Source organism: Scyliorhinus torazame, chromosome 5 (genome assembly GCF_047496885.1).
Source record: "Scyliorhinus torazame isolate Kashiwa2021f chromosome 5, sScyTor2.1, whole genome shotgun sequence".
Lineage (NCBI taxonomy): Eukaryota > Metazoa > Chordata > Chondrichthyes > Carcharhiniformes > Scyliorhinidae > Scyliorhinus > Scyliorhinus torazame.
Window position 1 is genome coordinate 323,791,950 of NC_092711.1, and position 67,899 is coordinate 323,859,848.

The following is a 67,899-nucleotide window of genomic DNA, read 5'->3' on the forward strand; positions in this document are numbered from 1 at the left end:
CTGCTGTTAGGGACAGTCTGCCTGTTGTCTGGGACAGAGTGCCTGTTGTCAGGGACAGTCTGCCTGCTGTCAGGGACAGTCTACCTGTTGTCTGTGTGTCTGCCTGCTGTCATGGACAGACTGCCCGTTGTCAGGGACAGTCTGCCTGCTGTCAGGGACAGTCTGCCTGTTGTCTGGGTGTCTGCCTGCTGTCAGGGACAGTCTGCCTGTTGTCTGGGTGTCTGCCTGCTGTCAGGGACAGACTGCATGTTGTCAGGGACAGTCTGCCTGTTGTCAGGGACAGTCTGCCTGCTGTCAGGGACAGCCTGCCTGTTGTCTGGCTGTCTGCCTGCTGTCAGGGACAGACTGCCTGTTGTCAGGGACAGTCTGCCTGCTGTCAGGGACAGACTGCCTGCTGTCAGGGACAGACTGCCTGCTGTCAGGGACAGTCTGCCTGCTGTCTGGGTGTCTGCCTGCTGTCAGGGACAGTCTGCCTGTTGTCTGGGACAGAGTGCCTGTTGTCAGGGACAGTCTGCCTGCTGTCAGGGACAGTCTGCCTGTTGTCTGGGTGTCTGCCTTCTGTCAGGGACAGACTGCCTGTTGTCAGGGACAGTCTGCCTGCTGTCAGGGACAGTCTGCCTGTTGTCTGGGTGTCTGCCTACTGTCAGGGACAGTCTGCCTGTTTCTGGGTGTCTGCCTGCTGTCAGGGACAGACTGCCTGTTGTCAGGGACAGTCTGCCTGTTGTCAGGGACAGTCTGCCTGTTGTCAGGGACAGTCTGCCTGCTGTCAGGGACAGCCTGCCTGTTGTCTGGCTGTCTGCCTGCTGTCAGGGACAGACTGCCAGTTGTCAGGGACAGTCTGCCTGCTGTCAGGGACAGACTGCCTGCTGACAGGGACAGACTGCCTGCTGTCTGGGTGTCTTCCTGCTATCAGGGACAGCTTGCCTGTTGTCAGGGACAGTCTGCCTGCTGTCAGGAACAGACTGCCTGCTGTCTGGGTTTCTACCTGCTGTCAGGGACAGTCTGCCTGTTGTCAGGGACAGTCTGCTTGCTGTCAGGGACAGCCTGCCTGCTGACAGGGACAGACTGCCTGCTGTCTGGGTGTCTTCCTGCTGTCAGGGACAGCTTGCCTGTTGTCAGGGACAGTCTGCCTGCTGTCAGGGACAGTCTGCCTGTTGTCTGGGTGTCTGCCTGCTGTCAGGGACAGACTGCATGTTGTCAGGGACAGTCTGCCTGTTGTCTGGCTGTCTGCCTGCTGTCAGGGACAGTCTGCCTGCTGTCAGGGACAGCCTGCCTGTTGTCTGGCTGTCTGCCTGCTGTCAGGGACAGACTGCCTGTTGTCTGGCTGTCTGCCTGCTGTCAGGGACAGTCTGTTTGCTGTCAGGGACAGTCTGCCTGCTGTCAGGGACAGACTGCCTGCTGTCAGGGACAGTCTGCCTGCTGTCAGGGACAGTCTGCCTGCTGTCAGGGACAGTCTGCCTGCTGTCAGGGACAGACTGCCTGCTGTCAGGGACAGACTGCCTGCTGTCAGGGACAGACTGCCTGCTGTCTGGCTGTCTGCCTGCTGTCAGGGACAGTCTGCCTGTTGTCAGGGACAATCTGCCTGCTGTCACGGTGTCTGCCTGTTGTCAGGGACAGTCTGCCTGCTGTCTGGGTGTCTGCCTGCTGTTAGGGACAGTCTGCCTGTTGTCTGGGACAGAGTGCCTGTTGTCAGGGACAGTCTGCCTGCTGTCAGGGACAGTCTACCTGCTGTCTGTGTGTCTGCCTGCTGTCAGGGACAGACTGCCTGTTGTCAGGGACAGACTGCCTGCTGTCAGGGACAGTCTGCCTGTTGTCTGGGTGTCTGCCTGCTGTCAGGGACAGTCTGCCTGTTGTCTGGGTGTCTGCCTGCTGTCAGGGACAGACTGCATGTTGTCAGGGACAGTCTGCCTTTTGTCTGGCAGTCTGCCTGCTGTCAGGGACAGTCTGCCTGCTGTCAGGGACAGTCTGCCGGCTGTCAGTGACAGCCTGCCTGTTGTCTAGCTGTCTGCCTGCTGTCAGGGAAAGACTGCCTGTTGTCAGGGACAGCCTGCCTGTTGCCTGGCTGTCTGCCTGCTGTCAGTGACAGTCTGTCTGCTGTCAGGGACAGTCTGCCTGCTGTCAGGGACAGACTGCCTGCTGTCAGGGACAGTCTGCCTGTTGTCTGGGTGTCTGCCTGCTGTCAGGGACAGTCTGCCTGTTGTCTGGGTGTCTGCCTGCTGTCAGGGACAGACTGCATGTTGTCAGGGACAGTCTGCCTGCTGTCACGGTGTCTGCCTGTTGTCAGGGACAGTCTGCCTGTTGTCTGGCTGTCTGCCTGCTGTCAGGGACAGTCTGTCTGCTCTCAGGGACAGTCTGCCTGCTGTCAGGGACAGTCTGCCTGCTGTCAGGGACAGTCTGCCTGCTGTCAGGGACAGTCTGCCTGTTGTCTGGGACAGAGTGCCTGTTGTCAGGGACAGTCTGCCTGCTGTCAGGGACAGTCTACCTGCTGTCTGTGTGTCTGCCTGCTGTCAGGGACAGACTGCCTGTTGTCAGGGACAGACTGCCTGCTGTCAGGGACAGTCTGCCTGTTGTCTGGGTGTCTGCCTGCTGTCAGGGACAGTCTGCCTGTTGTCTGGGTGTCTGCCTGCTGTCAGGGACAGACTGCATGTTGTCAGGGACAGTCTGCCTTTTGTCTGGCAGTCTGCCTGCTGTCAGGGACAGTCTGCCTGCTGTCAGGGACAGTCTGCCGGCTGTCAGTGACAGCCTGCCTGTTGTCTAGCTGTCTGCCTGCTGTCAGGGAAAGACTGCCTGTTGTCAGGGACAGCCTGCCTGTTGCCTGGCTGTCTGCCTGCTGTCAGTGACAGTCTGTCTGCTGTCAGGGACAGTCTGCCTGCTGTCAGGGACAGACTGCCTGCTGTCAGGGACAGTCTGCCTGTTGTCTGGGTGTCTGCCTGCTGTCAGGGACAGTCTGCCTGTTGTCTGGGTGTCTGCCTGCTGTCAGGGACAGACTGCATGTTGTCAGGGACAGTCTGCCTGCTGTCACGGTGTCTGCCTGTTGTCAGGGACAGTCTGCCTGTTGTCTGGCTGTCTGCCTGCTGTCAGGGACAGTCTGTCTGCTCTCAGGGACAGTCTGCCTGCTGTCAGGGACAGACAGCCTGCTGTCAGGGACAGTCTGCCTGCTGTCAGGGACAGTCTGCCTGCTGTCAGGGACAGTCTGCCTGCTGTCAGGGACAGACTGCCTGCTGTCAGGGACAGACTGCCTGCTGTCAGGGACAGACTGCCTGCTGTCTGGCTGTCTGCCTGCTGTCAGGGACAGTCTGCCTGTTGTCAGGGACAGTCTGCCTGCTGTCACGGTGTCTGCCTGTTGTCAGGGACAGTCTGCCTGCTGTCTGGGTGTCTGCCTGCTGTTAGGGACAGACTGCCTGTTGTCAGGGACAGTCTGCCTGCTGTCAGGGACAGTCTGCCTGTTGTCTGGGTGTCTGCCTGCTGTCAGGGACAGTCTGCCTGTTGTCTGGGTGTCTGCCTGCTGTCAGGGACAGACTGCATGTTGTCAGGGACAGTCTGCCTTTTGTCTGGCTGTCTGCCTGCTGTCAGGGACAGTCTGCCTGCTGTCAGGGACAGTCTGCCTGCTATCAGTGACAGCCTGCCTGTTGTCTGGCTGTCTGCCTGCTGTCAGGGACAGACTGCCTGTTGTCAGGGACAGACTGCCTGTTGTCTGGCTGTCTGCCTGCTGTCAGTGACAGTCTGTCTGCTGTCAGGGACAGTCTGCCTGCTGTCAGGGACAGACTGCCTGCTGTCAGGGACAGTCTGCCTGCTGTCAGGGACAGTCTGCCTGCTGTCAGGGACAGTCTGCCTGCTGTCAGGGACAGACTGCCTGCTGTCAGCGACAGACTGCCTGCTGTCAGGGACAGACTGCCTGCTGTCTGGCTGTCTGCCTGCTGTCAGGGACAGTCTGCCTGTTGTCTGTGACAGACTGCCTGTTGTCAGGGACAGTCTGCCTGCTGTCAGGGACAGTCTGCCTGTTGTCAGGGACAGTCTGCCTGCTGTCACGGTGTCTGCCTGTTGTCAGGGACAGTCTGCCTGCTGTCTGGGTGTCTGCCTGCTGTTAGGGACAGTCTGCCTGTTGTCTGGGACAGAGTGCCTGTTGTCAGGGACAGTCTGCCTGCTGTCAGGGACAGTCTACCTGTTGTCTGTGTGTCTGCCTGCTGTCAGGGACAGACTGCCTGTTGTCAGGGACAGTCTGCCTGCTGTCAGGGACAGCCTGCCTGTTGTCTGGCTGTCTGCCTGCTGTCAGGGACAGACTGCCTGTTGTCAGGGACAGCCTGCCTGTTGTCTGGCTGTCTGCCTGCTGTCAGGGACAGTCTGTCTGCTGTCAGGGACAGTCTGCCTGCTGTCAGGGACAGACTGCCTGCTGTTAGGGACAGACTGCCTGCTGTCAGGGACAGACTGCCTGCTGTCTGGCTGTCTGCCTGCTGTCAGGGACAGTCTGCCTGTTGTCTGTGACAGACTGCCTGTTGTCAGGGACAGTCTGCCTGCTGTCAGGGACAGTCTGCCTGTTCTCAGGGACAGTCTGCCTGCTGTCACGGTGTCTGCCTGTTGTCAGGGACAGTCTGCCTGCTGTCTGGGTGTCTGCCTGCTGTTAGGGACAGTCTGCCTGTTGTCTGGGACAGAGTGCCTGTTGTCAGGGACAGTCTGCCTGCTGTCAGGGACAGTCTACCTGTTGTCTGTGTGTCGGCCTGCTGTCAGGGACAGACTGCCTGTTGTCAGGGACAGTCTGCCTGCTGTCAGGGACAGTCTGCCTGTTGTCTGGGTGTCTGCCTGCTGTCAGGGACAGTCTGCCTGTTGTCTGGGTGTCTGCCTGCTGTCAGGGACAGACTGCATGTTGTCAGGGACAGTCTGCCTGCTGTCACGGTGTCTGCCTGTTGTCAGGGACAGTCTGCCTGCTGTCTGGGTGTCTGCCTGCTGTTAGGGACAGTCTGCCTGTTGTCTGGGACAGAGTGCCTGTTGTCAGGGACAGTCTGCCTGCTGTCAGGGACTGTCTACCTACTGTCTGTGTGTCTGCCTGCTGTCAGGGACAGACTGCCTGTTGTCAGGGACAGTCTGCCTGCTGTCAGGGACAGTCTGCCTGTTGTCTGGGTGTCTGCCTGCTGTCAGGGACAGTCTGCCTGTTGTCTGGGTGTCTGCCTGCTGTCAGGGACAGACTGCATGTTGTCAGGGACAGTCTGCCTGTTGTCTGGCTGTCTGCCTGCTGTCAGGGACAGTCTGCCTGCTGTCAGGGACAGTCTGCCTGCTGTCAGTGACAGCCTGCCTGTTGTCTGGCTGTCTGCCTGCTGTCAGGGACAGACTGCCTGTTGTCAGGGACAGCCTGCCTGTTGTCTGGCTGTCTGCCTGCTGTCAGGGACAGTCTGTCTGCTGTCAGGGACAGTCTGCCTGCTGTCAGGGACAGTCTGCCTGCTGTCAGGGACAGTCTGCCTGCTGTCAGGGACAGTCTGCCTGCTGTCAGGGACAGTCTGCCTGCTGTCAGGGACAGACTGCCTGCTGTCAGGGACAGACTGCCTGCTGTCAGGGACAGACTGCCTGCTGTCTGGCTGTCTGCCTGCTGTCAGGGACAGTCTGCCTGTTGTCTGTGACAGACTGCCTGTTGTCAGGGACAGTCTGCCTGCTGTCAGGGACAGTCTGCCTGTTGTCAGGGACAGTCTGCCTGCTGTCACGGTGTCTGCCTGTTGTCAGGGACAGTCTTCCTGCTGTCTGGGTGTCTGCCTGCTGTTAGGGACAGTCTGCCTGTTGTCTGGGACAGAGTGCCTGTTGTCAGGGACAGTCTGCCTGCTGTCAGGGACAGTCTACCTGTTGTCTGTGTGTCTGCCTGCTGTCAGGGACAGACTGCCTGTTGTCAGGGACAGTCTGCCTGCTGTCAGGGACAGCCTGCCTGTTGTCTGGCTGTCTGCCTGCTGTCAGGGACAGACTGCCTGTTGTCAGGGACAGCCTGCCTGTTGTCTGGCTGTCTGCCTGCTGTCAGGGACAGTCTGTCTTCTGTCAGGGACAGTCTGCCTGCTGTCAGGGACAGTCTGCCTGCTGTCAGGGAAAGTCTGCCTTCTGTCAGGGACAGTCTGCCTGCTGTCAGGGACAGTCTGCCTGCTGTCAGGGACAGACTGCCTGCTGTCAGGGACAGACTGCCTGCTGTCAGGGACAGACTGCCTGCTGTCTGGCTGTCTGCCTGCTGTCAGGGACAGTCTGCCTGTTGTCTGTGACAGACTGCCTGTTGTCAGGGACAGTCTGCCTGCTGTCAGGGACAGTCTGCCTGTTGTCAGGGACAGTCTGCCTGCTGTCACGGTGTCTGCCTGTTGTCAGGGACAGTCTGCCTGCTGTCTGCGTGTCTGCCTGCTGTTAGGGACAGTCTGCCTGTTGTCTGGGACAGAGTGCCTGTTGTCAGTGACAGTCTGCCTGCTGTCAGGGACATCCTACCTGTTGTCTGTGTGTCTGCCTGCTGTCAGGGACAGACTGCCTGTTGTCAGGGACAGTCTGCCTGCTATCAGTGACAGCCTGCCTGTTGTCTGGCTGTCTGCCTGCTGTCAGGGACAGTCTGCCTGTTGTCTGGGTGTCTGCCTGCTGTCAGGGACAGACTGCATGTTGTCAGGGACAGTCTGCCAGTTGTCTGGCTGTCTGCCTGCTGTCAGGGACAGTCTGCCTGCTGTCAGGGACAGTCTGCCTGCTGTCAGTGACAGCCTGCCTGTTGTCTGGCTGTCTGCCTGCTGTCAGGGACAGACTGCCTGTTGTCAGGGACAGCCTGCCTGTTGTCTGGCTGTCTGCCTGCTGTCAGGGACAGTCTGTCTGCTGTCAGGGACAGACTGCCTGCTGTCAGGGACAGACTGCCTGCTGTCAGGGACAGTCTGCCTGCTGTCAGGGACAGTCTGCCTGCTGTCAGGGACAGTCTGCCTGCTGTCAGGGACAGACGGCCTGCTGTCAGGGACAGACTGCCTGCTGTCAGGGACAGACTGCCTGCTGTCTGGCTGTCTGCCTGCTGTCAGGGACAGTCTGCCTGTTGTCTGTGACAGACTGCCTGTTGTCAGGGACAGTCTGCCTGCTGTCAGGGACAGTCTGCCTGTTGTCAGGGACAGTCTGCCTGCTGTCACGGTGTCTGCCTGTTGTCAGGGACAGTCTGCCTGCTGTCTGGGTGTCTGCCTGCTGTTAGGGACAGTCTGCCTGTTGTCTGGGACAGAGTGCCTGTTGTCAGGGACAGTCTGCCTGCTGTCAGGGACAGTCTACCTGTTGTCTGGCTGTCTGCCTGCTGTCAGGGACAGACTGCCTGTTGTCAGGGACAGTCTGCCTGCTGTCAGGGACAGACTGCCTGCTGTCAGGGACAGACTGCCTGCTGTCAGGGACAGTCTGCCTGCTGTCTGGGTGTCTGCCTGCTGTCAGGGACAGTCTGCCTGTTGTCGGGGACAGAGTGCCTGTTGTCAGGGGCAGTCTGCCTGCTGTCAGGGACAGTCTGCCTGTTGTCTGGGTGTCAGCCGTCTGTCAGGGACAGACTGCCTATTGTCAGGGACAGCCTGCCTGTTGTCTGGCTGTCTGCCTGCTGTCAGGGACAGTCTGTCTGCTGTCAGGGACAGTCTGCCTGCTGTCAGGGACAGACTGCCTGCTGTCAGGGACAGTCTGCCTGCTGTCAGGGACAGTCTGCCTGCTGTCAGGGACAGTCTGCCTGCTGTCAGGGACAGACTGCCTGCTGTCAGGGACAGACTGCCTGCTGTCTGGCTGTCTGCCTGCTGTCAGGGACAGTCTGCCTGTTGTCTGTGACAGACTGCCTGTTGTCAGGGACAGTCTGCCTGCTGTCAGGGACAGTCTGCCTGTTGTCAGGGACAGTCTGCCTGCTGTCACGGTGTCTGCCTGTTGTCAGGGACAGTCTGCCTGCTGTCTGCGTGTCTGCCTGCTGTTAGGGACAGTCTGCCTGTTGTCTGGGACAGAGTGCCTGTTGTCAGTGACAGTCTGCCTGCTGTCAGGGACAGTCTACCTGTTGTCTGTGTGTCTGCCTGCTGTCAGGGACAGACTGCCTGTTGTCAGGGACAGTCTGCCTGCTGTCAGGGACAGTCTGCCTGTTGTCTGGGTGTCTGCCTGCTGTCAGGGACAGTCTGCCTGTTGTCCGGGTGTCTGCCTGCTGTCAGGGACAGACTGCATGTTGTCAGGGACAGTCCGCCAGTTGTCTGGCTGTCTGCCTGCTGTCAGGGACAGTCTGCATGCTGTCAGGGACAGTCTGCCTGCTGTCAGTGACAGCCTCCCTGTTGTCTGGCTGTCTGCCTGCTGTCAGGGACAGACTGCCTGTTGTCAGGGACAGCCTGCCTGTTGTCTGGCTGTCTGCTTGCTGTCAGGGACAGTCTGTCTGCTGTCAGGGACAGTCTGCCTGCTGTCAGGGACAGACTGCCTGCTGTCAGGGACAGTCTGCCTGCTGTCAGGGACAGTCTGCCTGCTGTCAGGTACAGTCTGCCTGCTGTCAGGGACAGACGGCCTGCTGTCAGGGACAGACTGCCTGCTGTCAGGGACAGACTGCCTGCTGTCTGGCTGTCTGCCTGCTGTCAGGGACAGTCTGCCTGTTGTCTGTGACAGACTGCCTGTTGTCAGGGACAGTCTGCCTGCTGTCAGGGACAGTCTGCCTGTTGTCAGGGACAGTCTGCCTGCTGTCACGGTGTCTGCCTGTTGTCAGGGACAGTCTGCCTGCTGTCTGGGTGTCTGCCTGCTGTTAGGGACAGTCTGCCTGTTGTCTGGGACAGAGTGCCTGTTGTCAGGGACAGTCTGCCTGCTGTCAGGGACAGTCTACCTGTTGTCTGTGTGTCTGCCTGCTGTCAGGGACAGACTGCCTGTTGTCAGGGACAGTCTGCCTGCTGTCAGGGACAGTCTGCCTGTTGTCTGGGTGTCTGCCTGCTGTCAGGGACAGTCTGCCTGTTGTCTGGGTGTCTGCCTGCTGTCAGGGACAGACTGCATGTTGTCAGGGACAGTCTGCCTGTTGTCAGGGACAGTCTGCCTGCTGTCAGGGACAGCCTGCCTGTTGTCTGGCTGTCTGCCTGCTGTCAGGGACAGACTGCCTGTTGTCAGGGACAGTCTGCCTGCTGTCAGGGACAGACTGCCTGCTGTCAGGGACAGACTGCCTGCTGTCAGGGACAGTCTGCCTGCTGTCTGGGTGTCTGCCTGCTGTCAGGGACAGTCTGCCTGTTGTCGCGGACAGAGTGCCTGTTGTCAGGGACAGTCTGCCTGCTGTCAGGGACAGTCTGCCTGTTGTCTGGGTGTCAGCCTTCTGTCAGGGACAGACTGCCTGTTGTCAGGGACAGTCTGCCTGCTGTCAGGGACAGTCTGCCTGTTGTCTGGGTGTCTGCCTACTGTCAGGGACAGTCTGCCTGTTGTCTGGGTGTCTGCCTGCTGTCAGGGACAGACTGCCTGTTGTCAGGGACAGTCTGCCTGTTGTCAGGGACAGTCTGCCTGCTGTCAGGGACAGCCTGCCTGTTGTCTGGCTGTCTGCCTGCTGTCAGGGACAGTCTGCCTGTTGTCAGGGACAGTCTGCCTGCTGTCACGGTGTCTGCCTGTTGTCAGGGACAGTCTGCCTGCTGTCTGGGTGTCTGCCTGCTGTTGGGACAGTCTGCCTGTTGTCTGGGACAGAGTGCCTGTTGTCAGGGACAGTCTGCCTGCTGTCAGGGACAGTCTACCTGTTGTCTGTGTGTCTGCCTGCTGTCAGGGACAGACTGCCTGCTGTCAGGGACAGTCTACCTGTTGTCTGTGTGTCGGCCTGCTGTCAGGGACAGACTGCCTGTTGTCAGGGACAGTCTGCCTGCTGTCAGGGACAGTCTGCCTGTTGTCTGGGTGTCTGCCTGCTGTCAGGGACAGTCTGCCTGTTGTCTGGGTGTCTGCCTGCTGTCAGGGACAGACTGCATGTTGTCAGGGACAGTCTGCCTGCTGTCACGGTGTCTGCCTGTTGTCAGGGACAGTCTGCCTGTTGTCTGGCTGTCTGCCTGCTGTCAGGGACAGTCTGTCTGCTGTCAGGGACAGTCTGCCTGCTGTCAGGGACAGACTGCCTGCTGTCAGGGACAGTCTGCCTGCTGTCAGGAACAGTCTGCCTGCTGTCAGGGACAGTCTGCCTGCTGTCAGGGACAGACTGCCTGCTGTCAGGGACAGACTGCCTGCTGTCAGGGACAGACTGCCTGCTGTCTGGCTGTCTGCCTGCTGTCAGGGACAGTCTGCCTGTTGTCAGGGACAGACTGCCTGCTGTCAGGGACAGACTGCCTGCTGTCAGGGACAGACTGCCTGCTGTCTGGCTGTCTGCCTGCTGTCAGGGACAGTCTGCCTGTTGTCAGGGACAGACTGCCTGCTGTCACGGTGTCTGACTGTTGTCAGGGACAGTCTGCCTGCTGTCTGGGTGTCTGCCTGCTGTTAGGGACAGTCTGCCTGTTGTCTGGGACAGAGTGCCTGTTGTCAGGGACAGTCTGCCTGCTGTCAGGGACAGTCTACCTGCTGTCTATGTGTCTGCCTGCTGTCAGGGACAGACTGCCTGTTGTCAGGGACAGTCTGCCTGCTGTCAGGGACAGTCTGCCTGTTGTCTGGGTGTCTGCCTGCTGTCAGGGACAGTCTGCCTGTTGTCTGGGTGTCTGCCTGCTGTCAGGGACAGACTGCATGTTGTCAGGGACAGTCTGCCTTTTGTCTGGCTGTCTGCCTGCTGTCAGGGACAGTCTGCCTGCTGTCAGGGACAGTCTGCCTGCTATCAGTGACAGCCTGCCTGTTGTCTGGCTGTCTGCCTGCTGTCAGGGACAGACTGCCTGTTGTCAGGGACAGACTGCCTGTTGTCTGGCTGTCTGCCTGCTGTCAGGGACAGTCTGCCTGCTGTCAGGGACAGTCTGCCTGCTATCAGTGACAGTCTGCCTGTTGTCTGGGTGTCTGCCTGCTGTCACGGACAGACTGCATGTTGTCAGGGACAGTCTGCCTTTTGTCTGGCTGTCTGCCTGCTGTCAGGGACAGTCTGCCTGCTGTCAGGGACAGTCTGCCTGCTATCAGTGACAGCCTGCCTGTTGTCTGGCTGTCTGCCTGCTGTCAGGGACAGACTGCCTGTTGTCAGGGACAGACTGCCTGTTGTCTGGCTGTCTGCCTGCTGTCAGTGACAGTCTGTCTGCTGTCAGGGACAGTCTGCCTGCTGTCAGGGACAGTCTACCTGTTGTCTGTGTGTCTGCCTGCTGTCAGTGACAGACTGCCTGTTGTCAGGGACAGTTTGCCTGCTGTCAAGGACAGTCTGCCTGTTGTCTGGGTGTCTGCCTGCTGTCAGGGACAGTCTGCCTGTTGTCTGGGTGTCTGCCTGCTGTCAGGGACAGACTGCATGTTGTTAGGGACAGTCTGCCTGTTGTCTGGCTGTCTGCCTGCTGTCAGGGACAGTCTGCCTGCTGTCAGGGACAGTCTGCCTGCTGTCAGTGACAGCCTGCCTGTTGTCTGGCTGTCTGCCTGCTGTCAGGGACAGACTGTCTGTTGTCAGGGACAGCCTGCCTGTTGTCTGGCTGTCTGCCTGCTGTCAGGGACAGTCTGCCTGCTGTCAGGGACAGTCTGCCTGCTGTCAGGGACAGACTGCCTGCTGTCAGGGACAGACTGCCTGCTGTCAGGGACAGACTGCCTGCTGTCAGGGACAGACTGCCTGCTGTCTGGCTGTCTGCCTGCTGTCAGGGACAGTCTGCCTGTTGTCTGTGACAGACTGCCTGTTGTCAGGGACAGTCTGCCTGCTGTCAGGGACAGTCTGCCTGTTGTCAGGGACAGTCTGCCTGCTGTCACGGTGTCTGCCTGTTGTCAGGGACAGTCTGCCTGCTGTCTGGGTGTCTGCCTGCTGTTAGGGACAGTCTGCCTGTTGTCTGGGACAGAGTGCCTGTTGTCAGGGACAGTCTGCCTGCTGTCAGGGACAGACTACCTGTTGTCTGTGTGTCTGCCTGCTGTCAGGGACAGACTGCCTGTTGTCAGGGACAGACTGCCTGTTGTCAGGGACAGTCTGCCTGCTGTCAGGGACAGTCTGCCTGTTGTCTGGGTGTCTGCCTACTGTCAGGGACAGTCTGCCTGTTGTCTGGGTGTCTGCCTGCTGTCAGGGACAGACTGCCTGTTGTCAGGGACAGTCTGCCTGTTGTCAGGGACAGTCTGCCTGCTGTCAGGGACAGCCTGCCTGTTGTCTGGCTGTCTGCCTGCTGTCAGGGACAGACTGCCAGTTGTCAGGGACAGTCTGCCTGCTGTCAGGGACAGACTGCCTGCTGACAGGGACAGACTGCCTGCTGTCTGGGTTTCTTCCTGCTGTCAGGGACAGCTTGCCTGTTGTCAGGGACAGTCTGCCTGCTGTTAGGGACAGACTGCCTGCTGTCTGGGTGTCTGCCTGCTGTCAGGGACAGTCTGCCTGTTGTCAGGGACAGTCTGCTTGCTGTCAGGGACAGACTGCCTGCTGACAGGGACAGACTGCCTGCTGTCTGGGTGTCTTCCTGCTGTCAGGGACAGCTTGCCTGTTGTCAGGGACAGTCTGCCTGCTGTCAGGGACAGTCTGCCTGTTGTCTGGGTGTCTGCCTGCTGTCAGGGACAGACTGCATGTTGTCAGGGACAGTCTGCCTGTTGTCTGGCTGTCTGTCTGCTGTCAGGGACAGTCTGCCTGCTGTCAGGGACAGTCTGCCTGCTGTCAGGGACAGCCTGCCTGTTGTCTGGCTGTCTGCCTGCTGTCAGGGACAGACTGCCTGTTGTCAGGGACAGCCTGCCTGTTGTCTGGCTGTCTGCCTGCTGTCAGGGACAGTCTGTCTGCTGTCAGGGACAGTCTGCCTGCTGTCAGGGACAGACTGCCTGCTGTCAGGGACAGTCTGCCTGCTGTCAGGGACAGTCTGCCTGCTGTCAGGGACAGTCTGCCTGCTGTCAGGGACAGACTGCCTGCTGTCAGGGACAGACTGCCTGCTGTCAGGGACAGACTGCCTGCTGTCTGGCTGTCTGCCTGCTGTCAGGGACAGTCTGCCTGTTGTCTGTGACAGTCTGCCTGTTGTCAGGGACAGTCTGCCTGCTGTCAGGGACAGTCTGCCTGATGTCAGGGACAGTCTGCCTGCTGTCACGGTGTCTGCCTGTTGTCAGGGACAGTCTGCCTGCTGTCTGGGTGTCTGCCTGCTGTTAGGGACAGTCTGCCTGTTGTCTGGGACAGAGTGCCTGTTGTCAGGGACAGTCTGCCTGCTGTCAAGGACAGTCTGCCTGTTGTCTGGGTGTCTGCCTGCTGTCAGGGACAGTCTGCCTGTTGTCTGGGTGTCTGCCTGCTGTCAGGGACAGACTGCATGTTGTTAGGGACAGTCTGCCTGTTGTCTGGCTGTCTGCCTGCTGTCAGGGACAGTCTGCCTGCTGTCAGGGACAGTCTGCCTGCTGTCAGTGACAGCCTGCCTGTTGTCTGGCTGTCTGCCTGCTGTCAGGGACAGACTGCCTGTTGTCAGGGATAGCCTGCCTGTTGTCTGGCTGTCTGCCTGCTGTCAGGGACAGTCTTTCTGCTGTCAGGGACAGTCTGCCTGCTGTCAGGGACAGACTGCCTGCCGTCAGGGACAGTCTGCCTGCTGTCAGGGACAGTCTGCCTGCTGTCAGGGACAGACTGCCTGCTGTCAGGGACAGACTGCCTGCTGTCAGGGACAGACTGCCTGCTGTCAGGGACAGACTGCCTGCTGTCTGGCTGTCTGCCTGCTGTCAGGGACAGTCTGCCTGTTGTCTGTGACAGACTGCCTGTTGTCAGGGACAGTCTGCCTGCTGTCAGGGACAGTCTGCCTGTTGTCAGGGACAGTCTGCCTGCTGTCACGGTGTCTGCCTGTTGTCAGGGACAGTCTGCCTGCTGTCTGGGTGTCTGCCTGCTGTTAGGGACAGTCTGCCTGTTGTCTGGGACAGAGTGCCTGTTGTCAGGGACAGTCTGCCTGCTGTCAGGGACAGTCTACCTGTTGTCTGTGTGTCTGCCTGCTGTCAGGGACAGACTGCCTGTTGTCAGGGACAGTCTGCCTGCTGTCAGGGACAGTCTGCCTGTTGTCTGGGTGTCTGCCTGCTGTCAGGGACAGTCTGCCTGTTGTCTGGGTGTCTGCCTGCTGTCAGGGACAGACTGCATGTTGTCAGGGACAGTCTGCCTGTTGTCAGGGACAGTCTGCCTGCTGTCAGGGACAGCCTGCCTGTTGTCTGGCTGTCTGCCTGCTGTCAGGGACAGACTGCCTGTTGTCAGGGACAGTCTGCCTGCTGTCAGGGACAGACTGCCTGCTGTCAGGGACAGACTGCCTGCTGTCAGGGACAGTCTGCCTGCTGTCTGGGTGTCTGCCTGCTGTCAGGGACAGTCTGCCTGTTGTCGGGGACAGAGTGCCTGTTGTCAGGGACAGTCTGCCTGCTGTCAGGGACAGTCTGCCTGTTGTCTGGGTGTCAGCCTTCTGTCAGGGACAGACTGCCTGTTGTCAGGGACAGTCTGCCTGTTGTCTGGGTGTCTGCCTACTGTCAGGGACAGTCTGCCTGTTGTCAGGGTGTCTGCCTGCTGTCAGGGACAGACTGCCTGTTGTCAGGGACAGTCTGCCTGTTGTCAGGGACAGTCTGCCTGCTGTCAGGGACAGCCTGCCTGTTGTCTGGCTGTCTGCCTGCTGTCAGGGACAGACTGCCAGTTGTCAGGGACAGTCTGCCTGCTGTCAGGGACAGACTGCCTGCTGACAGGGACAGACTGCCTGCTGTCTGGGTTTCTTCCTGCTGTCAGGGACAGCTTGCCTGTTGTCAGGGACAGTCTGCCTGCTGTTAGGGACAGACTGCCTGCTGTCTGGGTGTCTGCCTGCTGTCAGGGACAGTCTGCCTGTTGTCAGGGACAGTCTGCTTGCTGTCAGGGACAGACTGCCTGCTGACAGGGACAGACTGCCTGTTGTCTGGGTGTCTGCCTGCTGTCAGGGACAGACTGCATGTTGTCAGGGACAGTCTGCCTGTTGTCTGGCTGTCTGCCTGCTGTCAGGGACAGTCTGCCTGCTGTCAGGGACAGTCTGCCTGCTGTCAGGGACAGCCTGCCTGTTGTCTGGCTGTCTGCCTGCTGTCAGGGACAGACTGCCTGTTGTCAGGGACAGCCTGCCTGTTGTCTGGCTGTCTGCCTGCTGTCAGGGACAGTCTGTCTGCTGTCAGGGACAGTCTGCCTGCTGTCAGGGACAGACTGCCTGCTGTCAGGGACAGTCTGCCTGCTGTCAGGGACAGTCTGCCTGCTGTCAGGGACAGTCTGCCTGCTGTCAGGGACAGACTGCCTGCTGTCAGGGACAGACTGCCTGCTGTCAGGGACAGACTGCCTGCTGTCTGGCTGTCTGCCTGCTGTCAGGGACAGTCTGCCTGTTGTCTGTGACAGACTGCCTGTTGTCAGGGACAGTCTGCCTGCTGTCAGGGACAGTCTGCCTGATGTCAGGGACAGTCTGCCTGCTGTCACGGTGTCTGCCTGTTGTCAGGGACAGTCTGCCTGCTGTCTGGGTGTCTGCCTGCTGTTAGGGACAGTCTGCCTGTTGTCTGGGACAGAGTGCCTGTTGTCAGGGACAGTCTGCCTGCTGTCAGGGACAGTCTACCTGTTGTCTGTGTGTCTGCCTGCTGTCAGGGACAGACTGCCTGTTGTCAGGGACAGTCTGCCTGCTGTCAGGGACAGCCTGCCTGTTGTCTGGCTGTCTGCCTGCTGTCAGGGACAGACTGCCTGTTGTCAGGGACAGCCTGCCTGTTGTCTGGCAGTCTGCCTGCTGTCAGGGACAGTCTGCCTGCTGTCAGGGACAGTCTGCCTGCTGTCAGTGACAGCCTGCCTGTTGTCTGGCTGTCTGCCTGCTGTCAGGGACAGACTGCCTGTTTTCAGGGACAGCCTGCCTGTTGTCTGGCTGTCTGCCTGCTGTCAGGGACAGTCTGTCTGCTGTCAGGGTCAGTCTGCCTGCTGTCAGGCACAGACTGCCTGCTGTCAGGGACAGTCTGCCTGCTGTCAGGGACAGTCTGCCTGCTGTCAGGGACAGTCTGCCTGCTGTCAGGGACAGACTGCCTGCTGTCAGGGACAGACTGCCTGCTGTCAGGGACAGACTGCCTGCTGTCTGGCTGTCTGCCTGCTGTCAGGGACAGTCTGCCTGTTGTCTGTGACAGACTGCCTGTTGTCAGGGACAGACTGCCTGCTGTCAGGGACAGTCTGCCTGATGTCAGGGACAGTCTGCCTGCTGTCACGGTGTCTGCCTGTTGTCAGGGACAGTCTGCCTGCTGTCTGGGTGTCTGCCTGCTGTTAGGGACAGTCTGCCTGTTGTCTGGGACAGAGTGCCTGTTGTCAGGGACAGTCTGCCTGCTGTCAGGGACAGTCTACCTGTTGTCTGTGTGTCTGCCTGCTGTCAGGGACAGACTGCCTGTTGTCAGGGACAGTCTGCCTGCTGTCAGGGACAGCCTGCCTGTTGTCTGGCTGTCTGCCTGCTGTCAGGGACAGACTGCCTGTTGTCAGGGACAGCCTGCCTGTTGTCTGGCTGTCTGCCTGCTGTCAGGGACAGTCTGTCTGCTGTCAGGGACAGTCTGCCTGCTGTCAGGGACAGTCTGCCTGCTGTCAGGGACAGTCTGCCTGCTGTCAGGGACAGTCTGCCTGCTGTCAGGGACAGACTGCCTGCTGTCAGGGACATACTGCCTGCTGTCAGGGACAGACTGCCTGCTGTCTGGCTGTCTGCCTGCTGTCAGGGACAGTCTGCCTGTTGTCTGTGACAGACTGCCTGTTGTCAGGGACAGCCTGCCTGCTGTCAGGGACAGTCTGCCTGTTGTCAGGGACAGTCTGCCTGCTGTCACGGTGTCTGCCTGTTGTCAGGGACAGTCTGCCTGCTGTCTGGGTGTCTGCCTGCTGTTAGGGACAGTCTGCCTGTTGTCTGGGACAGACTGCCTGTTGTCAGGGACAGTCTGCCTGCTGTCAGGGACAGTCTACCTGTTGTCTGTGTGTCTGCCTGCTGTCAGGGACAGACTGCCTGTTGTCAGGGACAGTCTGCCTGCTGTCAGGGACAGTCTGCCTGTTGTCTGGGTGTCTGCCTGCTGTCAGGGACAGTCTGTCTGTTGTCTGGGTGTCTGCCTGCTGTCAGGGACAGACTGCATGTTGTCAGGGACAGTCTGCCTGTTGTCTGGCTGTCTGCCTGCTGTCAGGGACAGTCTGCCTGCTGTCATGGACAGTCTGCCTGCTGTCAGTGACAGCCTGCCTGTTGTCTGGCTGTCTGCCTGCTGTCAGGGACAGACTGCCGGTTGTCAGGGACAGCCTGCCTGTTGTCTGGCTGTCTGCCTGCTGTCAGGGACAGTCTGTCTGCTGTCAGGGACAGTCTGCCTGCTGTCAGGGACAGACTGCCTGCTGTCAGGGACAGTCTGCCTCCTGTCAGGGACAGTCTGCCTGCTATCAGTGACAGCCTGCCTGTTGTCTGGCTGTCTGCCTGCTGTCAGGGACAGACTGCCTGTTGTCAGGGACAGACTGCCTGTTGTCTGGCTGTCTGCCTGCTGTCAGTGACAGTCTGTCTGCTGTCAGGGACAGTCTGCCTGCTGTCAGGGACAGTCTACCTGTTGTCTGTGTGTCTGCCTGCTGTCAGTGACAGACTGCCTGTTGTCAGGGACAGTCTGCCTGCTGTCAGGGACAGTCTGCCTGTTGTCTGGGTGTCTTCCTGCTGTCAGGGACAGTCTGCCTGTTGTCTGGGTGTCTGCCTGCTGTCAGGGACAGACTGCATGTTGTCAGGGACAGTCTGCCTGTTGTCTGGCTGTCTGCCTGCTGTCAGGGACAGTCTGCCTGCTGTCAGGGACAGTCTGCCTGCTGTCAGTGACAGCCTGCCTGTTGTCTGGCTGTCTGCCTGCTGTCAGGGACAGACTGCCTGTTGTCAGGGACAGTCTGCCTATTGTCTGGCTGTCTGCCTGCTGTCAGGGACAGTCTGTCTGCTGTCAGGGACAGTCTGCCTGCTGTCAGGGACAGACTGCCTGCCGTCAGGGACAGTCTGCCTGCTGTCAGGGACAGTCTGCCTGCTGTCAGGGACAGACTGCCTGCTGTCAGGGACAGACTGCCTGCTGTCAGGGACAGACTGACTGCTGTCAGGGACAGACTGCCTGCTGTCTGGCTGTCTGCCTGCTGTCAGGGACAGTCTGCCTGTTGTCTGTGACAGACTGCCTGTTGTCAGGGACAGTCTGCCTGCTGTCAGGGACAGTCTGCCTGTTGTCAGGGACAGTCTGCCTGCTGTCACGGTGTCTGCCTGTTGTCAGGGACAGTCTGCCTGCTGACTGGGTGTCTGCCTGCTGTTACGGACAGTCTGCCTGTTGTCTGGGACAGAGTGCCTGTTGTCAGGGACAGTCTGCCTGCTGTCAGGGACAGTCTACCTGTTGTCTGTGTGTCTGCCTGCTGTCAGTGACAGACTGCCTGTTGTCAGGGACAGTCTGCCTGCTGTCAGGGACAGTCTGCCTGTTGTCTGGGTGTCTGCCTGCTGTCAGGGACAGTCTGCCTGTTGTCTGGGTGTCTGCCTGCTGTCAGGGACAGACTGCATGTTGTCAGGGACAGTCTGCCTGTTGTCAGGGACAGTCTGCCTGCTGTCAGGGACAGCCTGCCTGTTGTCTGGCTGTCTGCCTGCTGTCAGGGACAGACTGCCTGTTGTCAGGGACAGTCTGTCTGCTGTCAGGGACAGACTGCCTGCTGTCAGGGACAGACTGCCTGCTGTCAGGGACAGTCTGCCTGCTGTCTGGGTGTCTGCCTGCTGTCAGGGACAGTCTGCCTGTTGTCGGGGACAGAGTGCCTGTTGTCAGGGACAGTCTGCCTGCTGTCAGGGACAGTCTGCCTGTTGTCTGGGTGTCAGCCTTCTGTCAGGGACAGACTGCCTGTTGTCAGGGACAGTCTGCCTGCTGTCAGGGACAGTCTGCCTGTTGTCTGGGTGTCTGCCTACTGTCAGGGACAGTCTGCCTGTTGTCTGGGTGTCTGCCTGCTGTCAGGGACAGACTGCCTGTTGTCAGGGACAGTCTGCCTGTTGTCAGGGACAGTCTGCCTGCTGTCAGGGACTGCCTGCCTGTTGTCTGGCTGTCTGCCTGCTGTCAGGGACAGACTGCCAGTTGTCAGGGACAGTCTGCCTGCTGTCAGGGACAGACTGCCTGCTGACAGGGACAGACTGCCTGCTGTCTGGGTTTCTTCCTGCTGTCAGGGACAGCTTGCCTGTTGTCAGGGTGTCTGCCTGCTGTCAGGGACAGACTGCATGTTGTCAGGGACAGTCTGCCTGTTGTCTGGCTGTCTGCCTGCTGTCAGGGACAGTCTGCCTGCTGTCAGGGACAGTCTGCCTGCTGTCAGTGACAGCCTGCCTGTTGTCTGGCTGTCTGCCTGCTGTCAGGGACAGACTGCCTGTTGTCAGGGACAGCCTGCCTGTTGTCTGGCTGTCTGCCTGCTGTCAGGGACAGTCTGTCTGCTGTCAGGGACAGTCTGCCTGCTGTCAGGGACAGACTGCCTGCTGTCAGGGACAGTCTGCCTGCTGTCAGGGACAGTCTGCCTGCTGTCAGGGACAGTCTGCCTGCTGTCAGGGACAGACTGCCTGCTGTCAGGGACAGACTGCCTGCTGTCAGGGACAGACTCCCTGCTGTCTGGCTGTCTGCCTGCTGTCAGGGACAGTCTGCCTGTTGTCTGTGACAGACTGCCTGTTGTCAGGGACAGTCTGCCTGCTGTCAGGGACAGTCTGCCTGATGTCAGGGACAGTCTGCCTGCTGTCACGGTGTCTGCCTGTTGTCAGGGACAGTCTGCCTGCTGTCTGGGTGTCTGCCTGCTGTTAGGGACAGTCTGCCTGTTGTCTGGGACAGAGTGCCTGTTGTCAGGGACAGTCTGCCTGCTGTCAGGGACAGTCTACCTGTTGTCTGTGTGTCTGCCTGCTGTCAGGGACAGACTGCCTGTTGTCAGGGACAGTCTGCCTGCTGTCAGGGACAGCCTGCCTGTTGTCTGGCTGTCTGCCTGCTGTCAGGGACAGACTGCCTGTTGTCAGGGACAGCCTGCCTGTTGTCTGGCTGTCTGCCTGCTGTCAGGGACAGTCTGTCTGCTGTCAGGGACAGTCTGCCTGCTGTCAGGGACAGTCTGCCTGCTGTCAGGGACAGTCGGCCTGCTGTCAGGGACAGTCTGCCTGCTGTCAGGGACAGACTGCCTGCTCTCAGGGACAGACTGCCTGCTGTCAGGGACAGACTGCCTGCTGTCTGGCTGTCTGCCTGCTGTCAGGGACAGTCTGCCTGTTGTCTGGGACAGACTGCCTGTTGTCAGGGACAGTCTGCCTGCTGTCAGGGACAGTCTGCCTGCTGTCAGGGACAGTCTACCTGTTGTCTGTGTGTCTGCCTTCTGTCAGGGACAGACTGCCTGTTGTCAGGGACAGTCTGCCTGCTGTCAGGGACAGTCTGCCTGTTGTCTGGGTGTCTGCCTGCTGTCAGGGACAGTCTGTCTGTTGTCTGGGTGTCTGCCTGCTGTCAGGGACAGACTGCATGTTGTCAGGGATAGTCTGCCTGTTGTCTGGCTGTCTGCCTGCTGTCAGGGACAGTCTGCCTGCTGTCAGGGACAGTCTGCCTGCTGTCAGTGACAGCCTGCCTGTTGTCTGGCTGTCTGCCTGCTGTCAGGGACAGACTGCCTGTTGTCAGGGACAGCCTGCCTGTTGTCTGGCTGTCTGCCTGCTGTCAGGGACAGTCTGCCTGCTGCCAGGGACAGACTGCCTGCTGTCAGGGACAGTCTGCCTGCTGTCAGGGACAGTCTGCCTGCTATCAGTGACAGCCTGCCTGTTGTCTGGCTGTGTGCCTGCTGTCAGGGACAGACTGCCTGTTGTCAGGGACAGACTGCCTGTTGTCTAGCTGTCTGCCTGCTGTCAGTGACAGTCTGTCTGCTGTCAGGGACAGTCTGCCTGCTGTCAGGGACAGTCTACCTGTTGTCTGTGTGTCTGCCTGCTGTCAGGGACAGACTGCCTGTTGTCAGGGACAGTCTGCCTGCTGTCAGGGACAGTCTGCCTGTTGTCTGGGTGTCTGCCTGCTGTCAGGGACAGTCTGCCTGTTGTCTGGGTGTCTGCCTGCTGTCAGGGACAGACTGCATGTTGTCAGTGACAGTCTGCCTGTTGTCTGGCTGTCTGCCTGCTGTCAGGGACAGTCTGCCTGCTGTCAGGGACAGTCTGCCTGCTGTCAGTGACAGCCTGCCTGTTGTCTGGCTGTCTGCCTGCTGTCAGGGACAGACTGCCTATTGTCAGGGACAGCCTGCCTGTTGTCCGGCTGTCTGCCTGCTGTCAGGGACAGTCTGTCTGCTGTCAGGGACAGTCTGCCTGCTGTCAGGGACAGACTGCCTGCCGTCAGGGACAGTCTGCCTGCTGTCAGGGAGAGTCTGCCTGCTGTCAGGGACAGACTGCCTGCTGTCAGGGACAGACTGCCTGCTGTCAGGGACAGACTGCCTGCTGTCAGGGACAGACTGCCTGCTGTCTGGCTGTCTGCCTGCTGTCAGGGACAGTCTGCCTGTTGTCTGTGACAGACTGCCTGTTGTCAGGGACAGTCTGCCTGCTGTCAGGGACAGTCTGCCTGTTGTCAGGGACAGTCTGCCTGCTGTCACGGTGTCTGCCTGTTGTCAGGGACAGTCTGCCTGCTGTCTGGGTGTCTGCCTGCTGTTAGGGACAGTCTGCCTGTTGTCTGGGACAGAGTGCCTGTTGTCAGGGACAGTCTGCCTGCTGTCAGGGACAGTCTACCTGTTGTCTGTGTGTCTGCCTGCTGTCAGGGACAGACTGCCTGTTGTCAGGGACAGTCTGCCTGCTGTCAGGGACAGTCTGCCTGTTGTCTGGGTGTCTGCCTGCTGTCAGGGACAGTCTGCCTGTTGTCTGGGTGTCTGCCTGCTGTCAGGGACAGACTGCATGTTGTCAGGGACAATCTGCCTGTTGTCAGGGACAGTCTGCCTGCTGTCAGGGACAGCCGGCCTGTTGTCTGGCTGTCTGCCTGCTGTCAGGGACAGACTGCCTGTTGTCAGGGACAGTCTGCCTGCTGTCAGGGACAGACTGCCTGCTGTCAGGGACAGACTGCCTGCTGTCAGGGACAGTCTGCCTGCTGTCTGGGTGTCTGCCTGCTGTCAGGGACAGTCTGCCTGTTGTCGGGGACAGAGTGCCTGTTGTCAGGGACAGTCTGCCTGCTGTCAGGGACAGTCTGCCTGTTGTCTGGGTGTCAGCCTTCTGTCAGGGACAGACTGCCTGTTGTCAGGGACAGTCTGCCTGCTGTCAGGGACAGTCTGCCTGTTGTCTGGGTGTCTGCCTACTGTCAGGGACAGTCTGCCTGTTGTCTGGGTGTCTGCCTGCTGTCAGGGACAGACTGCCTGTTGTCAGGGACAGTCTGCCTGTTGTCAGGGACAGTCTGCCTGCTGTCAGGGACTGCCTGCCTGTTGTCTGGCTGTCTGCCTGCTGTCAGGGACAGACTGCCAGTTGTCAGGGACAGTCTGCCTGCTGTCAGGGACAGACTGCCTGCTGACAGGGACAGACTGCCTGCTGTCTGGGTTTCTTCCTGCTGTCAGGGACAGCTTGCCTGTTGTCAGGGACAGTCTGCCTGCTGTCAGGGACAGACTGCCTGCTGTCTGGGTGTCTGCCTGCTGTCAGGGACAGTCTGCCTGTTGTCAGGGACAGTCTGCTTGCTGTCAGGGACAGACTGCCTGCTGACAGGGACAGACTGCCTGCTGTCTGGGTGTCTTCCTGCTGTCAGGGACAGCTTGCCTGTTGTCAGGGACAGTCTGCCTGCTGTCAGGGACAGTCTGCCTGTTGTCTGGGTGTCTGCCTGCTGTCAGGGACAGACTGCATGTTGTCAGGGACAGTCTGCCTGTTGTCTGGCTGTCTGCCTGCTGTCAGGGACAGTCTGCCTGCTGTCAGGGACAGTCTGCCTGCGGTCAGTGACAGCCTGCCTGTTGTCTGGCTGTCTGCCTGCTGTCAGGGACAGACTGCCTGTTGTCAGGGACAGCCTGCCTGTTGTCTGGCTGTCTGCCTGCTGTCAGGGACAGTCTGTCTGCTGTCAGGGACAGTCTGCCTGCTGTCAGGGACAGACTGCCTGCTGTCAGGGACAGTCTGCCTGCTGTCAGGGACAGTCTGCCTGCTGTCAGGGACAGTCTGCCTGCTGTCAGGGACAGACTGCCTGCTGTCAGGGACAGACTGCCTGCTGTCAGGGACAGACTGCCTGCTGTCTGGCTGTCTGCCTGCTGTCAGGGACAGTCTGCCTGTTGTCTGTGACAGACTGCCTGTTGTCAGGGACAGTCTGCCTGCTGTCAGGGACAGTCTGCCTGATGTCAGGGACAGTCTGCCTGCTGTCACGGTGTCTGCCTGTTGTCAGGGACAGTCTGCCTGCTGTCTGGGTGTCTGCCTGCTGTTAGGGACAGTCTGCCTGTTGTCTGGGACAGAGTGCCTGTTGTCAGGGACAGTCTGCCTGCTGTCAGGGACAGTCTACCTGTTGTCTGTGTGTCTGCCTGCTGTCAGGGACAGACTGCCTGTTGTCAGGGACAGTCTGCCTGCTGTCAGGGACAGCCTGCCTGTTGTCTGGCTGTCTGCCTGCTGTCAGGGACAGACTGCCTGTTGTCAGGGACAGCCTGCCTGTTGTCTGGCTGTCTGCCTGCTGTCAGGGACAGTCTGCCTGCTGTCAGGGACAGTCTGCCTGCTGTCAGTGACAGCCTGCCTGTTGTCTGGCTGTCTGCCTGCTGTCAGGGACAGACTGCCTGTTGTCAGGGACAGCCTGCCTGTTGTCTGGCTGTCTGCCTGCTGTCAGGGACAGTCTGTCTGCTGACAGGGACAGTCTGCCTGCTGTCAGGGACAGACTGCCTGCTGTCAGGGACAGTCTGCCTGCTGTCAGGGACAGTCTGCCTGCTGTCAGGGACAGTCTGCCTGCTGTCAGGGACAGACTGCCTGCTGTCAGGGACAGACTGCCTGCTGTCAGGGACAGACTGCCTGCTGTCTGGCTGTCTGCCTGCTGTCAGGGACAGTCTGCCTGTTGTCTGTGACAGACTGCCTGTTGTCAGGGACAGTCTGCCTGCTGTCAGGGACAGTCTGCCTGATGTCAGGGACAGTCTGCCTGCTGTCACGGTGTCTGCCTGTTGTCAGGGACAGTCTGCCTGCTGTCTGGGTGTCTGCCTGCTGTTAGGGACAGTCTGCCTGTTGTCTGGGACAGAGTGCCTGTTGTCAGGGACAGTCTGCCTGCTGTCAGGGACAGTCTACCTGTTGTCTGTGTGTCTGCCTGCTGTCAGGGACAGACTGCCTGTTGTCAGGGACAGTCTGCCTGCTGTCAGGGACAGCCTGCCTGTTGTCTGGCTGTCTGCCTGCTGTCAGGGACAGACTGCCTGTTGTCAGGGACAGCCTGCCTGTTGTCTGGCTCTCTGCCTGCTGTCAGGGACAGTCTGTCTGCTGTCAGGGACAGTCTGCCTGCTGTCAGGGACAGTCTGCCTGCTGTCAGGGACAGTCTGCCTGCTGTCACGGACAGTCTGCCTGCTGTCAGGGACAGACTGCCTGCTGTCAGGGACAGACTGCCTGCTGTCAGGGAGAGACTGCCTGCTGTCTGGCTGTCTGCCTGCTGTCAGGGACAGTCTGCCTGTTGTCTGTGACAGACTGCCTGTTGTCAGGGACAGTCTGCCTGCTGTCAGGGACAGTCTGCCTGTTGTCAGGGACAGTCTGCCTGCTGTCACGGTGTCTGCCTGTTGTCAGGGACAGTCTGCCTGCTGTCTGGGTGTCTGCCTGCTGTTAGGGACAGTCTGCCTGTTGTCTGGGACAGACTGCCTGTTGTCAGGGACAGTCTGCCTGCTGTCAGGGACAGTCTACCTGTTGTCTGTGTGTCTGCCTGCTGTCAGGGACAGACTGCCTGTTGTCAGGGACAGTCTGCCTGCTGTCAGGGACAGTCTGCCTGTTGTCTGGGTGTCTGCCTGCTGTCAGGGACAGTCTGTCTGTTGTCTGGGTGTCTGCCTGCTGTCAGGGACAGACTGCATGTTGTCAGGGACAGTCTGCCTGTTGTCTGGCTGTCTGCCTGCTGTCAGGGACAGTCTGCCTGCTGTCAGGGACAGTCTGCCTGCTGTCAGTGACAGCCTGCCTGTTGTCTGGCTGTCTGCCTGCTGTCAGGGACAGACTGCCTGTTGTCAGGGACAGGCTGCCTGTTGTCTGGCTGTCTGCCTGCTGTCAGGGACAGTCTGTCTGCTGTCAGGGACAGTCTGCCTGCTGTCAGGGACAGACTGCCTGCTGTCAGGGACAGTCTGCCTGCTGTCAGGGACAGTCTGCCTGCTGTCAGGGACAGTCTGCCTGCTGTCAGGGACAGACTGCCTGCTGTCAGGGACAGACTGCCTGCTGTCAGGGACAGACTACCTGCTGTCTGGCTGTCTGCCTGCTGTCAGGGACAGTCTGCCTGTTGTCTGTGACAGACTGCCTGTTGTCAGGGACAGTCTGCCTGCTGTCAGGGACAGTCTGCCTGTTGTCAGGGACAGTCTGCCTGCTGTCACGGTGTCTTCCTGTTGTCAGGGACAGTCTGCCTGCTGTCTGGGTGTCTGCCTTCTGTTAGGGACAGTCTGCCTGTTGTCTGGGACAGAGTGCCTGCTGTCAGGGACAGTCTACCTGTTGTCTGTGTGTCTGCCTGCTGTCAGGGACAGACTGCCTGTTGTCAGGGACAGTCTGCCTGCTGTCAGGGACAGCCTGCCTGTTGTCTGGCTGTCTGCCTGCTGTCAGGGACAGACTGCCTGTTGTCAGGGACAGCCTGCCTGTTGTCTGGCTGTCTGCCTGCTGTCAGGGACAGTCTGCCTGCTGTCAGGGACAGTCTGCCTGCTGTCAGTGACAGCCTGCCTGTTGTCTGGCTGTCTGCCTGCTGTCAGGGACAGACTGCCTGTTGTCAGGGACAGCCTGCCTGTTGTCTGGCTGTCTGCCTGCTGTCAGGGACAGTCTGTCTGCTGACAGGGACAGTCTGCCTGCTGTCAGGGACAGACTGCCTGCTGTCAGGGACAGTCTGCCTGCTGTCAGGGACAGTCTGCCTGCTGTCAGGGACAGTCTGCCTGCTGTCAGGGACAGACTGCCTGCTGTCAGGGACAGACTGCCTGCTGTCAGGGACAGACTGCCTGCTGTCTGGCTGTCTGCCTGCTGTCAGGGACAGTCTGCCTGTTGTCTGTGACAGACTGCCTGTTGTCAGGGACAGTCTGCCTGCTGTCAGGGACAGTCTGCCTGATGTCAGGGACAGTCTGCCTGCTGTCACGGTGTCTGCCTGTTGTCAGGGACAGTCTGCCTGCTGTCTGGGTGTCTGCCTGCTGTTAGGGACAGTCTGCCTGTTGTCTGGGACAGAGTGCCTGTTGTCAGGGACAGTCTGCCTGCTGTCAGGGACAGTCTACCTGTTGTCTGTGTGTCTGCCTGCTGTCAGAGACAGACTGCCTGTTGTCAGGGACAGTCTGCCTGCTGTCAGGGACAGCCTGCCTGTTGTCTGGCTGTCTGCCTGCTGTCAGGGACAGACTGCCTGTTGTCAGGGACAGCCTGCCTGTTGTCTGGCTCTCTGCCTGCTGTCAGGGACAGTCTGTCTGCTGTCAGGGACAGTCTGCCTGCTGTCAGGGACAGTCTGCCTGCTGTCAGGGACAGTCTGCCTGCTGTCAGGGACAGTCTGCCTGCTGTCAGGGACAGACTGCCTGCTGTCAGGGACAGACTGCCTGCTGTCAGGGAGAGACTGCCTGCTGTCTGGCTGTCTGCCTGCTGTCAGGGACAGTCTGCCTGTTGTCTGTGACAGACTGCCTGTTGTCAGGGACAGTCTGCCTGCTGTCAGGGACAGTCTGCCTGTTGTCAGGGACAGTCTGCCTGCTGTCACGGTGTCTGCCTGTTGTCAGGGACAGTCTGCCTGCTGTCTGGGTGTCTGCCTGCTGTTAGGGACAGTCTGCCTGTTGTCTGGGACAGACTGCCTGTTGTCAGGGACAGTCTGCCTGCTGTCAGGGACAGTCTACCTGTTGTCTGTGTGTCTGCCTGCTGTCAGGGACAGACTGCCTGTTGTCAGGGACAGTCTGCCTGCTGTCAGGGACAGTCTGCCTGTTGTCTGGGTGTCTGCCTGCTGTCAGGGACAGTCTGTCTGTTGTCTGGGTGTCTGCCTGCTGTCAGGGACAGACTGCATGTTGTCAGGGACAGTCTGCCTGTTGTCTGGCTGTCTGCCTGCTGTCAGGGACAGTCTGCCTGCTGTCAGGGACAGTCTGCCTGCTGTCAGTGACAGCCTGCCTGTTGTCTGGCTGTCTGCCTGCTGTCAGGGACAGACTGCCTGTTGTCAGGGACAGCCTGCCTGTTGTCTGGCTGTCTGCCTGCTGTCAGGGACAGTCTGTCTGCTGTCAGGGACAGTCTGCCTGCTGTCAGGGACAGACTGCCTGCTGTCAGGGACAGTCTGCCTGCTGTCAGGGACAGTCTGCCTGCTGTCAGGGACAGTCTGCCTGCTGTCAGGGACAGACTGCCTGCTGTCAGGGACAGACTGCCTGCTGTCAGGGACAGACTACCTGCTGTCTGGCTGTCTGCCTGCTGTCAGGGACAGTCTGCCTGTTGTCTGTGACAGACTGCCTGTTGTCAGGGACAGTCTGCCTGCTGTCAGGGACAGTCTGCCTGTTGTCAGGGACAGTCTGCCTGCTGTCACGGTGTCTTCCTGTTGTCAGGGACAGTCTGCCTGCTGTCTGGGTGTCTGCCTTCTGTTAGGGACAGTCTGCCTGTTGTCTGGGACAGAGTGCCTGTTGTCAGGGACAGTCTGCCTGCTGTCAGGGACAGTCTACCTGTTGTCTGTGTGTCTGCCTGCTGTCAGGGACAGACTGCCTGTTGTCAGGGACAGTCTGCCTGCTGTCAGAGACAGTCTGCCTGTTGTCTGGGTGTCTGCCTGCTGTCAGGGACAGTCTGCCTGTTGTCTGGGTGTCTGCCTGCTGTCAGGGACAGACTGCATGTTGTCAGGGACAGTCTGCCTGTTGTCAGGGACAGTCTGCCTGCTGTCAGGGAGAGCCTGCCTGTTGTCTGGCTGTCTGCCTGCTGTCAGCGACAGACTGCCTATTGTCAGGGACAGTCTGCCTGCTGTCAGGGACAGACTGCCTGCTGTCAGGGACAGACTGCCTGCTGTCAGGGACAGACTGCCTGCTGTCTGGGTGTCTGCCTGCTGTCAGGGACAGTCTGCCTGTTGTCTGGGACAGAGTGCCTGTTGTCAGGGACAGTCTGCCTGCTGTCAGGGACAGTCTGCCTGTTGTCTGGGTGTCTGCCTTCTGTCAGGGACAGACTGCCTGTTGTCAGGGACAGTCTGCCTGCTGTCAGGGACAGTCTGCCTGTTGTCTGGGTGTCTGCCTACTGTCAGGGACAGTCTGCCTGTTGTCTGGGTGTCTGCCTGCTGTCAGGGACAGACTGCCTGTTGTCAGGGACAGTCTGCCTGTTGTCAGGGACATTCTGCCTGCTGTCAGGGACAGCCTGCCTGTTGTCTGGCTGTCTGCCTGCTGTCAGGGACAGACTGCCAGTTGTCAGGGACAGTCTGCCTGCTGTCAGGGACAGACTGCCTGCTGACAGTGACAGACTGCCTGCTGTCTGGGTGTCTTCCTGCTGTCAGGGACAGCTTGCCTGTTGTCAGGGACAGTCTGCTTGCTGTCAGGGACAGACTGCCTGTTGTCAGGGACAGTATGCCTGCTGTAAGTGACAGAATGCCTGCTGTCTGGGTGTCTGCCTGTTGTCAGGGAGAGTCTGCCTGCTGTCAGGGACAGACTGCCTGCTGTCTGGGTGTCTGCCTGCTGTCAGGGACAGTCTGCCTGTTGTCAGTGACAGACTGCCTGCTGTCTGGGTGTCTGCCTGTTGTCAGGGACAGACTGCCTGCTGTCTGGGTGTCTGCCTGCTGTCAGGGACAGTCTGCCTGTTGTCAGCGACAGTCTGCCTGCTGTCAGGGACAGACTGCCTGCTGACTGGGTGTCTGCCTGTTGTCAGGGACAGTCTGCCTGCTGTCAGGGACAGACTGCCTGCTGTCTGGGTGTCTGCCTGTTGTCTGGGACAGTCTGCCTGTTGCCAGGGAAAGTCTGCCTGCTGTCAGGGACAGTCTGCCTGTTGTCAGGGACAGTCTGCCTGCTGTCAGGGTGTCTGCCTGTTGTCAGGGACAGACTGCCTGCTGTCTGGGTGTCTGCCTGCTGTCAGGGTGTCTGCCTGTTGTCAGGGACAGTCTGCCTGCTGTCAGGATGTCTGCCTGTTGTCAGGACAGTCTGCCTGCTGACAGGGACAGTATGCCTGCTGTCAGGGACAGTCTGCCTGTTGTCTGGCTGTCTGCCTGCTGTCAGGGACACACTGCCTGTTGTCAGGCACAGTCTGCCTGCTGTCAGGGACAGCCTGCCTGTTGTCTGGCTGTCTGCCTGCTGTCAGGGACAGACTGCCTGTTGTCAGGGACAGCCTGCCTGTTGTCTGGCTGTCTGCCTGCTGTCAGGGACAGTCTGTCTGCTGTCAGGGACAGTCTGCCTGCTGTCAGAGACAGTCTGCCTGTTGTCTGGGTGTCTGCCTGCTGTCAGGGACAGTCTGCCTGTTGTCTGGGTGTCTGCCTGCTGTCAGGGACAGACTGCATGTTGTCAGGGACAGTCTGCCTGTTGTCAGGGACAGTCTGCCTGCTGTCAGGGAGAGCCTGCCTGTTGTCTGGCTGTCTGCCTGCTGTCAGCGACAGACTGCCTATTGTCAGGGACAGTCTGCCTGCTGTCAGGGACAGACTGCCTGCTGTCAGGGACAGACTGCCTGCTGTCAGGGACAGACTGCCTGCTGTCTGGGTGTCTGCCTGCTGTCAGGGACAGTCTGCCTGTTGTCTGGGACAGAGTGCCTGTTGTCAGGGACAGTCTGCCTGCTGTCAGGGACAGTCTGCCTGTTGTCTGGGTGTCTGCCTTCTGTCAGGGACAGACTGCCTGTTGTCAGGGACAGTCTGCCTGCTGTCAGGGACAGTCTGCCTGTTGTCTGGGTGTCTGCCTACTGTCAGGGACAGTCTGCCTGTTGTCTGGGTGTCTGCCTGCTGTCAGGGACAGACTGCCTGTTGTCAGGGACAGTCTGCCTGTTGTCAGGGACATTCTGCCTGCTGTCAGGGACAGCCTGCCTGTTGTCTGGCTGTCTGCCTGCTGTCAGGGACAGACTGCCAGTTGTCAGGGACAGTCTGCCTGCTGTCAGGGACAGACTGCCTGCTGACAGTGACAGACTGCCTGCTGTCTGGGTGTCTTCCTGCTGTCAGGGACAGCTTGCCTGTTGTCAGGGACAGTCTGCTTGCTGTCAGGGACAGACTGCCTGTTGTCAGGGACAGTATGCCTGCTGTAAGTGACAGAATGCCTGCTGTCTGGGTGTCTGCCTGTTGTCAGGGAGAGTCTGCCTGCTGTCAGGGACAGACTGCCTGCTGTCTGGGTGTCTGCCTGCTGTCAGGGACAGTCTGCCTGTTGTCAGTGACAGACTGCCTGCTGTCTGGGTGTCTGCCTGTTGTCAGGGACAGACTGCCTGCTGTCTGGGTGTCTGCCTGCTGTCAGGGACAGTCTGCCTGTTGTCAGCGACAGTCTGCCTGCTGTCAGGGACAGACTGCCTGCTGACTGGGTGTCTGCCTGTTGTCAGGGACAGTCTGCCTGCTGTCAGGGACAGACTGCCTGCTGTCTGGGTGTCTGCCTGTTGTCTGGGACAGTCTGCCTGTTGCCAGGGAAAGTCTGCCTGCTGTCAGGGACAGTCTGCCTGTTGTCAGGGACAGTCTGCCTGCTGTCAGGGTGTCTGCCTGTTGTCAGGGACAGACTGCCTGCTGTCTGGGTGTCTGCCTGCTGTCAGGGTGTCTGCCTGTTGTCAGGGACAGTCTGCCTGCTGTCAGGATGTCTGCCTGTTGTCAGGACAGTCTGCCTGCTGACAGGGACAGTATGCCTGCTGTCAGGGACAGTCTGCCTGTTGTCTGGCTGTCTGCCTGCTGTCAGGGACACACTGCCTGTTGTCAGGCACAGTCTGCCTGCTGTCAGGGACAGCCTGCCTGTTGTCTGGCTGTCTGCCTGCTGTCAGGGACAGACTGCCTGTTGTCAGGGACAGCCTGCCTGTTGTCTGGCTGTCTGCCTGCTGTCAGGGACAGTCTGTCTGCTGTCAGGGACAGTCTGCCTGCTGTCAGGGACAGACTGCCTGCTGTCAGGGACAGTCTGCCTGCTGTCAGGGACAGTCTGCCTGCTGTCAGGGACAGTCTGCCTGCTGTCAGGGACAGACTGCCTGCTGTCAGGGACAGACTGCCTGCTGTCTGGGTGTCCGCCTGCTGTCAGGGACAGTCTGCCTGTTGTCTGGGACAGACTGCCTGTTGTCAGGGACAGTCTGCCTGCTGTCAGGGACAGTCTGCCTGTTGTCAGGGACAGTCTGCCTGCTGTCACGGTGTCTGCCTGTTGTCAGGGACAGTCTGCCTGCTGTCTGGGTGTCTGCCTGCTGTCAGGGACAGTCTGCCTGTTGTCTGGGAAAGAGTGCCTGTTGTCAGGGACAGTCTGCCTGCTGTCAGGGACAGTCTGCCTGATGTCTGGGTGTCTGCCTGCTGTCAGGGACAGACTGCCTGTTGTCAGGGCCAGTCTGCCTGCTGTCAGCGACAGTCTGCCTGTTGTCTGGGTGTCTGCCTGCTGTCAGGGACAGTCTGCCTGTTGTCTGGGTGTCTGCCTGCTGTCAGGGACAGACTGCCTGTTGTCAGGGACAGTCTGCCTGTTGTCTGGGACAGTCTGCCTGTTGTCTGGGACAGTCTGCCTGCTGTCAGGGACAGCCTGCCTGTTGTCTGGGTGTCTGCCTGCTGTCAGGGACAGACTGCCTGCTGTCAGGGACAGTCTGCCTGCTGTCAGGGACAGCCTGCCTGTTGTCTGGGTGTCTGCCTGCTGTCAGGGACAGACTGCCTGCTGTCAGGGACAGACTGCCTGCTGTCAGGGAGAGACTGCCTGCTGTCTGGCTGTCTGCCTGCTGTCAGGGACAGTCTGCCTGTTGTCTGTGACAGACTGCCTTTTGTCAGGGACAGTCTGCCTGCTGTCAGGGACAGTCTGCCTGTTGTCAGGGACAGTCTGCCTGCTGTCACGGTGTCTGCCTGTTGTCAGGGACAGTCTGCCTGCTGTCTGGGTGTCTGCCTGCTGTTAGGGACAGTCTGCCTGTTGTCTGGGACAGACTGCCTGTTGTCAGGGACAGTCTGCCTGCTGTCAGGGACAGTCTACCTGTTGTCTGTGTGTCTGCCTGCTGTCAGGGACAGACTGCCTGTTGTCAGGGACAGTCTGCCTGCTGTCAGGGACAGTCTGCCTGTTGTCTGGGTGTCTGCCTGCTGTCAGGGACAGTCTGTCTGTTGTCTGGGTGTCTGCCTGCTGTCAGGGACAGTCTGTCTGTTGTCTGGGTGTCTGCCTGCTGTCAGGGACAGACTGCATGTTGTCAGGGACAGTCTGCCTGTTGTCTGGCTGTCTGCCTGCTGTCAGGGACAGTCTGCCTGCTGTCAGGGACAGTCTGCCTGCTGTCAGTGACAGCCTGCCTGTTGTCTGGCTGTCTGCCTGCTGTCAGGGACAGACTGCCTGTTGTCAGGGACAGCCTGCCTGTTGTCTGGCTGTCTGCCTGCTGTCAGGGACAGTCTGTCTGCTGTCAGGGACAGTCTGCCTGCTGTCAGGGACAGACTGCCTGCTGTCAGGGACAGTCTGCCTGCTGTCAGGGACAGTCTGCCTGCTGTCAGGGACAGTCTGCCTGCTGTCAGGGACAGACTGCCTGCTGTCAGGGACAGACTGCCTGCTGTCTGGCTGTCTGCCTGCTGTCAGGGACAGTCTGCCTGTTGTCTGTGACAGACTGCCTGTTGTCAGGGACAGTCTGCCTGCTGTCAGGGACAGTCTGCCCGTTGTCAGGGACAGTCTGCCTGCTGTCACGGTGTCTTCCTGTTGTCAGGGACAGTCTGCCTGCTGTCTGGGTGTCTGCCTTCTGTTAGGGACAGTCTGCCTGTTGTCTGGGACAGAGTGCCTGTTGTCAGGGACAGTCTGCCTGCTGTCAGGGACAGTCTACCTGTTGTCTGTGTGTCTGCCTGCTGTCAGGGACAGACTGCCTGTTGTCAGGGACAGTCTGCCTGCTGTCAGAGACAGTCTGCCTGTTGTCTGGGTGTCTGCCTGCTGTCAGGGACAGTCTGCCTGTTGTCTGGGTGTCTGCCTGCTGTCAGGGACAGACTGCATGTTGTCAGGGACAGTCTGCCTGTTGTCAGGGACAGTCTGCCTGCTGTCAGGGAGAGCCTGCCTGTTGTCTGGCTGTCTGCCTGCTGTCAGCGACAGACTGCCTGTTGTCAGGGACAGTCTGCCTGCTGTCAGGGACAGACTGCCTGCTGTCAGGGACAGACTGCCTGCTGTCAGGGACAGACTGCCTGCTGTCTGGGTGTCTGCCTGCTGTCAGGGACAGTCTGCCTGTTGTCTGGGACAGAGTGCCTGTTGTCAGGGACAGTCTGCCTGCTGTCAGGGACAGTCTGCCTGTTGTCTGGGTGTCTGCCTTCTGTCAGGGACAGACTGCCTGTTGTCAGGGACAGTCTGCCTGCTGTCAGGGACAGTCTGCCTGTTGTCTGGGTGTCTGCCTACTGTCAGGGACAGTCTGCCTGTTGTCTGGGTGTCTGCCTGCTGTCAGGGACAGACTGCCTGTTGTCAGGGACAGTCTGCCTGTTGTCAGGGACATTCTGCCTGCTGTCAGGGACAGCCTGCCTGTTGTCTGGCTGTCTGCCTGCTGTCAGGGACAGACTGCCAGTTGTCAGGGACAGTCTGCCTGCTGTCAGGGACAGACTGCCTGCTGACAGTGACAGACTGCCTGCTGTCTGGGTGTCTTCCTGCTGTCAGGGACAGCTTGCCTGTTGTCAGGGACAGTCTGCCTGCTGTCAGGGACAGACTGCCTGCTGTCTGGGTGTCTGCCTGCTGTCAGGGACAGTCTGCCTGTTGTCAGGGACAGTCTGCTTGCTGTCAGGGACAGACTGCCTGTTGTCAGGGACAGTATGCCTGCTGTAAGTGACAGAATGCCTGCTGTCTGGGTGTCTGCCTGTTGTCAGGGAGAGTCTGCCTGCTGTCAGGGACAGACTGCCTGCTGTCTGGGTGTCTGCCTGCTGTCAGGGACAGTCTGCCTGTTGTCAGTGACAGACTGCCTGCTGTCTGGGTGTCTGCCTGTTGTCAGGGACAGACTGCCTGCTGTCTGGGTGTCTGCCTGCTGTCAGGGACAGTCTGCCTGTTGTCAGCGACAGTCTGCCTGCTGTCAGGGACAGACTGCCTGCTGACTGGGTGTCTGCCTGTTGTCAGGGACAGTCTGCCTGCTGTCAAGGACAGACTGCCTGCTGTCTTAGGTGTCTGCCTGTTGTCTGGGACAGACTGCCTGTTGCCAGGGACAGTCTGCCTGCTGTCAGGGACAGTCTGCCTGTTGTCAGGGACAGTCTGCCTGCTGTCAGGGTGTCTGCCTGTTGTCAGGGACAGACTGCCTGCTGTCTGGGTGTCTGCCTGCTGTCAGGGTGTCTGCCTGTTGTCAGGGACAGTCTGCCTGCTGTCAGGATGTCTGCCTGTTGTCAGGACAGTCTGCCTGCTGACAGGGACAGTATGCCTGCTGTCAGGGACAGTCTGCCTGTTGTCTGGCTGTCTGCCTGCTGTCAGGGACACACTGCCTGTTGTCAGGCACAGTCTGCCTGCTGTCAGGGACAGCCTGCCTGTTGTCTGGCTGTCTGCCTGCTGTCAGGGACAGACTGCCTGTTGTCAGGGACAGCCTGCCTGTTGTCTGGCTGTCTGCCTGCTGTCAGGGACAGTCTGTCTGCTGTCAGGGACAGTCTGCCTGCTGTCAGGGACAGACTGCCTGCTGTCAGGGACAGTCTGCCTGCTGTCAGGGACAGTCTGCCTGCTGTCAGGGACAGTCTGCCTGCTGTCAGGGACAGACTGCCTGCTGTCAGGGACAGACTGCCTGCTGTCTGGGTGTCCGCCTGCTGTCAGGGACAGTCTGCCTGTTGTCTGGGACAGACTGCCTGTTGTCAGGGACAGTCTGCCTGCTGTCAGGGACAGTCTGCCTGTTGTCAGGGACAGTCTGCATGCTGTCACGGTGTCTGCCTGTTGTCAGGGACAGTCTGCCTGCTGTCTGAGTGTCTGCCTGCTGTCAGGGACAGTCTGCCTGTTGTCTGGGAAAGAGTGCCTGTTGTCAGGGACAGTCTGCCTGCTGTCAGGGACAGTCTGCCTGATGTCTGGGTGTCTGCCTGCTGTCAGGGACAGACTGCCTGTTGTCAGGGACAGTCTGCCTGCTGTCAGGGACAGTCTGCCTGTTGTCTGGGTGTCTGCCTGCTGTCAGGGACAGTCTGCCTGTTGTCTGGGTGTCTGCCTGCTGTCAGGGACAGACTGCCTGTTGTCAGGGACAGCCTGCCTGTTGTCTGGGACAGTCTGCCTGTTGTCTGGGACAGTCTGCCTGCTGTCAGGGACAGCCTGCCTGTTGTCTGGGTGTCTGCCTGCTGTCAGGGACAGACTGCCTGCTGTCAGGGACAGTCTGCCTGCTGTCAGGGACAGTCTGCCTGCTGTCAGGGACAGTCTGCCTGCTGTCAGGGACAGACTGCCTGCTGTCAGGGACAGACTGCCTGCTGTCAGGGACAGACTGCCTGTTGTCAGGGACAGCCTGCCTGTTGTCTGGGACAGTCTGCCTGTTGTCTGGGACAGTCTGCCTGTTGTCAGGGACAGTCTGCCTGTTGTCAGGGACAGTCTGCCTGCTGTCAGGGAGAGCCTGCCTGTTGTCTGGCTGTCTGCCTGCTGTCAGCGACAGACTGCCTGTTGTCAGGGACAGTCTGCCTGCTGTCAGGGACAGACTGCCTGCTGTCAGGGACAGACTGCCTGCTGTCAGGGACAGACTGCCTGCTGTCTGGGTGTCTGCCTGCTGTCAGGGACAGTCTGCCTGTTGTCTGGGACAGAGTGCCTGTTGTCAGGGACAGTCTGCCTGCTGTCAGGGACAGTCTGCCTGTTGTCTGGGTGTCTGCCTTCTGTCAGGGACAGACTGCCTGTTGTCAGGGACAGTCTGCCTGCTGTCAGGGACAGTCTGCCTGTTGTCTGGGTGTCTGCCTACTGTCAGGGACAGTCTGCCTGTTGTCTGGGTGTCTGCCTGCTGTCAGGGACAGACTGCCTGTTGTCAGGGACAGTCTGCCTGTTGTCAGGGACATTCTGCCTGCTGTCAGGGACAGCCTGCCTGTTGTCTGGCTGTCTGCCTGCTGTCAGGGACAGACTGCCAGTTGTCAGGGACAGTCTGCCTGCTGTCAGGGACAGACTGCCTGCTGACAGTGACAGACTGCCTGCTGTCTGGGTGTCTTCCTGCTGTCAGGGACAGCTTGCCTGATGTCAGGGACAGTCTGCCTGCTGTCAGGGACAGACTGCCTGCTGTCTGGGTGTCTGCCTGCTGTCAGGGACAGTCTGCCTGTTGTCAGGGACAGTCTGCTTGCTGTCAGGGACAGACTGCCTGTTGTCAGGGACAGTATGCCTGCTGTAAGTGACAGAATGCCTGCTGTCTGGGTGTCTGCCTGTTGTCAGGGAGAGTCTGCCTGCTGTCAGGGACAGACTGCCTGCTGTCTGGGTGTCTGCCTGCTGTCAGGGACAGTCTGCCTGTTGTCAGTGACAGACTGCCTGCTGTCTGGGTGTCTGCCTGTTGTCAGGGACAGACTGCCTGCTGTCTGGGTGTCTGCCTGCTGTCAGGGACAGTCTGCCTGTTGTCAGCGACAGTCTGCCTGCTGTCAGGGACAGACTGCCTGCTGACTGGGTGTCTGCCTGTTGTCAGGGACAGTCTGCCTGCTGTCAAGGACAGACTGCCTGCTGTCTTAGGTGTCTGCCTGTTGTCTGGGACAGACTGCCTGTTGCCAGGGACAGTCTGCCTGCTGTCAGGGACAGTCTGCCTGTTGTCAGGGACAGTCTGCCTGCTGTCAGGGTGTCTGCCTGTTGTCAGGGACAGACTGCCTGCTGTCTGGGTGTCTGCCTGCTGTCAGGGTGTCTGCCTGTTGTCAGGGACAGTCTGCCTGCTGTCAGGATGTCTGCCTGTTGTCAGGACAGTCTGCCTGCTGACAGGGACAGTATGCCTGCTGTCAGGGACAGTCTGCCTGTTGTCTGGCTGTCTGCCTGCTGTCAGGGACACACTGCCTGTTGTCAGGCACAGTCTGCCTGCTGTCAGGGACAGCCTGCCTGTTGTCTGGCTGTCTGCCTGCTGTCAGGGACAGACTGCCTGTTGTCAGGGACAGCCTGCCTGTTGTCTGGCTGTCTGCCTGCTGTCAGGGACAGTCTGTCTGCTGTCAGGGACAGTCTGCCTGCTGTCAGGGACAGACTGCCTGCTGTCAGGGACAGTCTGCCTGCTGTCAGGGACAGTCTGCCTGCTGTCAGGGACAGTCTGCCTGCTGTCAGGGACAGACTGCCTGCTGTCAGGGACAGACTGCCTGCTGTCTGGGTGTCCGCCTGCTGTCAGGGACAGTCTGCCTGTTGTCTGGGACAGACTGCCTGTTGTCAGGGACAGTCTGCCTGCTGTCAGGGACAGTCTGCCTGTTGTCAGGGACAGTCTGCATGCTGTCACGGTGTCTGCCTGTTGTCAGGGACAGTCTGCCTGCTGTCTGAGTGTCTGCCTGCTGTCAGGGACAGTCTGCCTGTTGTCTGGGAAAGAGTGCCTGTTGTCAGGGACAGTCTGCCTGCTGTCAGGGACAGTCTGCCTGATGTCTGGGTGTCTGCCTGCTGTCAGGGACAGACTGCCTGTTGTCAGGGACAGTCTGCCTGCTGTCAGGGACAGTCTGCCTGTTGTCTGGGTGTCTGCCTGCTGTCAGGGACAGTCTGCCTGTTGTCTGGGTGTCTGCCTGCTGTCAGGGACAGACTGCCTGTTGTCAGGGACAGCCTGCCTGTTGTCTGGGACAGTCTGCCTGTTGTCTGGGACAGTCTGCCTGCTGTCAGGGACAGCCTGCCTGTTGTCTGGGTGTCTGCCTGCTGTCAGGGACAGACTGCCTGCTGTCAGGGACAGTCTGCCTGCTGTCAGGGACAGTCTGCCTGCTGTCAGGGACAGTCTGCCTGCTGTCAGGGACAGACTGCCTGCTGTCAGGGACAGACTGCCTGCTGTCAGGGACAGACTGCCTGCTGTCTGGCTGTCTGCCTGCTGTCAGGGACAGTCTGCCTGTTGTCTGTGACAGACTGCCTGTTGTCAGGGACAGTCTGCCTGCTGTCAGGGACAGTCTGCTTGTTGTCAGGGACAGTCTGCCTGCTGTCACGGTGTCTTCCTGTTGTCAGGGACAGTCTACCTGCTATCTGGGTGTCTGCCTTCTGTTAGGGACAGTCTGCCTGTTGTCTGGGACAGAGTGCCTGTTGTCAGGGACAGTCTGCCTGCTGTCAGGGACAGTCTACCTGTTGTCTGTGTGTCTGCCTGCTGTCAGGGACAGACTGCCTGTTGTCAGGGACAGTCTGCCTGCTGTCAGAGACAGTCTGCCTGTTGTCTGGGTGGCTGCCTGCTGTCAGGGACAGTCTGCCTGTTGTCTGGGTGTCTGCCTGCTGTCAGGGACAGACTGCATGTTGTCAGGGACAGTCTGCCTGTTGTCAGGGACAGTCTGCCTGCTGTCAGGGAGAGCCTGCCTGTTGTCTGGCTGTCTGCCTGCTATCAGCGACAGACTGCCTGTTGTCAGGGACAGTCTGCCTGCTGTCAGGGACAGACTGCCTGCTGTCAGGGACAGACTGCCTGCTGTCAGGGACAGACTGCCTGCTGTCTGGGTGTCTGCCTGCTGTCAGGGACAGTCTGCCTGTTGTCAGGGACAGTCTGCCTGCTGTCAGGGACAGTCTGCCTGTTGTCTGGGTGTCTGCCTTCTGTCAGGGACAGACTGCCTGTTGTCAGGGACTGTCTGCCTGCTGTCAGGGACAGTCTGCCTGTTGTCTGGGTGTCTGCCTACTGTCAGGGACAGTCTGCCTGTTGTCTGGGTGTCTGCCTGCTGTCAGGGACAGACTGCCTGTTGTCAGGGACAGTCTGCCTGTTGTCAGGGACAGTCTGCCTGCTGTCAGGGACAGCCTGCCTGTTGTCTGGCTGTCTGCCTGCTGTCAGGGACAGACTGCCAGTTGTCAGGGACAGTCTGCCTGCTGTCAGGGACAGACTGCCTGCTGACAGTGACAGACTGCCTGCTGTCTGGGTGTCTTCCTGCTGTCAGGGACAGCTTGCCTGTTGTCAGGGACAGTCTGCCTGCTGTCAGGGACAGACTGCCTGCTGTCTGGGTGTCTGCCTGCTGTCAGGGACAGTCTGCCTGTTGTCAGGGACAGTCTGCTTGCTGTCAGGGACAGACTGCCTGTTGTCAGGGACAGTATGCCTGCTGTAAGTGACAGAATGCCTGCTGTCTGGGTGTCTGCCTGTTGTCAGGGAGAGTCTGCCTGCTGTCAGGGACAGACTGCCTGCTGTCTGGGTGTCTGCCTGCTGTCAGGGACAGTCTGCCTGTTGTCAGTGACAGACTGCCTGCTGTCTGGGTGTCTGCCTGTTGTCAGGGACAGACTGCCTGCTGTCTGGGTGTCTGCCTGCTGTCAGGGACAGTCTGCCTGTTGTCAGCGACAGTCTGCCTGCTGTCAGGGACAGACTGCCTGCTGACTGGGTGTCTGCCTGCTGTCAGGGACAGTCTGCCTGTTGTCAGGGACAGTCTGCCTGCTGTCAGGGTGTCTGCCTGTTGTCAGGGACAGACTGCCTGCTGTCTGGGTGTCTGCCTGCTGTCAGGGTGTCTGCCTGTTGTCAGGGACAGTCTGCCTGCTGTCAGGATGTCTGCCTGTTGTCAGGACAGTCTGCCTGCTGACAGGGACAGTATGCCTGCTGTCAGGGACAGTCTGCCTGTTGTCTGGCTGTCTGCCTGCTGTCAGGGACACACTGCCTGTTGTCAGGCACAGTCTGCCTGCTGTCAGGGACAGCCTGCCTGTTGTCTGGCTGTCTGCCTGCTGTCAGGGACAGTCTGTCTGCTGTCAGGGACAGTCTGCCTGCTGTCAGGGACAGACTGCCTGCTGTCAGGGACAATCTGCCTGCTGTCAGGGACAGTCTGCCTGCTGTCAGGGACAGTCTGCCTGCTGTCAGGGACAGACTGCCTGCTGTCAGGGACAGACTGCCTGCTGCCTGGGTGTCCGCCTGCTGTCAGGGACAGTCTGCCTGTTGTCTGGGACAGACTGCCTGTTGTCAGGGACAGTCTGCCTGCTGTCAGGGACAGTCTGCCTGTTGTCAGGGACAGTCTGCCTGCTGTCACGGTGTCTGCCTGTTGTCAGGGACAGTCTGCCTGCTGTCTGGGTGTCTGCCTGCTGTCAGGGACAGTCTGCCTGTTGTCTGGGAAAGAGTGCCTGTTGTCAGGGACAGTCTGCCTGCTGTCAGGGACAGTCTGCCTGATGTCTGGGTGTCTGCCTGCTGTCAGGGACAGACTGCCTGTTGTCAGGGACAGTCTGCCTGCTGTCAGGGACAGTCTGCCTGTTGTCTGGGTGTCTGCCTGCTGTCAGGGACAGTCTGCCTGTTGTCTGGGTGTCTGCCTGCTGTCAGGGACAGACTGCCTGTTGTCAGGGACAGTCTGCCTGTTGTCTGGGACAGTCTGCCTGTTGTCTGGGACAGTCTGCCTGCTGTCAGGGACAGCCTGCCTGTTGTCTGGGTGTCTGCCTGCTGTCAGGGACAGACTGCATGTTGTCAGGGACAGTCTGCCTGTTGTCTGGCTGTCTGCCTGCTGTCAGGGACAGTCTGCCTGCTGTCAGGGACAGTCTGCCTGCTGTCAGTGACAGCCTGCCTGTTGTCTGGCTGTCTGCCTGCTGTCAGGGACAGACTGCCTGTTGTCAGGGACAGCCTGCCTGTTGTCTGGCTGTCTGCCTGCTGTCAGGGACAGTCTGTCTGCTGTCAGGGACAGTCTGCCTGCTGTCAGGGACAGACTACCTGCTGTCTGGCTGTCTGCCTGCTGTCAGGGACAGTCTGCCTGTTGTCTGTGACAGACTGCCTGTTGTCAGGGACAGTCTGCCTGCTGTCAGGGACAGTCTGCCTGTTGTCAGGGACAGTCTGCCTGCTGTCACGGTGTCTTCCTGTTGTCAGGGACAGTCTGCCTGCTGTCTGGGTGTCTGCCTTCTGTTAGGGACAGACTGCCTGTTGTCAGGGCCAGTCTGCCTGCTGTCAGCGACAGTCTGCCTGTTGTCTGGGTGTCTGCCTGCTGTCAGGGACAGTCTGCCTGTTGTCTGGGTGTCTGCCTGCTGTCAGGGACAGACTGCCTGTTGTCAGGGACAGTCTGCCTGTTGTCTGGGACAGTCTGCCTGTTGTCTGGGACAGTCTGCCTGCTGTCAGGGACAGCCTGCCTGTTGTCTGGGTGTCTGCCTGCTGTCAGGGACAGACTGCCTGCTGTCAGGGACAGTCTGCCTGCTGTCAGGGACAGCCTGCCTGTTGTCTGGGTGTCTGCCTGCTGTCAGGGACAGACTGCCTGCTGTCAGGGACAGACTGCCTGCTGTCAGGGAGAGACTGCCTGCTGTCTGGCTGTCTGCCTGCTGTCAGGGACAGTCTGCCTGTTGTCTGTGACAGACTGCCTTTTGTCAGGGACAGTCTGCCTGCTGTCAGGGACAGTCTGCCTGTTGTCAGGGACAGTCTGCCTGCTGTCACGGTGTCTGCCTGTTGTCAGGGACAGTCTGCCTGCTGTCTGGGTGTCTGCCTGCTGTTAGGGACAGTCTGCCTGTTGTCTGGGACAGACAGCCTGTTGTCAGGGACAGTCTGCCTGCTGTCAGGGACAGTCTACCTGTTGTCTGTGTGTCTGCCTGCTGTCAGGGACAGACTGCCTGTTGTCAGGGACAGTCTGCCTGCTGTCAGGGACAGTCTGCCTGTTGTCTGGGTGTCTGCCTGCTGTCAGGGACAGTCTGTCTGTTGTCTGGGTGTCTGACTGCTGTCAGGGACAGACTGCATGTTGTCAGGGACAGTCTGCCTGTTGTCTGGCTGTCTGCCTGCTGTCAGGGACAGTCTGCCTGCTGTCAGGGACAGTCTGCCTGCTGTCAGTGACAGCCTGCCTGTTGTCTGGCTGTCTGCCTGCTGTCAGGGACAGACTGCCTGTTGTCAGGGACAGCCTGCCTGTTGTCTGGCTGTCTGCCTGCTGTCAGGGACAGTCTGTCTGCTGTCAGGGACAGTCTGCCTGCTGTCAGGGACAGACTGCCTGCTGTCAGGGACAGTCTGCCTGCTGTCAGGGACAGTCTGCCTGCTGTCAGGGACAGTCTGCCTGCTGTCAGGGACAGACTGCCTGCTGTCAGGGACAGACTGCCTGCTGTCAGGGACAGACTGCCTGCTGTCTGGCTGTCTGCCTGCTGTCAGGGACAGTCTGCCTGTTGTCTGTGACAGACTGCCTGTTGTCAGGGACAGTCTGCCTGCTGTCAGGGACAGTCTGCCTGTTGTCAGGGACAGTCTGCCTGCTGTCACGGTGTCTTCCTGTTGTCAGGGACAGTCTGCCTGCTGTCTGGGTGTCTGCCTTCTGTTAGGGACAGTCTGCCTGTTGTCTGGGACAGAGTGCCTGTTGTCAGGGACAGTCTGCCTGCTGTCAGGGACAGTCTACCTGTTGTGAGGGACAGTCTGCCTGCTGTCAGGGAGAGCCTGCCTGTTGTCTGGCTGTCTGCCTGCTGTCAGCGACAGACTGCCTGTTGTCAGGGACAGTCTGCCTGCTGTCAGGGACAGACTGCCTGCTGTCAGGGACAGACTGCCTGCTGTCAGGGACAGACTGCCTGCTGTCTGGGTGTCTGCCTGCTGTCAGGGACAGTCTGCCTGTTGTCTGGGACAGAGTGCCTGTTGTCAGGGACAGTCTGCCTGCTGTCAGGGACAGTCTGCCTGTTGTCTGGGTGTCTGCCTTCTGTCAGGGACAGACTGCCTGTTGTCAGGGACAGTCTGCCTGCTGTCAGGGACAGTCTGCCTGTTGTCTGGGTGTCTGCCTACTGTCAGGGACAGTCTGCCTGTTGTCTGGGTGTCTGCCTGCTGTCAGGGACAGACTGCCTGTTGTCAGGGACAGTCTGCCTGTTGTCAGGGACATTCTGCCTGCTGTCAGGGACAGCCTGCCTGTTGTCTGGCTGTCTGCCTGCTGTCAGGGACAGACTGCCAGTTGTCAGGGACAGTCTGCCTGCTGTCAGGGACAGACTGCCTGCTGACAGTGACAGACTGCCTGCTGTCTGGGTGTCTTCCTGCTGTTAGGGACAGCTTGCCTGTTGTCAGGGACAGTCTGCCTGCTGTCAGGGACAGACTGCCTGCTGTCTGGGTGTCTGCCTGCTGTCAGGGACAGTCTGCCTGTTGTCAGGGACAGTCTGCTTGCTGTCAGGGACAGACTGCCTGTTGTCAGGGACAGTATGCCTGCTGTAAGTGACAGAATGCCTGCTGTCTGGGTGTCTGCCTGTTGTCAGGGAGAGTCTGCCTGCTGTCAGGGACAGACTGCCTGCTGTCTGGGTGTCTGCCTGCTGTCAGGGACAGTCTGCCTGTTGTCAGTGACAGACTGCCTGCTGTCTGGGTGTCTGCCTGTTGTCAGGGACAGACTGCCTGCTGTCTGGGTGTCTGCCTGCTGTCAGGGACAGTCTGCCTGTTGTCAGCGACAGTCTGCCTGCTGTCAGGGACAGACTGCCTGCTGACTGGGTGTCTGCCTGTTGTCAGGGACAGTCTGCCTGCTGTCAGGGACAGACTGCCTGCTGTCTGGGTGTCTGCCTGTTGTCTGGGACAGACTGGCTGTTGCCAGGGACATTCTGCCTGCTGTCAGGGACAGTCTGCCTGTTGTCAGGGACAGTCTGCCTGCTGTCAGGGTGTCTGCCTGTTGTCAGGGACAGACTGCCTGCTGTCTGGGTGTCTGCCTGCTGTCAGGGTGTCTGCCTGTTGTCAGGGACAGTCTGCCTGCTGTCAGGATGTCTGCCTGTTGTCAGGACAGTCTGCCTGCTGACAGGGACAGTATGCCTGCTGTCAGGGACAGTCTGCCTGTTGTCTGGCTGTCTGCCTGCTGTCAGGGACACACTGCCTGTTGTCAGGCACAGTCTGCCTGCTGTCAGGGACAGCCTGCCTGTTGTCTGGCTGTCTGCCTGCTGTCAGGGACAGACTGCCTGTTGTCAGGGACAGCCTGCCTGTTGTCTGGCTGTCTGCCTGCTGTCAGGGACAGTCTGCCTGTTGTCTGGGAAAGAGTGCCTGTTGTCAGGGACAGTCTGCCTGTTGTCTGGGACAGACTGCCTGTTGTCAGGGACAGTCTGCCTGCTGTCAGGGACAGTCTGCCTGTTGTCAGGGACAGTCTGCCTGCTGTCACGGTGTCTGCCTGTTGTCAGGGACAGTCTGCCTGCTGTCTGGGTGTCTGCCTGCTGTCAGGGACAGTCTGCCTATTGTCTGGGAAAGAGTGCCTGTTGTCAGGGACAGTCTGCCTGCTGTCAGGGACAGTCTGCCTGATGTCTGGGTGTCTGCCTGCTCTCAGGGACAGACTGCCTGTTGTCAGGGACAGTCTGCCTGCTGTCAGGGACAGTCTGCCTGTTGTCTGGGTGTCTGCCTGCTGTCAGGGACAGTCTGCCTGTTGTCTGGGTGTCTGCCTGCTGTCAGGGACAGACTGCCTGTTGTCAGGGACAGTCTGCCTGTTGTCTGGGACAGTCTGCCTGTTGTCTGGGACAGTCTGCCTGCTGTCAGGGACAGCCTGACTGTTGTCTGGGTGTCTGCCTGCTGTCAGGGACAGACTGCATGTTGTCAGGGACAGTCTGCCTGTTGTCTGGCTGTCTGCCTGCTGTCAGGGACAGTCTGCCTGCTGTCAGGGACAGTCTGCCTGCTGTCAGTGACAGCCTGCCTGTTGTCTGGCTGTCTGCCTGCTGTCAGGGACAGACTGCCTGTTGTCAGGGACAGCCTGCCTGTTGTCTGGCTGTCTGCCTGCTGTCAGGGACAGTCTGTCTGCTGTCAGGGACAGTCTGCCTGCTGTCAGGGACAGACTGCCTGCTGTCTGGCTGTCTGCCTGCTGTCAGGGACAGTCTGCCTGTTGTCTGTGACAGACTGCCTGTTGTCAGGGACAGTCTGCCTGCTGTCAGGGACAGTCTGCCTGTTGTCAGGGACAGTCTGCCTGCTGTCACGGTGTCTTCCTGTTGTCAGGGACAGTCTTCCTGCTGTCTGGGTGTCTGCCTTCTGTTAGGGACAGTCTGCCTGTTGTCTGGGACAGAGTGCCTGTTGTCAGGGACAGTCTGCCTGCTGTCAGGGACAGTCTACCTGTTGTCTGTGTGTCTGCCTGCTGTCAGGGACAGACTGCCTGTTGTCAGGGACAGTCTGCCTGCTGTCAGAGACAGTCTGCCTGTTGTCTGGGTGTCTGCCTGCTGTCAGGGACAGTCTGCCTGTTGTCTGGGTGTCTGCCTGCTGTCAGGGACAGACTGCATGTTGTCAGGGACAGTCTGCCTGTTGTCAGGGACAGTCTGCCTGCTGTCAGGGAGAGCCTGCCTGTTGTCTGGCTGTCTGCCTGCTGTCAGCGACAGACTGCCTGTTTTCAGGGACAGTCTGCCTGCTGTCAGGGACAGACTGCCTGCTGTCAGGGACAGACTGCCTGCTGTCAGGGACAGACTGCCTGTTGTCTGGGTGTCTGCCTGCTGTCAGGGACAGTCTGCCTGTTGTCTGGGACAGAGTGCCTGTTGTCAGGGACAGTCTGCCTGCTGTCAGGGACAGTCTGCCTGTTGTCTGGCTGTCTGCCTTCTGTCAGGGACAGACTGCCTGTTGTCAGGGACAGTCTGCCTGCTGTCAGGGACAGTCTGCCTGTTGTCTGGGTGTCTGCCTACTGTCAGGGACAGTCTGCCTGTTGTCTGGGTGTCTGCCTGCTGTCAGGGACAGACTGCCTGTTGTCAGGGACAGTCTGCCTGTTGTCAGGGACAGTCTGCCTGCTGTCAGGGACAGCCTGCCTGTTGTCTGGCTGTCTGCCTGCTGTCAGGGACAGACTGCCAGTTGTCAGGGACAGTCTGCCTGCTGTCAGGGACAGACTGCCTGCTGACAGTGACAGACTGCCTGCTGTCTGGGTGTCTTCCTGCTGTCAGGGACAGCTTGCCTGTTGTCAGGGACAGTCTGCCTGCTGTCAGGGACAGACTGCCTGCTGTCTGGGTGTCTGCCTGCTGTCAGGGACAGTCTGCCTGTTGTCAGGGACAGTCTGCTTGCTGTCAGGGACAGACTGCCTGTTGTCAGGGACAGTATGCCTGCTGTAAGTGACAGAATGCCTGCTGTCTGGGTGTCTGCCTGTTGTCAGGGAGAGTCTGCCTGTGTCAGGGACAGACTGCCTGCTGTCTGGGTGTCTGCCTGCTGTCAGGGACAGTCTGCCTGTTGTCAGTGACAGACTGCCTGCTGTCTGGGTGTCTGCCTGTTGTCAGGGACAGACTGCCTGCTGTCTGGGTGTCTGCCTGCTGTCAGGGACAGTCTGCCTGTTGTCAGCGACAGTCTGCCTGCTGTCAGGGACAGACTGCCTGCTGACTGGGTGTCTGCCTGTTGTCAGGGACAGTCTGCCTGCTGTCAGGGACAGACTGCCTGCTGTCTGGGTGTCTGCCTGTTGTCTGGGACAGACTGCCTGTTGCCAGGGACAGTCTGCCTGCTGTCAGGGACAGTCTGCTTGTTGTCAGGGACAGTCTGCCTGCTGTCAGGGTGTCTGCCTGTTGTCAGGGACAGACTGCCTGCTGTCTGGGTGTCTGCCTGCTGTCAGGGTGTCTGCCTGTTGTCAGGGACAGTCTGCCTGCTGTCAGGATGTCTGCCTGTTGTCAGGACAGTCTGCCTGCTGACAGGGACAGTATGCCTGCTGTCAGGGACAGTCTGCCTGTTGTCTGGCTGTCTGCCTGCTGTCAGGGACACACTGCCTGTTGTCAGGCACAGTCTGCCTGCTGTCAGGGACAGCCTGCCTGTTGTCTGGCTGTCTGCCTGCTGTCAGGGACAGACTGCCTGTTGTCACGGACAGCCTGCCTGTTGTCTGGCTGTCTGCCTGCTGTCAGGGACAGTCTGTCTGCTGTCAGGGACAGTCTGCCTGCTGTCAGGGACAGACTGCCTGCTGTCAGGGACAGTCTGCCTGCTGTCAGGGACAGTCTGCCTGCTGTCAGGGACAGTCTGCCTGCTGTCAGGGACAGACTGCCTGCTGTCAGGGACAGACTGCCTGCTGTCTGGGTGTCCGCCTGCTGTCAGGGACAGTCTGCCTGTTGTCTGGGACAGACTGCCTGTTGTCAGGGACAGTCTGCCTGCTGTCAGGGACAGTCTGCCTGTTGTCAGGGACAGTCTGCCTGCTGTCACGGTGTCTGCCTGTTGTCAGGGACAGTCTGCCTGCTGTCTGGGTGTCTGCCTGCTGTCAGGGACAGTCTGCCTGTTGTCTGGGAAAGAGTGCCTGTTGTCAGGGACAGTCTGCCTGCTGTCAGGGACAGTCTGCCTGATGTCTGGGTGTCTGCCTGCTGTCAGGGACAGACTGCCTGTTGTCAGGGACAGTCTGCCTGCTGTCAGGGACAGTCTGCCTGTTGTCTGGGTGTCTGCCTGCTGTCAGGGACAGTCTGCCTGTTGTCTGGGTGTCTGCCTGCTGTCCGGGACAGACTGCCTGTTGTCAGGAACAGTCTGCCTGTTGTCTGGGACAGTCTGCCTGTTGTCTGGGACAGTCTGCCTGCTGTCAGGGACAGACTGCCTACTGTCTGTGTGTCTGCCTGCTGTCAGGGACAGTCTGCCTGTTGTCTGGGACAGAGTGCCTGTTGTCAGGGACAGTCTGCCTGCTGTCAGGGACAGTCTGCCTGTTGTCTGGCTGTCTGCCTTCTGTCAGGGACAGACTGCCTGTTGTCAGGGACAGTCTGCCTGCTGTCAGGGACAGTCTGCCTGTTGTCTGGGTGTCTGCCTACTGTCAGGGACAGTCTGCCTGTTGTCTGGGTGTCTGCCTGCTGTCAGGGACAGACTGCCTGTTGTCAGGGACAGTCTGCCTGTTGTCAGGGACAGTCTGCCTGCTGTCAGGGACAGCCTGCCTGTTGTCTGGCTGTCTGCCTGCTGTCAGGGACAGACTGCCAGTTGTCAGGGACAGTCTGCCTGCTGTCAGGGACAGACTGCCTGCTGACAGTGACAGACTGCCTGCTGTCTGGGTGTCTTCCTGCTGTCAGGGACAGCTTGCCTGTTGTCAGGGACAGTCTGCCTGCTGTCAGGGACAGACTGCCTGCTGTCTGGGTGTCTGCCTGCTGTCAGGGACAGTCTGCCTGTTGTCAGGGACAGTCTGCTTGCTGTCAGGGACAGACTGCCTGTTGTCAGGGACAGTATGCCTGCTGTAAGTGACAGAATGCCTGCTGTCTGGGTGTCTGCCTGTTGTCAGGGAGAGTCTGCCTGCTGTCAGGGACAGACTGCCTGCTGTCTGGGTGTCTGCCTGCTGTCAGGGACAGTCTGCCTGTTGTCAGTGACAGACTGCCTGCTGTCTGGGTGTCTGCCTGTTGTCAGGGACAGACTGCCTGCTGTCTGGGTGTCTGCCTGCTGTCAGGGACAGTCTGCCTGTTGTCAGCGACAGTCTGCCTGCTGTCAGGGACAGACTGCCTGCTGACTGGGTGTCTGCCTGTTGTCAGGGACAGTCTGCCTGCTGTCAGGTACAGACTGCCTGCTGTCTGGGTGTCTGCCTGTTGTCTGGGACAGACTGCCTGTTGCCAGGGACAGTCTGCCTGCTGTCAGGGACAGTCTGCCTGTTGTCAGGGACAGTCTGCCTGCTGTCAGGGTGTCTGCCTGTTGTCAGGGACAGACTGCCTGCTGTCTGGGTGTCTGCCTGCTGTCAGGGTGTCTGCCTGTTGTCAGGGACAGTCTGCCTGCTGTCAGGATGTCTGCCTGTTGTCAGGACAGTCTGCCTGCTGACAGGGACAGTATGCCTGCTGTCAGGGACAGTCTGCCTGTTGTCTGGCTGTCTGCCTGCTGTCAGGGACACACTGCCTGTTGTCAGGCACAGTCTGCCTACTGTCAGGGACAGCCTGCCTGTTGTCTGGCTGTCTGCCTGCTGTCAGGGACAGACTGCCTGTTGTCAGGGACAGCCTGCCTGTTGTCTGGCTGTCTGCCTGCTGTCAGGGACAGTCTGTCTGCTGTCAGGGACAGTCTGCCTGCTGTCAGGGACAGACTGCCTGCTGTCAGGGACAGTCTGCCTGCTGTCAGGGACAGACTGCCTGCTGTCAGGGACAGACTGCCTGCTGTCTGGGTGTCCGCCTGCTGTCAGGGACAGTCTGCCTGTTGTCTGGGACAGACTGCCTGTTGTCAGGGACAGTCTGCCTGCTGTCAGGGACAGTCTGCCTGTTGTCAGGGACAGTCTGCCTGCTGTCACGGTGTCTGCCTGTTGTCAGGGACAGTCTGCCTGCTGTCTGGGTGTCTGCCTGCTGTCAGGGACAGTCTGCCTGTTGTCTGGGAAAGAGTGCCTGTTGTCAGGGACAGTCTGCCTGCTGTCAGGGACAGTCTGCCTGATGTCTGGGTGTCTGCCTGCTGTCAGGGACAGACTGCCTGTTGTCAGGGACAGTCTGCCTGCTGTCAGGGACAGTCTGCCTGTTGTCTGGGTGTCTGCCTGCTGTCAGGGACAGTCTGCCTGTTGTCTGGGTGTCTGCCTGCTGTCAGGGACAGACTGCCTGTTGTCAGGAACAGTCTGCCTGTTGTCTGGGACAGTCTGCCTGTTGTCTGGGACAGTCTGCCTGCTGTCAGGGACAGCCTGCCTGTTGTCTGGGTGTCTGCCTGCTGTCAGGGACAGACTGCATGTTGTCAGGGACAGTCTGCCTGTTGTCTGGCTGTCTGCCTGCTGTCAGGGACAGTCTGCCTGCTGTCAGGGACAGTCTGCCTGCTGTCAGTGACAGCCTGCCTGTTGTCTGGCTGTCTGCCTGCTGTCAGGGACAGACTGCCTGTTGTCAGGGACAGCCTGCTTGTTGTCTGGCTGTCTGCCTGCTGTCAGGGACAGTCTGTCTGCTGTCAGGGACAGTCTGCCTGCTGTCAGGGACAGACTGCCTGCTGTCAGGGACAGTCTGCCTGCTGTCAGGGACAGTCTGCCTGCTGTCAGGGACAGTCTGCCTGCTGTCAGGGACAGACTGCCTGCTGTCAGGGACAGACTGCCTGCTGTCAGGGACAGACTGCCTGCTGTCTGGCTGTCTGCCTGCTGTCAGGGACAGTCTGCCTGTTGTCTGTGACAGACTGCCTGTTGTCAGGGACAGTCTGCCTGCTGTCAGGGACAGTCTGCCTGTTGTCAGGGACAGTCTGCCTGCTTTCACGGTGTCTGCCTGTTGTCAGGGACAGTCTGCCTGCTGTCTGGGTGTCTGCCTTCTGTTAGGGACAGTCTGCCTGTTGTCTGGGACAGAGTGCCTGTTGTCAGGGACAGTCTGCCTGCTGTCAGGGACAGTCTACCTGTTGTCTGTGTGTCTGCCTGCTGTCAGGGACAGACTGCCTGTTGTCAGGGACAGTCTGCCTGCTGTCAGAGACAGTCTGCCTGTTGTCTGGGTGTCTGCCTGCTGTCAGGGACAGTCTGCCTGTTGTCTGGGTGTCTGCCTGCTGTCAGGGACAGACTGCATGTTGTCAGGGACAGTCTGCCTGTTGTCAGGGACAGTCTGCCTGCTGTCAGGGAGAGCCTGCCTGTTGTCTGGCTGTCTGCCTGCTGTCAGCGACAGACTGCCTGTTGTCAGGGACAGTCTGCCTGCTGTCAGGGACAGACTGCCTGCTGTCAGGGACAGACTGCCTGCTGTCAGGGACAGACTGCCTGCTGTCTGGGTGTCTGCCTGCTGTCACGGACAGTCTGCCTGTTGTCTGGGACAGAGTGCCTGTTGTCAGGGACAGTCTGCCTGCTGTCAGGGACAGTCTGCCTGTTGTCTGGGTGTCTGCCTTCTGTCAGGGACAGACTGCCTGTTGTCAGGGACAGTCTGCCTGCTGTCAGGGACAGTCTGCCTGTTGTCTGGGTGCCTGCCTACTGTCAGGGACAGTCTGCCTGTTGTCTGGGTGTCTGCCTGCTGTCAGGGACAGACTGCCTGTTGTCAGGGACAGTATGCCTGCTGTAAGTGACAGAATGCCTGCTGTCTGGGTGTCTGCCTGTTGTCAGGGAGAGTCTGCCTGCTGTCAGGGACAGACTGCCTGCTGTCTGGGTGTCTGCGTGCTGTCAGGGACAGTCTGCCTGTTGTCAGTGACAGACTGCCTGCTGTCTGGGTGTCTGCCTGTTGTCAGGGACAGACTGCCTGCTGTCTGGGTGTCTGCCTGCTGTCAGGGACAGTCTGCCTGTTGTCAGGGACAGTCTGCCTGCTGTCAGGGACAGACTGCCTGCTGACTGGGTGTCTGCCTGTTGTCAGGGACAGTCTGCCTGCTGTCAGGGACAGACTGCCTGCTGTCTGGGTGTCTGCCTGTTGTCTGGGACAGACTGCCTGTTGCCAGGGACAGTCTGCCTGCTGTCAGGGACAGTCTGCCTGTTGTCAGGGACAGTCTGCCTGCTGTCAGGGTGTCTGCCTGTTGTCAGGGACAGACTGCCTGCTGTCTGGGTGTCTGCCTGCTGTCAGGGTGTCTGCCTGTTGTCAGGGACAGTCTGCCTGCTGTCAGGATGTCTGCCTGTTGTCAGGACAGTCTGCCTGCTGACAGGGACAGTATGCCTGCTGTCAGGGACAGTCTGCCTGTTGTCTGGCTGTCTGCCTGCTGTCAGGGACAGACTGCCTGTTGTCAGGGACAGTCTGCCTGCTGTCAGGGACAGCCTGCCTGTTGTCTGGCTGTCTGCCTGCTGTCAGGGACAGACTGCCTGTTGTCAGGGACAGCCTGCCTGTTGTCTGGCTGTCTGCCTGCTGTCAGGGACAGTCTGTCTGCTGTCAGGGACAGTCTGCCTGCTGTCAGGGACAGACTGCCTGCTGTCAGGGACAGTCTGCCTGCTGTCAGGGACAGTCTGCCTGCTGTCAGGGACAGTCTGCCTGCTGTCAGGGACAGACTGCCTGCTGTCAGGGACAGACTGCCTGCTGTCTGGGTGTCCGCCTGCTGTCAGGGACAGTCTGCCTGTTGTCTGGGACAGACTGCCTGTTGTCAGGGACAGTCTGCCTGCTGTCAGGGACAGTCTGCCTGTTGTCAGGGACAGTCTGCCTGCTGTCACGGTGTCTGCCTGTTGTCAGGGACAGTCTGCCTGCTGTCTGGGTGTCTGCCTGCTGTCAGGGACAGTCTGCCTGTTGTCTGGGAAAGAGTGCCTGTTGTCAGGGACAGTCTGCCTGCTGTCAGGGACAGTCTGCCTGATGTCTGGGTGTCTGCCTGCTGTCAGGGACAGACTGCCTGTTGTCAGGGACAGCCTGCCTGATGTCAGGGACAGTCTGCCTGTTGTCTGGGTGTCTGCCTGCTGTCAGGGACAGTCTGCCTGTTGTCTGGGTGTCTGCCTGCTGTCAGGGACAGACTGCCTGTTGTCAGGGACAGTCTGCCTGTTGTCTGGGACAGTCTGCCTGTTGTCTGGGACAGTCTGCCTGCTGTCAGGGACAGCCTGCCTGTTGTCTGGCTGTCTGCCTGCTGTCAGGGACAGACTGCCTGTTGTCAGGGACAGTCAGCCTGCTGTCAGGGATAGACTGCCTGCTGTCAGGGACAGACTGCCTGCTGTCTGGGTGTCTGCCTGCTGTCAGGGACAGCTTGCCTATTGTCAGGGACAGTCTGCCTGCTGTCAGGGACAGACTGCCTACTGTCTGGGTGTCTGCGTGCTGTCAGGGACAGTCTGCCTGTTGTCAGGGACAGTCTGCCTGTTGTCAGGGACAGTCTGCCTGCTGTCAGGATGTCTGCCTGTTGTCAGGACAGTCTGCCTGCTGACAGGGACAGTATGCCTGCTGTCAGGGACAGTCTGCCTGTTGTCTGGCTGTCTGCCTGCTGTCAGGGACAGACTGCCTGTTGTCAGGGACAGTCTGCCTGCTGTCAGGGACAGCCTGCCTGTTGTCTGGCTGTCTGCCTGCTGTCAGGGACAGACTGCCTGTTGTCAGGGACAGGTTGCCTGTTGTCTGGCTGTCTGCCTGCTGTCAGGGACAGTCTGTCTGCTGTCAGGGACAGTCTGCCTGCTGTCAGGGACAGACTGCCTGCTGTCAGGGACAGTCTGCCTGCTGTCAGGGACAGTCTGCCTGCTGTCAGGGACAGTCTGCCTGCTGTCAGGGACAGACTGCCTGCTGTCAGGGACAGACTGCCTGCTGTCTGGGTGTCCGCCTGCTGTCAGGGACAGTCTGCCTGTTGTCTGGGACAGACTGCCTGTTGTCAGGGACAGTCTGCCTGCTGTCAGGGACAGTCTGCCTGTTGTCAGGGACAGTCTGCCTGCTGTCACGGTGTCTGCCTGTTGTCAGGGACAGTCTGCCTGCTGTCTGGGTGTCTGCCTGCTGCCAGGGACAGTCTGCCTGTTGTCTGGGAAAGAGTGCCTGTTGTCAGGGACAGTCTGCCTGCTGTCAGGGACAGTCTGCCTGATGTCTGGGTGTCTGACTGCTGTCAGGGACAGTCTTCCTGTTGTCTGGGTGTCTGCCTGCTGTCAGGGACAGACTGCCTGTTGTCAGGGACAGTCTGCCTGTTGTCTGGGACAGTCTGCCTGCTGTCAGGGACAGCCTGCCTGTTGTCTGGCTGCCTGCCTGCTGTCAGGGACAGACTGCCTGTTGTCAGGGACAGTCTGCCTGCTGTCAGGGATAGACTGCCTGCTGTCAGGGACAGACTGCCTGCTGTCTGGGTGTCTGCCTGCTGTCAGGGACAGCTTGCCTGTTGTCAGGGACAGTCTGCCTGCTGTCAGGGACAGACTGCCTACTGTCTGGGTGTCTGCGTGCTGTCAGGGACAGTCTGCCTGTTGTCAGGGACAGTTTGCCTGCTGTCAGGGGCAGACTGCCTGTTGTCAGGGACTGTCTGCCTGCTGTCAGGATGTCTGCCTGTTGTCAGGACAGTCTGCCTGCTGACAGGGACAGTCTGCCTGCTGTCAGGGACAGTCTGCCTGTTGTCTGGGTGTCTGCCTGCTGCCAGGGAAAGACTGCCTGTTGTCAGGGACAGTCTGCCTGCTGTCAGGGACAGTCTGCCTGTTGTCTGGGTGTCTGCCTGCTGTCAGGGACAGACTGCCTGTTGTCAGGGACAGTCTGCCTGTTGTCAGGGACAGTCTGCCTGCTGTCAGGGACAGCCTGCCTGTTGTCTGGCTGTCTGCCTGCTGTCAGGGACAGACTGCCTGTTGTCAGGGACAGTCTGCCTGCTGTCAGGGACAGACTGCCTGCTGTCAGGGACAGACTGCCTGCTGTCGGGGACAGGCTGCCTGCTGTCTGGGTGTCTGCCTGCTGTCAGGGACAGCTTGCCTGTTGTCAGGGACAGTCTGCCTGCTGTCAGGGACAGACTGCCTGCTGTCTGGGTGTCTGCCTGCTGTCAGGGACAGTCTGCCTGTTGTCAGGGACAGTCTGCTTGCTGTCAGGGACAGACTGCCTGTTGTCAGGGACAGTCTGCCTGCTGTCAGGGACAGACTGCCTGTTGTCAGGGACAGTCTGCCTGTTGTCTGGGACAGTCTGCCTGTTGTCTGGGACAGTCTGCCTGCTGTCAGGGACAGCCTGCCTGTTGTCTGGCTGTCTGCCTGCTGTCAGGGACAGACTGCCTGTTGTCAGGGACAGTCAGCCTGCTGTCAGGGATAGACTGCCTGCTGTCAGGGACAGACTGCCTGCTGTCTGGGTGTCTGCCTGCTGTCAGGGACAGCTTGCCTATTGTCAGGGACAGTCTGCCTGCTGTCAGGGACAGACTGCCTACTGTCTGGGTGTCTGCGTGCTGTCAGGGACAGTCTGCCTGTTGTCAGGGACAGTCTGCCTGTTGTCAGGGACAGTCTGCCTGCTGTCAGGATGTCTGCCTGTTGTCAGGACAGTCTGCCTGCTGACAGGGACAGTATGCCTGCTGTCAGGGACAGTCTGCCTGTTGTCTGGCTGTCTGCCTGCTGTCAGGGACAGACTGCCTGTTGTCAGGGACAGTCTGCCTGCTGTCAGGGACAGCCTGCCTGTTGTCTGGCTGTCTGCCTGCTGTCAGGGACAGACTGCCTGTTGTCAGGGACAGGTTGCCTGTTGTCTGGCTGTCTGCCTGCTGTCAGGGACAGTCTGTCTGCTGTCAGGGACAGTCTGCCTGCTGTCAGGGACAGACTGCCTGCTGTCAGGGACAGTCTGCCTGCTGTCAGGGACAGTCTGCCTGCTGTCAGGGACAGTCTGCCTGCTGTCAGGGACAGACTGCCTGCTGTCAGGGACAGACTGCCTGCTGTCTGGGTGTCCGCCTGCTGTCAGGGACAGTCTGCCTGTTGTCTGGGACAGACTGCCTGTTGTCAGGGACAGTCTGCCTGCTGTCAGGGACAGTCTGCCTGTTGTCAGGGACAGTCTGCCTGCTGTCACGGTGTCTGCCTGTTGTCAGGGACAGTCTGCCTGCTGTCTGGGTGTCTGCCTGCTGCCAGGGACAGTCTGCCTGTTGTCTGGGAAAGAGTGCCTGTTGTCAGGGACAGTCTGCCTGCTGTCAGGGACAGTCTGCCTGATGTCTGACTGCTGTCAGGGACAGTCTTCCTGTTGTCTGGGTGTCTGCCTGCTGTCAGGGACAGACTGCCTGTTGTCAGGGACAGTCTGCCTGTTGTCTGGGACAGTCTGCCTGCTGTCAGGGACAGCCTGCCTGTTGTCTGGCTGCCTGCCTGCTTTCAGGGACAGACTGCCTGTTGTCAGGGACAGTCTGCCTGCTGTCAGGGATAGACTGCCTGCTGTCAGGGACAGACTGCCTGCTGTCTGGGTGTCTGCCTGCTGTCAGGGACAGCTTGCCTGTTGTCAGGGACAGTCTGCCTGCTGTCAGGGACAGACTGCCTACTGTCTGGGTGTCTGCGTGCTGTCAGGGACAGTCTGCCTGTTGTCAGGGACAGTTTGCCTGCTGTCAGGGGCAGACTGCCTGTTGTCAGGGACTGTCTGCCTGCTGTCAGGATGTCTGCCTGTTGTCAGGACAGTCTGCCTGCTGACAGGGACAGTCTGCCTGCTGTCAGGGACAGTCTGCCTGTTGTCTGGGTGTCTGCCTGCTGCCAGGGACAGACTGCCTGTTGTCAGGGACAGTCTGCCTGCTGTCAGGGACAGTCTGCCTGTTGTCTGGGTGTCTGCCTGCTGTCAGGGACAGACTGCCTGTTGTCAGGGACAGTCTGCCTGTTGTCAGGGACAGTCTGCCTGCTGTCAGGGACAGCCTGCCTGTTGTCTGGCTGTCTGCCTGCTGTCAGGGACAGACTGCCTGTTGTCAGGGACAGTCTGCCTGCTGTCAGGGACAGACTGCCTGCTGTCAGGGACAGACTGCCTGCTGTCGGGGACAGGCTGCCTGCTGTCTGGGTGTCTGCCTGCTGTCAGGGACAGCTTGCCTGTTGTCAGGGACAGTCTGCCTGCTGTCAGGGACAGACTGCCTGCTGTCTGGGTGTCTGCCTGCTGTCAGGGACAGTCTGCCTGTTGTCAGGGACAGTCTGCTTGCTGTCAGGGACAGACTGCCTGTTGTCAGGGACAGTCTGCCTGCTGTCAGGGACAGACTGCCTGCTGTCTGGGTGTCTGCCTGCTGTCAGGGACAGTCTGCCTGTTGTCAGGGACAGTCTGCCTGCTGTCAGGGACAGACTTCCTGCTGTCTGGGTATCTGCCTGTTGTCAGGGACAGTCTGCCAGCTGTCAGGGACAGACTGCCTGCTGGCTGGGTGTCTGCCTGCTGTCAGGGACAGCTTGCCTGTTGTCAGGGACAGTCTGCCTGTTGTCTGGCTCTCTGCCTGCTGTCAGGGACAGTCTGCCTGTTGTCAGGGACAGTCTGCCTGCTGTCAGGGACAGCCTGCCTGTTGTCTGGCTGTCTGCCTGTTGTCAGGGACAGTCTGCCTGCTGTCAGGGACAGACTTCCTGCTGTCTGGGTGTCTGCCTGTTGTCAGGGACAGTCTGCCAGCTGTCAGGGACAGACTGCCTGCTGTCTGGGTGTCTGCCTGCTGTCAGGCACAGTCTGCCTGTTGTCAGGGACAGTCTGCCTGCTGTCAGGGACAGTCTGCCTGCTTTCAGGGACAGTCTGCCTGCTGTCAGGGTGTCTGCCTGTTGTCAGGGACAGACTGCCTGCTGTCTGGGTTTCTGCCTGCTGTCAGGGTGTCTTCCTGTTGTCAGGGACAGTCTGCTTGCTGTCAGGATGTCTGCCTGTTGTCAGGACAGTCTGCCTGCTGACAGGGACTGTCTGCCTGCTGTCAGGGACAGTCTGCCTGTTGTCTGGGTGTCTGCCTGCTGTCAGGGACAGACTGCCTGTTGTCAGGGACAGTCTGCCTGCTGTCAGGGACATCCTGCCTGTTGTCTGGCTGTCTGCCTGCTGTCAGGGACAGACTGCCTGTTGTCAGGGAGTGCCTGCCTGTTGTCTGGCTGTCTGCCTGCTGTCAGGGACAGTCTGTCTGCTGTCAGGGACAGTCTGCCTGCTGTCAGGGACAGACTGCCTGCTGTCAGGGACAGTCTGCCTGCTGTCAGGGACAGACTGCCTGCTGTCAGGGACAGACTGCCTGCTGTCAGGGACAGACTGCCTGCTGTCTGGCTGTCTGCCTGCTGTCAGGGACAGTCTGCATGTTGTCTGGGACAGACTGCCTGTTGTCAGGGACAGTCTGCCTGCTGTCAGGGACAGTCTGCCTGTTGTCAGGGACAGTCTGCCTGCTGTCACGGTGTCTGCCTGTTGTCAGGGACAGTCTGCCTGTTGTCTGGCTGTCTGCCTGCTGTCAGGGACAGACTGCCTGTTGTCAGGGACAGTCTGCCTGCTGTCAGGGACAGACTGCCTGCTGTCAGGGACAGACTGCCTGCTGTCGGGGACAGACTGCCTGCTGTCTGGGTGTCTGCCTGCTGTCAGGGACAGCTTGCCTGTTGTCAGGGACAGTCTGCCTGCTGTCAGGGACAGACTGCCTGCTGTCTGGGTGTCTGCCTGCTGTCAGGGACAGTCTGCCTGTTGTCAGGGACAGTCTGCTTGCTGTCAGGGACAGACTGCCTGTTGTCAGGGACAGTCTGCCTGCTGTCAGGGACAGACTGCCTGCTGTCTGGGTGTCTGCCTGCTGTCAGGGACAGTCTGCCTGTTGTCAGGGACAGTCTGCCTGCTGTCAGGGACAGACTTCCTGCTGTCTGGGTATCTGCCTGTTGTCAGGGACAGTCTGCCAGCTGTCAGGGACAGACTGCCTGCTGGCTGGGTGTCTGCCTGCTGTCAGGGACAGCTTGCCTGTTGTCAGGGACAGTCTGCCTGTTGTCTGGCTCTCTGCCTGCTGTCAGGGACAGTCTGCCTGTTGTCAGGGACAGTCTGCCTGCTGTCAGGGACAGCCTGCCTGTTGTCTGGCTGTCTGCCTGTTGTCAGGGACAGTCTGCCTGCTGTAAGGGACAGACTTCCTGCTGTCTGGGTGTCTGCCTGTTGTCAGGGACAGTCTGCCAGCTGTCAGGGACAGACTGCCTGCTGTCTGGGTGTCTGCCTGCTGTCAGGCACAGTCTGCCTGTTGTCAGGGACAGTCTGCCTGCTGTCAGGGACAGTCTGCCTGCTGTCAGGGACAGTCTGCCTGCTGTCAGGGTGTCTGCCTGTTGTCAGGGACAGACTGCCTGCTGTCTGGGTTTCTGCCTGCTGTCAGGGTGTCTTCCTGTTGTCAGGGACAGTCTGCTTGCTGTCAGGATGTCTGCCTGTTGTCAGGACAGTCTGCCTGCTGACAGGGACTGTCTGCCTGCTGTCAGGGACAGTCTGCCTGTTGTCTGGGTGTCTGCCTGCTGTCAGGGACAGACTGCCTGTTGTCAGGGACAGTCTGCCTGCTGTCAGGGACATCCTGCCTGTTGTCTGGCTGTCTGCCTGCTGTCAGGGACAGACTGCCTGTTGTCAGGGACAGCCTGCCTGTTGTCTGGCTGTCTGCCTGTTGTCAGGGACAGTCTGCCTGCTGTCAGGGACAGTCTGCCTGTTGTCAGGGACAGTCTGCCTGCTGTCACGGTGTCTGCCTGTTGTCAGGGACAGTCTGCCTGTTGTCTGGCTGTCTGCCTGCTGTCAGGGACAGACTGCCTGTTGTCAGGGACAGTCTGCCTGCTGTCAGGGACAGACTGCCTGCTGCCAGGGACAGACTGCCTGCTGTCGGGGACAGACTGCCTGCTGTCTGGGTGTCTGCCTGCTGTCAGGGACAGCTTGCCTGTTGTCAGGGACAGTCTGCCTGCTGTCAGGGACAGACTGCCTGCTGTCTGGGTGTCTGCCTGCTGTCAGGGACAGTCTGCCTGTTGTCAGGGACAGTCTGCTTGCTGTCAGGGACAGACTGCCTGTTGTCAGGGACAGTCTGCCTGCTGTCAGGGACAGACTGCCTGCTGTCTGGGTGTCTGCCTGCTGTCAGGGACAGTCTGCCTGTTGTCAGGGACAGTCTGCCTGCTGTCAGGGACAGACTTCCTGCTGTCTGGGTATCTGCCTGTTGTCAGGGACAGTCTGCCAGCTGTCAGGGACAGACTGCCTGCTGGCTGGGTGTCTGCCTGCTGTCAGGGACAGCTTGCCTGTTGTCAGGGACAGTCTGCCTGTTGTCTGGCTCTCTGCCTGCTGTCAGGGACAGTCTGCCTGTTGTCAGGGACAGTCTGCCTGCTGTCAGGGATAGCCTGCCTGTTGTCTGGCTGTCTGCCTGTTGTCAGGGACAGTCTGCCTGCTGTCAGGGACAGACTTCCTGCTGTCTGGGTGTCTGCCTGTTGTCAGGGACAGTCTGCCAGCTTTCAGGGACAGACTGCCTGCTGTCTGGGTGTCTGCCTGCTGTCAGGCACAGTCTGCCTGTTGTCAGGGACAGTCTGCCTGCTGTCAGGGACAGTCTGCCTGCTGTCAGGGACAGTCTGCCTGCTGTCAGGGTGTCTGCCTGTTGTCAGGGACAGACTGCCTGCTGTCTGGGTTTCTGCCTGCTGTCAGGGTGTCTTCCTGTTGTCAGGGACAGTCTGCTTGCTGTCAGGATGTCTGCCTGTTGTCAGGACAGTCTGCCTGCTGACAGGGACTGTCTGCCTGCTGTCAGGGACAGTCTGCCTGTTGTCTGGGTGTCTGCCTGCTGTCAGGGACAGACTGCCTGTTGTCAGGGACAGTCTGCCTGCTGTCAGGGACATCCTGCCTGTTGTCTGGCTGTCTGCCTGCTGTCAGGGACAGACTGCCTGTTGTCAGGGACAGCCTGCCTGTTGTCTGGCCGTCTGCCTGCTGTCAGGGACAGTCTGTCTGCTGTCAGGGACAGTCTGCCTGCTGTCAGGGACAGACTGCCTGCTGTCAGGGACAGTCTGCCTGCTGTCAGGGACAGTCTGCCTGCTGTCAGGGACAGACTGCCTGCTGTCAGGGACAGACTGCCTGCTGTCAGGGACAGACTGCCTGCTGTCTGGCTGTCTGCCTGCTGTCAGGGACAGTCTGCATGTTGTCTGGGACAGACTGCCTGTTGTCAGGGACAGTCTGCCAGCTGTCAGGGACAGTCTGCCTGTTGTCAGGGACAGTCTGCCTGCTGTCACGGTGTCTGCCTGTTGTCAGGGACAGTCTGCCTGCTGTCTGGGTGTCTGCCTGCTGTCAGGGACAGTCTACCTGTTGTCTGGGACAGAGTGCCTGTTGTCAGGGACAGTCTGCCTGCTGTCAGGGACAGTCTGCCTGTTGTCTGGGTGTCTGCCTGCTGTCAGGGACAGACTGCCTGTTGTCAGGGACAGTCTGCTTGCTGTCAGGGACAGTCTGCCTGTTGTCTGGGTGTCTGCCTACTGTCAGGGGCAGTCTGCCTGTTGTCTGGGTGTCTGCCTGCTGTCAGGGACAGACTGCCTGTTGTCAGGGACCGTCTGCCTGTTGGCAGGGACAGTCTGCCTGCCGTCAGGGACAGCCTGCCTGTTGTCTGGCTGTCTGCCTGCTGTCAGGGTCAGACTGCCTGTTGTCAGGGACAGTCTGTCTGCTGTCAGGGACAGACTGCCTGCTGTCAGGGACAGAATGCCTGATGTCAGGGACAGACTGCCTGCTGTCAGGGACAGCTTGCCTGTTGTCAGGGACAGTCTGCCTGCTGTCAGGGACAGACTGCCTGCTGTCTGGGTGTCTGCCTGCTGTCAGGGACAATCTGCCTGTTGTCAGGGAGAGTCTGCTTGCTGTCAGGGACAGACTGCCTGTTGTCAGGGACAGTCTGCCTGCTGTCAGGGACAGCCTGCCTGTTGTCTGGCTGTCTGCCTGCTGTCAGGGACAGTCTGCCTGTTGTCAGGGACAGTCTGCCTGCTGTCAGGGACAGCCTGCCTGTTGTCTGGCTGTCTGCCTGCTGTCAGGGACAGCTTGCCTGTTGTCAGGGACAGTCTGCCTGCTGTCAGTGACAGACTGCCTGCTGTCAGGGACAGACTGCCTGCTGTCTGGGTGTCTGCCTGCTGTCAGGGACAGTCTGCCTGTTGTCAGCGACAGTCTGCCTGCTGTCAGGGACAGACTGCCTGCTGTCTGGGTGCCTGCCTGTTGTCAGGGACAGTCTACCTGCTGTCAGGGACAGACTGCCTGCTGTCTGGGTGTCTGCCTGTTGTCTGGGACAGACTGCCTGTTGTCAGGGACAGTCTGCCTGCTGTCAGGGACAGTCTGCCTGTTGTCAGGGACAGTCTGCCTTCTGTCATGGTGTCTGCCTGTTGTCAGGGACAGACTGCCTGCTGTCTGGGTGTCTGCCTGCTGTCAGGGTGTCTGCCTGTTGTCAGGGACAGTCTGCCTGCTGTCAGGATGTCTGCCTGTTGTCAGGACAGTCTGCCTGCTGACAGGGACAGTATGCCTGCTGTCAGGGACAGTCTGCCTGTTGTCTGGCTGTCTGCCTGCTGTCAGGGACAGACTGCCTGTTGTCAGGGACAGTCTGCCTGCTGTGAGGGACAGCCTGCCTGTTGTCTGGCTGTCTGCCTGCTGTCAGGGACAGACTGCCTGTTGTCAGGGACAGCCTGCCTGTTGTCTGGCTGTCTGCCTGCTGTCAGGGACAGACTGCCTGTTGTCAGGGACAGTCTGCCTGCTGTCAGGGACAGACTGCCTGCTGTCAGGGACAGACTGCCTGCTGTCGGGGACACACTGCCTGCTGTCTGGGTGTCTGCCTGCTGTCAGGGACAGCTTGCCTGTTGTCAGGGACAGTCTGCCTGCTGTCAGGGACAGACTGCCTGTTGTCAGGGACAGTCTGCCTGCTGTCAGGGACAGACTGCCTGCTGTCTGGGTGTCTGCCTGCTGTCAGGGACAGTCTGCCTGTTGTCAGGGACAGTCTGCCTGCTGTCAGGGACAGACTTCCTGCTGTCTGGGTATCTGCCTGTTGTCAGGGACAGTCTGCCAGCTGTCAGGGACAGACTGCCTGCTGTCTGGGACATACTGCCTGCTGTCTGGCTGTCTGCCTGCTGTCAGGGACAGTCTGCCTGTTGTCTGGGACAGACTGCCTGTTGTCAGGGACAGTCTGCCTGCTGTCAGGGGCAGTCTGCCTGTTGTCAGGGACAGTCTGCCTGCTGTCACGGTGTCTGCCTGTTGTCAGGGACAGTCTGTCTGCTGTCTGGGTGTCTGCCTGCTGTTAGGGACAGTCTGCCTGTTGTCAGGGACAGTCTGCCTGCTGTCAGGGACAGTCTGCCTGTTGTCTGGGTGTCTGCCTGCTGTCAGGGACAGACTGCCTGTTGTCAGGGACAGTAGCCTGCTGTCAGGGACAGTCTGCCTGTTGTCTGGGTGTCTGCCTGCTGTCAGGGACAGTCTGCCTGTTGTCTGGGTGTCTGCCTGCTGTCAGGGACAGACTGCCTGTTGTCAGGGACAGTCTGCCTGTTGTCAGGGACAGTCTGCCTGCTGTCAGGGACAGCCTGCCTGTTGTCTGGCTGTCTGCCTGCTGTCAGGGACAGTCTGCCTGCTGTCAGGGACAGACTTCCTGCTGTCTGGGTGTCTGCCTGTTGTCAGGGACAGTCTGCCAGCTGTCAGGGACAGACTGCCTGCTGTCTGGGTGTCTGCCTGCTGTCAGGCACAGTCTGCCTGTTGTCAGGGACAGTCTGCCTGCTGTCAGGGACAGTCTGCCTGCTGTCAGGGACCGTCTGCCTGCTGTCAGGGTGTCTGCCTGTTGTCAGGGACAGACTGCCTGCTGTCTGGGTTTCTGCCTGCTGTCAGGGTGTCTTCCTGTTGTCAGGGACAGTCTGCTTGCTGTCAGGATGTCTGCCTGTTGTCAGGACAGTCTGCCTGCTGACAGGGACTGTCTGCCTGCTGTCAGAGACAGTCTGCCTGTTGTCAGGGACAGTCTGCCTGCTGTCAGGGACAGACTTCCTGCTGTCTGGGTATCTGCCTGTTGTCAGGGACAGTCTGCCAGCTGTCAGGGACAGACTGCCTGCTGTCTGGGACATACTGCCTGCTGTCTGGCTGTCTGCCTGCTGTCAGGGACAGTCTGCCTGTTGTCTGGGACAGACTGCCTGTTGTCAGGGACAGTCTGCCTGTTGTCAGGAACAGTCTGCCTGCTGTCACGGTGTCTGCCTGTTGTCATGGACAGTCTGTCTGCTGTCTGGGTGTCTGCCTGCTGTTAGGGACAGTCTGCCTGTTGTCAGGGACAGTCTGCCTGCTGTCAGGGACAGTCTGCCTGTTGTCTGGGTGTCTGCCTGCTGTCAGGGACAGACTGCCTGTTGTCAGGGACAGTAGCCTGCTGTCAGGGACAGTCTGCCTGTTGTCTGGGTGTCTGCCTGCTGTCAGGGACAGTCTGCCTGTTGTCTGGGTGTCTGCCTGCTGTCAGGGACAGACTGCCTGTTGTCAGGGACAGTCTGCCTGTTGTCAGGGACAGTCTGCCTGCTGTCAGGGACAGCCTGCCTGTTGTCTGGCTGTCTGCCTGCTGTCAGGGACAGACTGCCTGTTGTCAGGGACAGTCTGCCTGCTGTCAGGGACAGACTGCCTGCTGTCAGGGACAGACTGCCTGCTGTCGGGGACAGACTGCCTGCTGTCTGGGTGTCTGCCTGCTGTCAGGGACAGCTTGCCTGTTGTCAGCGACAGTCTGCCTGCTGTCAGGGACAGACTGCCTGCTGTCTGGGTGTCTGCCTGCTGTCAGGGACAGTCTGCCTGTTGTCAGGGACAGTCTGCTTGCTGTCAGGGACAGACTGCCTGTTGTCAGGGACAGTCTGCCTGCTGTCAGGGACAGACTGCCTGCTGTCTGGGTGTCTGCCTGCTGTCAGGGACAGTCTGCCTGTTGTCAGGGACAGTCTGCCTGCTGTCAGGGACAGACTGCCTGCTGTCTGGGTGTCTGCCTGTTGTCTGGGACAGACTGCCTGTTGTCAGGGACAGTCTGCCTGCTGTCAGGGACAGTCTGCCTGTTGTCAGGGACAGTCTGCCTTCTGTCATGGTGTCTGCCTGTTGTCAGGGACAGACTGCCTGCTGTCTGGGTGTCTGCCTGCTGTCAGGGTGTCTGCCTGTTGTCAGGGACAGTCTGCCTGCTGTCAGGATGTCTGCCTGTTGTCAGGACAGTCTGCCTGCTGACAGGGACAGTATGCCTGCTGTCAGGGACAGTCTGCCTGTTGTCTGGCTGTCTGCCTGCTGTCAGGGACAGACTGCCTGTTGTCAGGGACAGTCTGCCTGCTGTGAGGGACAGCCTGCCTGTTGTCTGGCTGTCTGCCTGCTGTCAGGGACAGACTGCCTGTTGTCAGGGACAGCCTGCCTGTTGTCTGGCTGTCTGCCTGCTGTCAGGGACAGACTGCCTGTTGTCAGGGACAGTCTGCCTGCTGTCAGGGACAGACTGCCTGCTGTCAGGGACAGACTGCCTGCTGTCGGGGACACACTGCCTGCTGTCTGGGTGTCTGCCTGCTGTCAGGGACAGCTTGCCTGTTGTCAGGGACAGTCTGCCTGCTGTCAGGGACAGACTGCCTGTTGTCAGGGACAGTCTGCCTGCTGTCAGGGACAGACTGCCTGCTGTCTGGGTGTCTGCCTGCTGTCAGGGACAGTCTGCCTGTTGTCAGGGACAGTCTGCCTGCTGTCAGGGACAGACTTCCTGCTGTCTGGGTATCTGCCTGTTGTCAGGGACAGTCTGCCAGCTGTCAGGGACAGGCTGCCTGCTGTCTGGGACATACTGCCTGCTGTCTGGCTGTCTGCCTGCTGTCAGGGACAGTCTGCCTGTTGTCTGGGACAGACTGCCTGTTGTCAGGGACAGTCTGCCTGCTGTCAGGGGCAGTCTGCCTGTTGTCAGGGACAGTCTGCCTGCTGTCACGGTGTCTGCCTGTTGTCAGGGACAGTCTGTCTGCTGTCTGGGTGTCTGCCTGCTGTTAGGGACAGTCTGCCTGTTGTCAGGGACAGTCTGCCTGCTGTCAGGGACAGTCTGCCTGTTGTCTGGGTGTCTGCCTGCTGTCAGGGACAGACTGCCTGTTGTCAGGGACAGTAGCCTGCTGTCAGGGACAGTCTGCCTGTTGTCTGGGTGTCTGCCTGCTGTCAGGGACAGTCTGCCTGTTGTCTGGGTGTCTGCCTGCTGTCAGGGACAGACTGCCTGTTGTCAGGGACAGTCTGCCTGTTGTCAGGGACAGTCTGCCTGCTGTCAGGGACAGCCTGCCTGTTGTCTGGCTGTCTGCCTGCTGTCAGGGACAGTCTGCCTGCTGTCAGGGACAGACTTCCTGCTGTCTGGGTGTCTGCCTGTTGTCAGGGACAGTCTGCCAGCTGTCAGGGACAGACTGCCTGCTGTCTGGGTGTCTGCCTGCTGTCAGGCACAGTCTGCCTGTTGTCAGGGACAGTCTGCCTGCTGTCAGGGACAGTCTGCCTGCTGTCAGGGACAGTCTGCCTGCTGTCAGGGTGTCTGCCTGTTGTCAGGGACAGACTGCCTGCTGTCTGGGTTTCTGCCTGCTGTCAGGGTGTCTTCCTGTTGTCAGGGACAGTCTGCTTGCTGTCAGGATGTCTGCCTGTTGTCAGGACAGTCTGCCTGCTGACAGGGACTGTCTGCCTGCTGTCAGAGACAGTCTGCCTGTTGTCAGTGACAGTCTGCCTGCTGTCAGGGACAGACTTCCTGCTGTCTGGGTATCTGCCTGTTGTCAGGGACAGTCTGCCAGCTGTCAGGGACAGACTGCCTGCTGTCTGGGACATACTGCCTGCTGTCTGGCTGTCTGCCTGCTGTCAGGGACAGTCTGCCTGTTGTCTGGGACAGACTGCCTGTTTTCAGGGACAGTCTGCCTGTTGTCAGGAACAGTCTGCCTGCTGTCACGGTGTCTGCCTGTTGTCATGGACAGTCTGTCTGCTGTCTGGGTGTCTGCCTGCTGTTAGGGACAGTCTGCCTGTTGTCAGGGACAGTCTGCCTGCTGTCAGGGACAGTCTGCCTGTTGTCTGGGTGTCTGCCTGCTGTCAGGGACAGACTGCCTGTTGTCAGGGACAGTAGCCTGCTGTCAGGGACAGTCTGCCTGTTGTCTGGGTGTCTGCCTGCTGTCAGGGACAGTCTGCCTGTTGTCTGGGTGTCTGCCTGCTGTCAGGGACAGACTGCCTGTTGTCAGGGACAGTCTGCCTGTTGTCAGGGACAGTCTGCCTGCTGTCAGGGACAGCCTGCCTGTTGTCTGGCTGTCTGCCTGCTGTCAGGGACAGACTGCCTGTTGTCAGGGACAGTCTGCCTGCTGTCAGGGACAGACTGCCTGCTGTCAGGGACAGACTGCCTGCTGTCGGGGACAGACTGCCTGCTGTCTGGGTGTCTGCCTGCTGTCAGGGACAGCTTGCCTGTTGTCAGCGACAGTCTGCCTGCTGTCAGGGACAGACTGCCTGCTGTCTGGGTGTCTGCCTGCTGTCAGGGACAGTCTGCCTGTTGTCAGGGACAGTCTGCTTGCTGTCAGGGACAGACTGCCTGTTGTCAGGGACAGTCTGCCTGCTGTCAGGGACAGACTGCCTGCTGTCTGGGTGTCTGCCTGCTGTCAGGGACAGTCTGCCTGTTGTCAGGGACAGTCTGCCTGCTGTCAGGGACAGACTTCCTGCTGTCTGGGTATCTGCCTGTTGTCAGGGACAGTCTGCCAGCTGTCAGGGACAGACTGCCTGCTGTCTGGGTGTCTGCCTGCTGTCAGGGACAGCTTGCCTGTTGTCAGGGACAGTCTACCTGTTGTCTGGCTCTCTGCCTGCTGTCAGGGACAGTCTGCCTGTTGTCAGGGACAGTCTGCCTGCTGTCAGGGACAGCCTGCCTGTTGTCTGGCTGTCTGCCTGTTGTCAGGGACAGTCTGCCTGCTGTCAGGGACAGACTTCCTGCTGTCTGGGTGTCTGCCTGTTGTCAGGGACAGTCTGCCAGCTGTCAGGGACAGACTGCCTGCTGTCTGGGTGTCTGCCTGCTGTCAGGCACAGTCTGCCTGTTGTCAGGGACAGTCTGCCTGCTGTCAGGGACAGTCTGCCTGCTGTCAGGGACAGTCTGCCTGCTGTCAGGGTGTCTGCCTGTTGTCAGGGACAGACTGCCTGCTGTCTGGGTTTCTGCCTGCTGTCCGGGTGTCTTCCTGTTGTCAGGGACAGTCTGCTTGCTGTCAGGATGTCTGCCTGTTGTCAGGACAGTCTGCCTGCTGACAGGGACTGTCTGCCTGCTGTCAGGGACAGTCTGCCTGTTGTCTGGGTGTCTGCCTGCTGTCATGGACAGACTGCCTGTTGTCAGGGACAGTCTGCCTGCTGTCAGGGACATCCTGCCTGTTGTCTGGCTGTCTGCCTGCTGTCAGAGACAGACAGCCTGTTGTCAGGGACAGCCTGCCTGTTGTCTGGCTGTCTGCCTGCTGTCAGGGACAGTCTGTCTGCTGTCAGGGACAGTCTGCCTGCTGTCAGGGACAGACTGCCTGCTGTCAGGGACAGTCTGCCTGCTGTCAGGGACAGTCTGCCTGCTGTCAGGGACAGACTGCCTGCTGTCAGGGACAGACTGCCTGCTGTCAGGGACAGACTGCCTGCAGTCTGGCTGTCTGCCTGCTGTCAGGGACAGTCTGCATGTTGTCTGGGACAGACTGCCTGTTGTCAGGGACAGTCTGCCTGCTGTCAGGGACAGTCTGCCTGTTGTCAGGGACAGTCTGCCTGCTGTCACGGTGTCTGCCTGTTGTCAGGGACAGTCTGCCTGCTGTCTGGGTGTCTGCCTGCTGTCAGGGACAGTCTGCCTGTTGTCTGGGACAGAGTGCCTGTTGTCAGGGACAGTCTGCCTGGTGTCAGGGACAGTCTGCCTGTTGTCTGGGTGTCTGCCTGCTGTCAGGGACAGACTGCCTGTTGTCAGGGACAGTCTGCTTGCTGTCAGGGACAGTCTGCCTGTTGTCTGGGTGTCTGCC